We start from the raw sequence: 72089 nt of genomic DNA, 5'->3' as shown, positions 1-72089 counted from the left end.
AAACTACCATATGATCCAGCAATTCCACTCCTGGATACCTATACAGTAAAATAACAAAAGCATTGATTTGAAAAGATACACGCACCCCAAAGTTCATAGCAGCACTATTTACAATAGCAAAGATATGGAAGCAACCCAAGTGGCCATTAACAGACGACTTGATAGAAAAATGTGGCATATATACACACACAATGGAATATTACTCAGCCGTAAAAATAATGAATATCTGCTATTTGCTGCAACATGGATGGACCTAGACAATATTATACTTAGTGAAATGTCAGATATAGAAAGACATACCGTATGATACCACTTATATGTGGAATCTAAAAAATAATACAAATGAATGCATATGCACAATGGAAACAGACTCACAGATATAGAAAACAAATTTTTGGTTACCAAAAGGGAGAGGGAAGGTAGGAGGGACAAATCAAATTAGGGGCATGGGATTAAGAGATACCACTATTATGTATAAAATGGGAAAGCAACAATGATATACTGTATAACACAGGGAATTATAGGCATTATCTGATAATAACTTGTAGTGGAGTATAATCTGAAAAAATGCTGGATCACTCTGCTGTACACCTAAAACTAATATAATATTGTAAATCAACTATATTTCAATTAAAAGAAGAGAAAGGATGCAAAATTATTTAATAATCTGTTTTTATTGCTTACATATTGAGAAAATGCACTGCATTTCAAAGACTTACCAAAAAAAGAAAGAAAACTAAAATTAATTAACCATGGTGGTTAGCACCATGCTTACATAAAACATCTTTAGTTATGCCAGTCTGCTTTAAGATGATAACAGCTTAACTTTGATCATATGCAAAATCTGTACACTTTTACCTCTTCCCACATCATTACATGCTATTGATGTCCCAGTTTGTATCTTTTATATTGTGAGCACTAATGAATTATTGCAACTGTATTTATTTTTAATACTTTTGTCTTTCCATTTTTATACTAAAGTTAAAAGTGTTTTACCCACCACCATTACAACGTTGGAGTGTTCTGAATTTGACTATATGCTTACTTTTACTTATGAGTTATATGCTTTCGTAGGTTTTCATGTTGTTAATTTTTTGTTTCCACTCAAAGAACTCCCTTTAGCATTTTTTTGTAAGGCAGGTCGAGTGGTGAATAACTCCCTCAGCTTTTGTTTGTCTGGGAATGTCATCATCTATCTTTCATTTCTGAAGGACGGCTTTTCCGAATAGAGTATTCTTGGTTGTCGGTTGTTTTCTTTCAGCACTTTGAATATATCATCCCACTCTCTCCTGGACTGCAAGGTTTCTTTTCAGAAATCTCCTGATAGCCTTATGCTGTTCCCTTGTATATGACAAGTGGTATTTCTCTCACAGACTTAACAATTCTCTCCTTGAAAAGGGAATCCTCTTACACTGTTGGTGGGAATGTAAATTGATAGAGCCACTATGGAGAAAAGTATGGATGTTCCTTAAAAAACTAAAAATAGAACTACCATATGACCCAGCAAACCCACACCTGGGCATATACACTGAGAAAACCATAATTCAAAACAATACATGCACCCCAATGTTCATTGCAGCACTATTTACAATAGCCAGGACATGGAAGCAACCTAAATGTCCATCAACAGAGGAATGGATAAAGAAGGTGTGGTACACATATACAATGGAACATTACTCAGACATAAAAAGGAACGAAATTGTGTCATTTGCACAGACGTGGGTGGACCTAGAGACTGTCATACAGAGTGAAGTAATTCAGAAAGAGAAAAACAAATATCATATCATATAACTTATATGTGGAATCTAGAAAAATGATACAGATGAACTTATTTGCAAAGCAGAAATAGAGACATGGATGTAGAGGACAGACATATGGATACCAGGGCGGGAAGGGGGGGGTGGGTTGAATTGGGAGATTGGGATTGACATATATACACTACTATATATAAAATAGATAACGAATGAGAACCCACTGTATAGCGCAGAGAACTCTACTTAATGCTCTGTGGTGACCCAAACGGGAAGGACATCCACAAGAGAGGGGATATATATATATATTGCTGATTCACTTTGCTGTAGAGCAGAAACTAACACAGCATTGTAAAGCAACTGTACTCCAATAAAAATTAATTTTTAATAGAGTTGACTAAAATTCTAGATTGTTGTAAATATTCAAAATAAATAAGTAAAATATAAAGACAGTTAAGAAAAGAAAACCAATTCTTTCCTTGTCTTTGACTTTTGATATTTTTATTATAATGTGTCTTCATATAACCTACTATGAGATGATACTGTTCGAGAACTTTTGAGTTTCGTGAACATAAGGGTCCATGTTGCTCCCACAAGTTGGGTGGTTTTCAGCCATTATTTCTTTAAATAAAATCTCCACCACCACCTCTCTCTCTCTCTCTCTCTCTTGCTCTCGATCTCTCTCCACTCCTCCTCCTCCAGGGTCTCCCATCATCCATATATGAGTCCATTTAATGGTGTTTTAAAAATCCCATAGATTTTCCCCACTCTTTTTCATTCATTTTTTTTCCTCCTCTGATTATATAACTTCAAATTACTGCTTTCTGAGTTCATAAATTCTTTCTTCTGCTTGATGAAGTCTGCTGTTATAGCTCTCTATTATAGTTCTAAATTCATCCATTGTATTCTTCAGCTCCATCATTTCTCTTTGGCTCCTTTTTATGATTTCTATCTCCTTGTTGACTTTTTCATTTTGTTCAGGTATTGCTTTTCTGATTTCATTGAGTTGCCTTGCAGCTGGCTGGCATATTTAAAACAATCATGTTGAATTCCTTGTCAGGCAATTCATGGACCTCCATTTCTATGGGGTCAGTTACTGGGAAATTATCTTGTTTCATTGGTGGGGAGTTGGGCTTCCGAGATTTTTCCTGCCCCTGAAAATCTCACGTTGGTGTCTTCACATTTAAGGAAGCAATCTCCTCCATCAGTCTTTACTGACTTTTTTCAGGAGAGAAACACCTGCACCACTCAGCCAAGCTAGGGATACTGGGGGGTCTCTGAGGCCTCTTCTGTGGATTCACCTGCTCTGCCCTTCTTGGTCCATCTTGTGAAGGATGTGTTTGGATGATACACGCCTTTTCTCAATTGCACAAAGCCAGGGCACATGCTGACAGCCTCCAGTTTATTTTCCCCATTTCGGTACCCTGAAGTGTTTAAGGTATGACTGTTCTCACCATCCAGCCGAGTGGTGCCAGTTCTTTTTATGCACATGTGCATGATCTGTTGAGGCATGAGTGCACCTTCTGCAGGGGTGTCCATGGAATGCCGGTTCTGAGAGGGTCAAGAACATGGAGTGCTGGATTTGCTCGTGGGCAAATCGAGGCTTCTGTAGGTGATGGGTCCTATGAGGTTTGTAAGGTACAGTCTCTGAGGCAGTTAGAAGAACTGCAGCCCTTTGTTGAGCTTAGCGCCCTGTTTGCTGTGAGCCATTGCCCTTTCCCCTTCTCCTTGCTATCCCAAGACTATTCAGCCATGCTCATCGCCTCTGGGTTCTGGGTTTGGGCAAGAAAGAAGTGGGATTCCTGGGCAGCATCTAGCACCACTGGGTATTCAGGGGCTCACCACACTCTCACTTTCCCCCATGGGAGGAATTGCAGGCGTAGTGCGTCTATCTAGGCATTGATATGTGTAGCCTTGGGGGAAGTTTGATATTGGTAGGGTGAAGCTGTTCTTCCTACTCTCTTCAACGTGTCTGTTCTTGGATTCTTTTTTCTAATGGATCAGGGTGTTGGAGCTTCATCACTGGATACTGGGGCTCCCACAAAAACACTCTTGCCCATGGCTGATTAGGCAAAATATTTATTTGGAGACTCCTGTTATGCCAACTTCCTGACATCACACTCTAGAACTATGTTTTGAATGGAAAAATATTTGACTGGATAAAAAGAAGCAGCCCAGGAAAAAGTTCATTCCCGACTAGTACTATGAAAATCGATGAACCACAATTTTATTTTCAATGGTTTTTACGTGGAAGGGGTTTCCAAATTGTACTGGACAGTCATGTCATGACAAACGACACAGCTCATGAATAAACACCCTGTACAGAATCCCTATCTTCTCACTTGTCTCCATCCTTGGTCTGGAAGAAACTGTAATTTAATATTAACTTTAATCCATACTACAGTAATCCTTACAGGATGAGCCCTTTATGCTACCTATTATATTCAACTTAGGGCTGTTGAATTTTACTTCGTGATGGTTGGTGGGTAGGGATATTCAACTCTACGCCACAGGACAGTAACTGCAACCATTTTCCTTCTTTTGAGGTGGATGGACCTAGAATCTGTCACACAGAGTGAAGTAAGCCAGAAAGAATAAAACAAATACCGTCAGCTAACACATATATATGGAATCTAAGAAAAAAAAATATAGGTCATGAAGGACCTAGTGGTAAGACAGGAATAAAGACACAGACCTACTAGAGAATGTACTTGAAGATATGGGGAGGGGGAAGGGTAAACTGTGACAAAGTGAGAGAGTGGCATGGACATATATACACTACCAAACCTAAAATAGATAGCTAGTGGGAAGCAGTCGCATAGCACAGGGAGATCAGCTCCTTGCTTTGTGAACGCCTGGAGGAGTGGGATAGTGAGAGTGGGAGGGAGGGAGGCAAAAGAGGGAGGAGATATGGGAAGGTGTGTGTATATGTGGCTGGTTCACTTTGTTGTAGGGTGGAGGCTGGCACACCATTGTAAAGCAACTGTGCTCTAATAAAGATGTTAAAAAAAGAATAAAAACACTGACTGTAAACTTACTTCCATATATCTTAACGAATTTCACAAAGGAACAAAGAAAAACAGGTTCTGAATGCAATTTCCATAATGATACAGCCCCATCTGACGCTATCTCCTGTGTACTGTTGCTAGGTAAGTCAACTTTGCTCTCTGAAAGTAAAGTCACATAAGACATCTAGTTCAGTTGTACATAAGTGTGTTAGAACCAGAAGAATTTGAGTATTTTCCTTTAGGGAAACAGCATCACAACTGTTCTCTTTCTCCCCTTTCCCACTTCTCTGTGTTACATAAAGCCACTCCTCCTCCTAAAACCACTGGCACCAACTTCCAAAGTGGCCACCTCAAAGCAAAAAAAGATAAAAGAAGGAAAATTTGTTCCCATGAAGTCCTGCTAATCACATGCAAGAGAAATGGATTATCATGCTGCCTAAACACAGTGCCTGATAAATGTAATGCCTAAACTGGACCCCAGATACACAGATCTTTAACTATAGAGTTTCTTCCCTGCCCCTGCGATATGTAGTAGAGGGTGGTGACAGAGCCCCACTGATGTAACTAAATGTTTTCAAAAGGTCCTGAGGAACTCCTGATCGTCCTCTCAGAGAAGGAAGGATTGATTTGAGTTATCAGGTCTGACAGGAGCAGAAGCTGACTTAAGAGGGTAACGAGGAGGCCACAATTGTTCTTTTGGTCAAAAAAGTTGACCTGAATCACCATCAGGTGAGCATAGTTAGGCTCGATAAAATTGTTCTGCATCTTGCACTGTTGATCTGCTCATCTGTATCTAATTATAACAACTATATCAGGTCTTGGTGTCAGATTCCATCCTATGACTACATGGAGATGTTTCCTAAACCCAGTGTAAAGTTTCATAATAGGCTCTATTTTAAATAAAGATATACGTCCTTTTTTGTCTCCTGAATTTATGTGTGCAACAAAAAATTCTCCACAGTTACATGAGACACAGTGATCTGCACGAATAACTGTCTTCTCTTAGTATTCTATTCCCCAAACTAGGACATTTTTCAGTAGGCCTGGAACCACAGATTCTCTTGACTTTTCTAAATACTTCAACTTTAACCACAGTGGAAAATTTGATCTGTTGCATTTTCTTCAGCTCATTTATGCAGCCATGCCACATTGCAGGAACCTAGAAAAATAATCTGAACAATATAAAGCATTGTTTACCAAGCCCAGCAAACCAGAAAGATCAGATCACACTTATTTTGGACATACTGATGATCCTGCCATTTCCCACACAAATCAGTAAAATAGGTGTTCCTGGATTTGCAATTAAAAAAACCCCACAATATATATCCTCCTACTCCTTTCTCTCTTCTTTCTGGGGAGAGACAGACAGAATATACACTGTAAAATCTAATGAATTCAGATTCCACTCATTTGAAATTGTTGTAGTTCAAACTTTATGATACTTCCTTTTCAGGGTTTATTTAAAAGAAGGAAATGTTTTCAGCTATCATCAAGCAATTCATAAACCACTCATATACACATATTCCACATAGTAGATATACATTTATATCTATACACAAAATTTAAATAGAGGCCATGAAATAGACTCAAATTTGACTGGGTGTAATTAGTGTGGCATCCCAAAGAGACCTCTCATGATCTCAACTTTTCAGTAACTGGGGCTGATTTCCCAGATTTTGTGAATTAGTAAGGGTGAACTCAATGTTACCTTCTGGTGAGGGCCCTGGTGGCTGAGCAGAACACAGATCCTGGAGCCAGATGGACTGTGGGCCACTCTTGGTGTGCCACCTGCAATATCCATGACCTCTTAGTCAACTGATCAATTTAATAACTCTGGAGTTCAGTGTTCACATCTGTAAAATTCTGTAACAGCACATAACCTATAGAGTTACCTGTCTTAAACGAGTTATCCTTCTCAGGTTTGTGGCCTGCAGTCATCACTATACACTATTCCTCCAAAATTAAAAACTACAACTCATTAGACTTGCTTTAATTTCCTTTAGACCTGCATGAAACTGAAGTCAACAGCACTTACCTGTACCCACGGCTTAGGCTGTTAGCAGTAGTTTCTACAGCATGCCCAGGACAGTGGTTTTGGGGGAAGACTTATTTCATCCTTATGTGTTAATTTGTTACCTGTTAAATTTCATGTGCTAACGGTGGGAAAAAAGCACATAAAATTAACACATTAGAGAGGGGTGGGTGTAGGTAAAGCCCAAGCTTGTCCGCTTAGAAGGTCACTCAGAGGCACCAATATCAGGGAGGAGATGAGGAATGGGGGCAATCTCAGATCTCCTGTTCTCCCGAAGGTAATGTTCCCCTGAAACATGCAGATAGAGTAGAACCCTAATGTCATTGGACTCTACTGTCAGAAAGCTGACTCGGCCCTCCCAGGCACATGAGCGTTGTGGGTACCTAAGGGTGCGGGTCATGTGGATGCTGCCCTCCTGTGGACAATAGCTACCTGACAGGCCAAGCCCTTCTTGTCCAGTCAGAACCCTGGGCTCTTAAACCCAATGGGCATGTGGGATCTTTGGGCCTGTTGCCGCCATGGCCCTGTGGTAGATCCGGCCTTACAAGTCACTAGAGCATGGTGGACTCCTAAACCCTGTGTGTCACATGGCTCCTTCTCTCATGTGACCCTGTCTAGCTACCAGCATGTGGTAGCCTCAGCCCTTGATGTGATCTACTGCTTAGGGTTATGTGGATGCTATGGTCTGGTACCCTTCCCAGCATGGTACATGCCAAGTTCAGCAATATCCATCATGTGAAGTTTGTGGGCTACTAAATGCTGTAGATCCATGTATGGGCAACAGTGTGGCTCCTACCACACGTGGCACCCAAGGTTCTTCCACTCATGTGAACTCTGCAGCTTCTGGACCACTGTTGGTCAAGTGGACCTTATGGTCATGTGCCACCATGTGGTCACGTGAGACTCAGCCCCCTCAGTCAGGTGAAGATTGAGGGCTCCTCATTTCGGTGGTTCAGGTGGTCTCCGACGTCATGTGATCACCTATGGTCGTGCAGGATGGGATGCCATTTAAGAGTGGGTAAGGTCTACTGAACTGCAGTTTGGCTTAACCTCCAGAAGAGTCAGACCCATAGGTGCAGAAGACCTTTAGACCTGTGGTGGTCACTCTGGCTGAGGGGGCACTTTGAGGAGACTCTGGCTCATATCCCAACCTTTCCACCAACTTTAATATCCTGCCACGGTTGGTGGTACTCGGGTAGGAGTTGCCCCCGCCGGTACTAGAAGTTTACTCAGGGAACTGGGTTTTTAGAGGCGCCCAAGCAACATCAGACCGAGGTCCGGCAAAGAGCCGTGGGCCCGAGAGAGAGTGTTGGACATAGGTGGGGGGTGGGAGGGGGCTTCTGGACACGGCCTAACTGTTGTACAGCTGGCAGAGAAAGCCTGTGGGTGTGAGCGACCTGAACCTGGACTGACGGGAGCAGCTTCTGGTAGAGAGTGAAGTGGAGAAGGAGGATGGCCTGGCCTGGGTGGGTGGGGCGGCCATGGACAGGGTGGCTGGGGTTCATGGACTTGGATGTCATCTCTCAGCAGCAGGGTCCTGGTCTGTCATGAATGTGGTATTGAATGAGTCAAGTTGAGCAGATAGTGAGATTCTGTTTACATTTATGGGGTAGAAATACTTCTTGCTACATGGCTCAAGAATATTGTCACATGTGATAATTTATATTACATGATGCTTAAATAATCCACTTTAGTTTTCTCTCACTTCAGCATTTCCAAGCTTGTTCTGCAAAACACTAGGGCCACAATAAAACAGCACCAACGAAATTGGACACTACGTCAGACATGTGTGGAACATACAGGACTAGAGGTAAATGAATTTCAAAACAATAGGATGTTTTTTAGATAATATGGTAATATGCAATATGAATGTCAAAAGGAGGGATAGTTTCCCCAACTTATGCGGGGATGATACATTTTTCCACAGAGCATCTGAGGAACGAGTGTTCCCAGAAAATATTCTGTGAAGACCTGTCCACACTAAGTCTCCTACCACTTTAAAACCTTGTGCCTTTGCTTACTAAGAGTAAGAGAATATGTTTATAATTATTATAATCTCTTCTTCTCTTTAAGAAATTACTTATTGCTCTGAAATGCAGTTTATCTTATCACATCAGCCAGACGTTCTCCTGCTTAAATCTATTCACTTTTTAGTCTTCAGAGGTAACTTCAATTTCTAAACATATGTTTGATAGCGTGGTGGCAAAGAGAAGTGCATAAGTGCAAATCATTAAGCAGTCTTACCTATAGCAACAAATATAGTGCCCCCCTCTGGAAAGCAAAGTACACCTTACCTGTCAGGATGAGCAGACACAATACCTCTCATTTTATACAAATATCCCACACTTTTCCAAAACAATTTTTTTAATATGTAATAATTAAAGCTGCCATGTTTTGAGTCCCTATAATGTGTCAAGCACTGTGATAACCTCGTCATGTAAGTTAAGTCATTTCACCCTCAAAAAAATCCTGAGAGGGTGTTATTTCAGTTGGCAGATGAGACACGTGAGTCAGGAGAGGCTGAGCTATGCTGTGGTCATAGACAATCTCCAAATCTCACTGGCTTATTCCTCACTTCGACTACATGTCCATGGCAGGTGCACGTCCATCACAGGATGGTGGATGTCAGAGATCTGATCTCTTCCTACTGGAATGACCTGGAGACTGAACCCGACAGAGCAGCCACCATGTAGAAAGTTTTTGATCGCTGTGCCCGAGGGAAAGAGGGGCCTGGGCCTGGAGGGAGGTCTCACACCAACAACCATATGTTGTGGCCCAGAATTATTTCACATATCACTCAAACCCATTAGGCAGAACTAGTCACATTTATGGCCCCGCCCAAACAAAGGGGATAAAGCAAGAAGTGCAGTTCTGCCAGGGGCCTGGAACAGAGGAGAAGTGGAAACACTTGGCAAACAGGACCACTGACTGCTGCATGATGCAACTGAAACGCAGAGAGATTGAGTACTTGTGTAAAGTCACATGGGCAGTAAGGGACAGAGCAGGATTTGAATCCAGACAGGTATGTTTTCAAAGTCCAGGTTGTTTACATACTCTTTTCTATATTGTATGCTATTCTCTTAAATGAAATACATATATATTCTTGACCCTTGAACAATGCGGGAGTTGGGGACGCCGACCCCCTGCACAGTCAAAACTCTGCAGATAACTTTTGAGTCCCCCCAAAACGTAACTACTAATAGCCTACTCTTGACTGGAAGCCTTCCCGATAACATAAACAGTGGATTAACACATATTTTGTGTGTTATATGTGTTATACAGTGTATTCTTGCAACAAAGTAAGCCAGAGGAAAGAAAATGTTATAAAGAACATCATAAGGAAGAGAAAGTATATTTACAGTACTGTACTGTATTTATTGATACCGAAAGTTTGCATCATCTGCTTACAAAATGAATCGTCTGTCCTTCAGTACCAACATCAATACTGTCTTATATGATACAAAACATGGTACATGTTATATGTACTACTAATGCTAGACACCAAAAGTAGAAAGATACTGTGAAAAAAAATTCATATTTTTTAGAGGTATAGGGATTAGTGCATTGATAACGACGAAGCAGCAATATGATTGCTTTATGGTTGTCCAGTGTGATGGATACCATTGCTTCATGGTAGCCTAGACCATACACTAATGAATGAATCGTTATAAAACTTTTATTGCATACAGTATCACCGTCATATTCATAATACAGCATGGAAACATTGTTATACTAAAAAAAGCACATACCTGTGGTGATGATAGGCTGATGCATAGTTTCTCCAATTATGAGAGAGACAGAGACAGAGAGAGACAGAGAGACAGAGAGACGTACTGAATGGGTATGTAATTCTTTGAAAGCAAAGTTGTAAAAGAGTAAGAAAACAAACACGTCATTAAGTTTTTGTTAAATATCCCTCACCTTCTGCCTGTGTAAGGATAGGCTATCCACTTCAATACCTGTCTTGTACACGATGTTCTACACGTGTATTGTTTTATATATTTGTTGAAAAAAATGCACATACAAGCAGACCCACGCAGGTCAAACCCTGTTGTTCCAGGGTCAGCTGTACTTAGAGTAGAGAGCCTATTACTTCAGTGCTCCAGTTCCCTCTTCCTCAATCATCTGATGTGCCAACAGTGGAACTGAAGAGACGTCGTGGCAGTGGCAGCATTGCAAAGCTTTGGGCCTCCTCCAAACAGATGAATGGATTGGATATATGAGTGTTCATTATATTCAAACATAAAAATTAGAAAATAAAACCTGGAGTTAGATGCAAAGCCTGTTCATGGATCATTTAATGTATAAAAATTAATCTCATGTCTTTCCACTCTTGTCAAGGAAAAATAATAAAAATAAGAACAGAAATTAACGGAACTGATAGGAGATATGACAGAGTTCAACAACAACAACAAAATGCTAGCTGCAAACAGTTTAGAGAGATAAGAAAATAAGGATACATCTGGCAACAAGGCTCAAGAAAATTAGAGATAAGGCATGGAGAAGGCACTCTGAAATGAGAAAAGCTGTCACACTTTCAGTTTCAGCAAAGATTCAAAAGATACAACAGTGTTATGGAAAAGATATGCTGATAAATTTAAAATTTAGAGAAAACAGACAAATCCCAGAGAAAAACATGATTTTCCATGCTAAAGAAACAGAAAATCTTAATGTTATTAAAAGTATTCTTGACAAAGAATACATGAGAAGGCAAAATTATTAGCCAATCTCAGATAATTACACAAATGCAAAAAGTATTCATAAATGTATAGCAAGCTAAATCCTGCCACGGCCAAGACAGGAAGCACAGGATGACAAAGTCGTGTTTAACTCCAAGCATGCCACGTTGGTTTAACATTAGGAGATCTATGAAAAAAATTTTAGCCCATTAGTGCTCTAAAGGAAGGAGGAAAGGAGGATTATCAAAAAATATTCAGTAAAAAAAGGCCTAGAAAAATTGAAACAACCAGTCAGCAGTAAAACTGGCAATAACAGGAATTCTCAGCAAGTCATAAATTGAAAGATGTTTCTTTAGACTGACAACAATTATTTAAAAAAGAGTAAACTGCATCAAACATCATACGTAATAGCGAAATGTTGGAAGCATTCCCTTTAAAATCAGAAGACAGACAAAGATGACTTACATGACCCTTTTGTTTTAGCATCACACTACATCTACTAGGCAGTACAGTGAGCCGGAATGTATATATGCATCTATACACATGTGAATTAATAAATGTGTACAAGGGAAAATAAAGCTGTCAAGATAACACAGTTACCTTCATGCAAATTCAAGAGAGGCTAAGGAAATTAAGATTAACGATAGAGATTAATAAGTTTGTTGAGTATAAGACAAATATACACAAAATAATTGTGACAAGTACAAAGTCCCGTTTCCATTTTGAATATACCATTTACAGAAGCAAAAGTTATAACGTTCTATAAAATCAACGATGAATCGGATTCCATTGGCAACTCTTCAGACATACCTGAACACTCATATGCTTTCCTGTTCTTTAGTGAACAAAAAACTAAAGACGTGAAACCAGTGTCTGTGTGTGTGTGTGTGTGTGTTCGTGTGTGTGTACACATTAAGCAGAACCCCTTACAGCTTGGATTCCAAGTGGGATCTCGGTTGTATCAAGCATATGCACCATCCTGAGAATTGGAGGTGTAACTGAATGACATGGGAGCCACGTATGGCTCAGTGACTTGATTAGCTGTGTATGATGGGAGGGGTCTCTGGTTCTTATGGAGCAGTCACAGCAGAGTGCCTGGAATGCATACATGTCAGTTAGCACACAGGCAGCAGTGGTGTTTCAGCTATAGCAGTCCCAAAGCGTGAGTGGACTTCCCCTGGCTGCATAGCATCCAAGCCGGCTTTTCTGGCCCTCACAGAGTTTTTGTCAGCTATGTAATATATTTTATTAACAACATCTTATTTTTATGAAATAGCTATTAGAACGAATAGCTGGCATAGGCAAGTGGGAACTTTGATTGATAGAGTCCTTGACACCAAAATGGGTTCAAGCCAAGAGCCCTGGAGGAAGTGGGAATCTGAGAAAAGTTATTTGGCTTAGGTGCATCTGACGACGGTAAGGATCCAACTGACATTAGAGGATGAAATATTGGTGTCCCATGGCACACAATGGTGAAACAGTTGCAGGAGTTGTCGCCTGTGGTCACTTGAATGAAATGCCTTTGAAGTCAATGTGTCCGTGGTCCAAACAGATGTTGTTAGGGACTCAGAGGAGGCTCCCTTCCCCACAGCACTGAGAAACACATTAGTGCGGAGGGCATCTTCATCTTCGAAGTGTTCTGAAGTGGCTGACTTGTGTAGGCCACCGATGAGATGGGAGATCCCCTCATTTCACTGGGGATGTTGTGGTCCTGGAGTTGCAGGCCCAGTAGGAACACTTAACCTCCTGCCTCAAGGTGAGTGCTGTTTACCTTAATAAGCAGCAAGGCTGGAAGGGTAGTCACATTGGTCTGACCTACAGCAATCTTTGAAGGTGGCTAATTGATCAACAGATCCCTTGGATCTTGAAATATCTGAACATACTCCAAAGTTGCATTTGATCAGTGTAAAAATAAATAGAATATAAATAAGTATTTATTTATAATAAAATATAAGAATATTAAAATTAATAAATCAAGCGCTAGATCTGGTGACTTGAGCTATCATGATGGCAAATGGTAGTCCTTTACTCAATTCCCACACTTGACCCAGAACACGATGAATGAGTGAACTACTGAGGAAGGACCCTACAGTGAAGTCGCAAGTTACTGCAGTAAATTTTCTTCCCAGGCTTAGCCAAAGGGACCGTCAGCCATTTACTGCTATTACTGTGCATTTGCTTTAAGGACAATTGCTCTAAGCCAGAGCTCAAAAAACTTTTCCTGGAAGGGCCAGATGACAAATATATGAGGCTTTGCAGGCCTTTCAGTTTCCGATGGTGCTATTCAGATCTGCATTGTAGAGCAAAAGCTGCCACTGACACAGCATGTCTCTCTTCCAATAAAACTTTATATATGGACAGGGACATGTGAATTTCAAGTAATTTTCACATGCCAGGAAATATGATTCTTCTTTGGATTTTTTTAACCATTCGACTATGTAAAACATTCTTAGCTTGCAGGTCATACAGAAACAGGCTCGTGGACCACAGTTTACCAATCCCCACTGTAAGCTAATGGAATCACTAGGTCCCCAAAAAGAGCACTGAGTGGAAAGTCAGCAAAGTGAGGTGGCAGGCATTCCTAAGGTCTTCTGCCAAGTATAACCCCAAAGCTGATGCCTTTTAACATAGTGGTTTTCAACCTTGGTTGCACACTGCAATCACATGAAGAGTTTTAAAAATGTGATTGCTTGGGTCTACCCCCAAATCTGTTTTAAGTGTTGTGGGTGTAGGCTGGCGCTAGTGATTTTTTTCAATCTTCCCAAGTGACTCTAGTGTGTAAACAAGGTTGAGAAGTGCCTAAACAATTTAAATGATGAGAGTGCAAGTATTTTACAATATTTAGTTTAAAAACCTTATAATTGTGGTTTTGGAATAATAATAGTCCAATAATGAATACATAGAATATTCCATTCATAATAAATACATAACTGTGCTCGAAAGTATGAAATAAGAATTCCCATGTAATAAACGGAGAATGCTCTCCTTCAAGGAAGGAAAGAAGGAAGGGAGGGAGCGAGGGAGGGAGGGAGCGAGGGAGGGAGGGAATGAGTGGTAAGGCAGGGGCCACCAGTGGTAGGGTCAGGGAGGAAGGCTAAACCACTGACGAGCCCAGAGCCAGGTATGGGTTAAAGCCAAGCACCCAGGAGCCCAGGGCTGACTCGACAGTGAAGTCTTCTCTTCAGGAGACGGTCACAACCCAGGGTAAGCGTGGAAGGGACAGAGCAAACACAACACATGGAGTGATTGGCACTGAGGGAAAAGGAAAAAGAGAAAAGCCTGGAAAAGACCTAAAGAGAGAATTTCCCTAGAGAGATAAAGGAGTGGTAAAGGTTGAAATTGTATCCATTGTATAAGAAGAGAACACTGACCAGGAAGATGGCTGATTGGACACAAGGGTGGAGTTTCACTTCCTCCTGAAACTTCATTAAAACAACATGAAAGGTAAACAAATCAATACAATGGTATATTACCCAGCAATAAAAAGGCAAGAACCCGGGTGGATCTCAAGAAAAAAAAAAGCTAAGTTCAAGAAGCCAGACACAAAGGAGTACAGGATGTGTGATTCCATTTATACGAAATTCTAGAGCAGGAAAAGCTAATATATAGAAAAGGAAATCAGATCAAAGTTTGCATGGGACCAGAGGAAGAAGAGGACATTAACTGGGAATCTTTGGGCAGAGTGGTACGTGTTCAATATGTTAATTAAGCTGGCGGTTATCCCTAACCCCTGATTTTTACATGTAAGGAACCGGGCATCAGGAAAAGTTGGGTGAGTCATGTAAAGTGTTGCAGCTTATTAATCAGCGAGGAGATACTCATATCTGCTTATCAATGATAAATTGTCCTTGTTATGCTGCGTAAGGAGCCAACAGGTATAGTGCTTCACCCTAAGCACCTGGGAAGATGCTGACCCAGACACAAACATCCTTTTGTACAAGCAAAGCGTAGATCTGAATGAATAACTATTGTGCATTCCAATCACACATTTATAAACATAGTTGACACTCTCACGCGTTCCTTTGGCTTCACTTCTTAATGTTAATTATTACACATAAAAAAAAATAGGGCTTCCCTGTTGGTGCAGTGGTTGAGATTCCGCCTGCTGATGCGGGGGACATGGGTTCGTGCCTTAGCCCGGCAAGATCCCACATGCTGCGGATCGGCGGGGCCCGTGAGCCATGGACACTGAGTCTGCACGTCTGGAGCCTGTGCTCCACAATGGGAGAGGCCACAACAGTGAAAGGCTCACGTAGCGCAAGAAAAACAACAAAAAAAACCCATAAGCATTCATTAATATCTTCTTCTGAGGGACCATACTGTAATATACAGTTTTATACCCTGAGTTTTTTTTTTTTTTCACATTGTATCATGCGGTGTCAGGAATATTCTGTCTTGCATTTTGCAACCTACCACTTAAACCCAATCTGTTTCCTTTTTTAAAAAATATCTTTAATGGAGTATAATTGCTTGCTTTACAATGGTGTGTTAGTTTCTGCTTTATAACAAAGTGAATCAGTTATATATATATACATATGTTCCCATATCTCTTCCCTCTTGCTTCTCCCATGAGACTGGCAGCCACATTCACGGTGCTTCTTGCTGGTCCCAGGGGTCATAATATGGACCTTGTTCTCCCCCAAAACTGTGATTGTGCCTTCTGCCCTCTATGGAGGACCCCTGAGGGTATGGCACAGAGGATGAGTTTTGTTTCCCACGGCCCCTCCCAGGCATGGAGTGGCTTTCTCGGTTGTGTCTCTCAAAAACATCTAAAAACGTATCGTACCCATAGCTGCCTGGGGCAAGGGAAAGAAGATAAGGCAAGCAGCAGAGAGCCCCCGAAGCCTGGGAAGGGTGAAGGTGATGAGGAAAATTCTTGGGGGAATAAGAGTTTTGAAGGGCATAGCAGAGATTCCAGAGTGCAATGCATATGTACAGGGTAGGACACAGGCTCAGCAAAGGTCTGACAGGAAGCCAAGCTTGCACATGTGGCTGACCTTTGGGCTCCTCAAAAGCTGGAGGTGAAGGCTAAGGCAGAGTTGGAGGCAGCCTGGCTAAGCATCGGTGGAGTGTCCCAGATCAGAAGCCAATCTGCAAAGACTAGACAATATTGTTTTCCTTTCCTTTTTGGCTCCAGGCCCTTCAGGAAATCTCTGTCAAGTCACTATCTGACCACTGATGAAATAGAAGGACAACTTCTGCGAGCACGTATGACAAGGATTTCAATCTTTGCAAAAATACATATCCCAATGTGTGTATGTACTACAATTTGTTTACCCACTCATGCCTTGATGGACAGATGGGTTGTTTCAACCTTTTGAATATAATGAGTAATGCTGCTGTGTGCATTCACGTACAATAATTTGTTTTGGCACCTCTTTCATTTCTTTCAGGTATACAGCTAGGAGTGCAGTAGCTGGGTCATATGGTACTTCTGTGTTTAATTTTGTGAGGAACCAACAAACTGTTTTCCACAGCAGCGAAACCATTTTATCCCCACCAACAATGTACAGAAGTTCCAATTTCTCCACATCCTCACCAAAGCTCTTCTTGTTATGTTTCTTTTTTAAAAAAAAGCTACAGGCAATGTAGTAGGTGTGAAGTGGCATACTATTGTGGCTTTGATTTGCGTTTACTTAACGACTAATAGATTTTCCTCTGATCATTGCTTTTGCTGTGTCACACAGGTTTTGGTATGCTGTGTTTCCATTTTCAATTGTCTAAAAGTATTTTTAAATTTCCCTACTTGATGCATGATATATGTAAACCCATCTAGCTGGGACATAAAGGAGTTTTGACGCATGCACTTTAAGTCCCATTGCTATCCCATTTTTGTGCAGAAACTTCATGTTTTATAAATGGAAAAAAATTGTATAAAAACCCCACTTATTTGTGTTAGAAGGTGCCTCGTCCTCGGGGAGGAAGGCAGGGACGTTCAGGCCTGGACCTACTGGCTCGTGATTGGGGCAGGGAAGAGCAATGGAGGACACACGACATACAGCTTGCAACAGCACTCTTTATTATGAAACCAAACAGCAATCGTGAGTGGGGAAAAGACACAGGACAGCCGACCCTTCAAGTGGCTATGTTACCTGGCCTACAACGTAACTTTGGATTCTTGGTCAGCCAGGCCTCCAACCCCAGGCATGGACGTGGCCTGCGGCTGGAGATAAAAGATGATGTGGATGAAGACAAGGATGGCATCCAAGGGCTCCTTTTAGGGGATTTCTTTGAAGGCCTCCTCTGGGATCTTGTCCTCGGTCTGGAGAGAAGGGGTCGGAATGTCAGAAGAGCCCGCTCCCCAAGTTCCATTCCCAGGACACTGACCTCCACCTTCTTGGCCCCCCTGAAGGCCCAGAAATGTTCATCTTTACCCCACTTGATTCCCAGACCTCACCTTGAGCATACTGCAGACCTGACCAGCTCTGGTGCAGTTCCATTCGTTGTCCTGAAGGCACCTGCAGTGGGAGAACAACAGGTGATCTCCATTAGTACCACAGTACAGTCACGCTGACCATGCAATGCCACCGCTAAATGTATGCCACTTTCTTGCTGGGACACATGTACCAGTATGAACACTATGTGTAATGACGAAGAAAGACCCAGTGAAAAGCAAACCATCTATCACTAGCATTCATGCCCACTAGAATTCAAAACAGAAAAGTAGAGCTGGGCTAAAGAACAAGGGAATTCAATATATACTGATTAAGAAAGATGTTCAAGAAAATAACAAATGAAAAATTCTAAAGTACAAGTCTCCCAGCATCTTTTATTGAGATGTAATGCACACACCACTTTAAAGTATACAAATCAGTGCTTTTTCGTACATTCACATGATTGTGCAACCACCACAACTAATTCCAGAGTCATTTTACCACCTCAAAAAGAAGCTCCTTAACCATTCGTGATCACTCCCTATTCCTCCCCGTCCCCCAGACCCTGGCAACCACTAATCTGCTTTTGGTCCCTGTGGATTTGCCGATTCTGGACATTTCATACAATATTTGACTTTTTGTGACTGGCTTCTTTCACTTAGCATCATGTTTTCAAGGTTCATCCATGTCATGACGTGTATCAGAACAGTATTCTTTTTTATGACTGAATAATATTCTACTTTATGGATGTACCAAGATTTATTCATCCATTCATCAGCTACAGGACATTTGGGTTGTTTCCACTTTTCGTCTATTATCAATAATGCTGCTATGAACGTTCCTGAACAAGTTTTAGAGTGTACACATGTTTTCATTTCTCCTGGTAGGATACTTAGGAGTGGGATTACTGGGTCTTATGGTAACTCCGTGTTTAACATTTTGGAGAAGTGCCAAAATGTTTTCCCAAACCACTGCACCCTTTTATATTCCCATCATAACACATGAGAATTCCAATGTCTCCACATCCTCACCAACGCTTGTTATCATTCGTTTCACTAATTAAAGCCACCTTAGTGGGTGTGACCTGGTAACTCACTGTGGTTTCAATTTGCATTTCCTTGATGACTAACGATGTTGAGAAGTTTCTCATTTCCTTCCTGGCCATTTATATGTCTTCTTTGGAGAAATGTCCATTCAGAGCCTTTCCCCAGTTTAAAAACATTGGGGTGTTTGCCTTTTTATTGTTGAGTTACAAGGGTTCTTCACATATTCTTGCCAGATATGTGATATGCAAATATTTCCTCCCATTCTGTTGGTGGGCTTTTCACCTTTTTGATACTGTGCTTTGATGCTCAAGAGGTTTTAATTTTGATGAAGTCAACAATTTATCTAGTTTTTTTCTTTGGTTGCTTGTGCTTTTGGTGTCATATGTAAGAAATGATTGCCTAATTCGTGAAGACTTACACCTGTGTTTCCTTCCCAGATTTTTATAGTCTTAGCTCTTACTTTTAGATCTTTGATCCATTTTCAGGCTAGGTTCGTACACGGTGTGGGAGTCAGGGGTCAAAATTCTTTGGTTTGCACACAGATACCCACTTGTCCCAGCACCATTTTTTGAAATCAATATTATTTTCCCATCAGATTTTTTCAGCACTCTGTCTGGTTGATCATCAGTTGACCATAAATGTGAGGGTTTATCTGTGGACTCTCAGTTCTAGTCCACTGATTCATACACTGTCCACAGGCCAGTACCACGTAGTCTTTATTACTGTGGCTTTGTAGCAAGTTTTGAAATTGGGACGTGTGAGTCTTCTAACTTTGTTCTTCTCTTTCGAGATTGTTTTGGTGCACTTCCAAATGAAGTTTAGGATAACCTTGTCAACTGTTGCAAAGAAGGATTCTGATAGGGACTGCGCTGAACCTAGTTTGCTCTGGGTAGTACTGCTATCATAATAATATTGCCTTCCAACCCATGAAAATGGGGTGTCTTTCCATTTACTTAGGTCTGCTTTATTTTTTTCAACAGCGTTTTACAGACTCTGGAATATGAGATTTGCACTTCTTTTGTTACATTTGTTTCAAAGCGTTGTACTATTTTGATGCCATGGTAGCTGGGCTTGCTTTCTTAATTTCATTTTCGGTTGTTCATTGCAAGTACATGGAAATACAAATAAGTTTTGTATATCGGTCTTGTATCCTGTAACTTTGGTGAACTTGGTTATCAGTTGTAGTAGGGTGTTTTGTTTTTTTGTTGGTTGGTTGGTGTGCGTGTGGATTGTCCTGGATTTTCCATATACAAGATAATATCACTGAGCATTATACTATCTTGAAAACCCTTTACACATATACTAGTATGATACCTTTTTCATGGGCTCACTTTTATTTTCGGAAGCAAAATATTCAAAAAGCTATTTTTCCAAATTGCTTTCGAGTTTCCATGATTCACTCCCCTACCGTTCCAACCCAAACTCATTCCCATATACACCCAGCACTCACTTCTGAGACCACTCAAGTTTCATCCCAGACAGGGTGGAGAAAGCCTGCACCATCTACTGCTGCTCCTGGGAGAGGGAGGAGGGTGTAGGCATTGGGATGGAGAACACACTCTGAGTCTCACTGGGGCTGGCGTCCCTCACAAACAGTTCGTCTTTCAAAATGCATAGACTGGAGGATAAACGGGCACTCAGACAACTGGACAGATGGACCACCGCACACTCCAAACAACGATCCTGCTCCCACTGCCACTCAGCAACTACATTCCTTCCATACCCCTGCTGTGTCTGTCTCCCAGGTTCCATAACTAGTACCTCTGCCCCTCCCCACAGAGCCCACCTTTGGAGAGACTGTCTACCACCTTCACTCGATTAATAGGTTTATCCCCAACCCACGGGCAATTTCACATTTACCCTTTACCACAGCCCAAGGGCTGGATGCTCTGATCCCCATTCTCGGAAGAAGACACTGAGTCACACAGAGGTCATGTGACTTGACCAAGATCACACAGTGAGTGAGTGTTGTGTCAAGGAGAGAACCCATAGGCCGATTTCAGAGCCCATGCTCTTCTTAACCACTAGGCTAGACTGCTCCTGGGATCTCCCTGCTGGCTTTCCACAATACTGAGTAAACCTAAGGTCTGCACCACCACATTCCCATGCCCCTGAGCCCAGGCGGGGATGTGCATCCCCGCCCACAAAAGGGCTCTCACCTGCAGTAGCTGGCAGGGGTAGTGATGAAGGTCCGGGTGAAGGCACGCACACAGTCCTGAGAACTTCCTTCCACTTCAACAGCAAACAAACAACAGTACCCCTTAGAGCTGCACGTGCTCTACACGCTCACATGGTGTTGCCCAGTCAGGGTATGACTGGACACTCATGCTGAGAGGGCAGCTGTTCACGGTTCCAGGGTGTCGGGAGTGGGGAGGGCAACTATAGGAGCAGTCTGCGCCCAGTGACAGGGTCCCTGACAACCACTGCACAAGTTCACGGGATGCATTTTTCACAGCCGCCCAAGAGGTGGATACTACTACCCCATTGCGCAAATGAAGAAACTGAGAGGTTAAGCAATGGCCCAAGTTCTAAGAGCAAGGATCTGGAACGAGAGCCACCAAACTCCACAGCCTGTGTCCCCAACACCCAGGGTGTGCAGGGCAGACAGGCGTGGACACACCTCAGACCTGGGGTGTCTGTGGGAAGACTGAGGGCTAGAGAACACAGGAGGAAGGGGAAGGGAGGGGAGGGGAGGGGAAGGAAAGGAAGGGAAGTAAATGGAAGGGAAGGGAAGGGGTCCAGGAAGCTGGGTGGTTCTGTGCGTGAGCCTGGCCAGGGGAAGGCAGCAGTGGGGCATCTGGGGTGGGGGTCTACACACACCCACCTTTCTTGAACACCCCGCTGACGGAGAAACAGAGCATCATCTCCTGAAAGGGAAGAGCCCAGGCACCCAGTCACCACCTCCACCTCCTACCCACCTGTGGCTTCTTGGGCCCGCCCGAGGGAGGACGCAGGCGCTCACTGTCTGGAACCACATGTCCACCCGAAGGAGCTGAAGTCATGCTGAGTCTTGGGCAACACACAGAGGGTGTGCACAATGACACGTTTTGTGTGCTTCAGCAGCTGGACCCGTAGGTCTGTGAAGAGAGGGGAAGCGAACAAAGGTCAGGCGCTGCCACGCCCTGGGCCCTATGATTGACCCCTTCACTGCCCTTTCCCACCCAGTCTTCCCATCGCACACTCACGGGGGTCCTTGAGGTTCTTTATATTCCTGCTGTCCTTGAAGTACTTGCACAAGCTGCTTCTAGGAGACAAAAAGGAAGAGTGGGTGGTGGGTGTGTGCAGGAGCTGGCCTGTGTCTGCTGGGGAGCCACACGACCCAGGAGCAGAGTCTGGCCTGTGATACTCACGGGGCTGGGTCCTCAGAGTGGAAGGGAATTGTCAGGGAGGAGCAGGCCTCCTCAAGATAAGCACAATGGATATGCGGTTGGTCTCCACACTCATGGATCAAGTAATACCTGAGGGAGAGTAATGAGGACAGTCGATCTCTGTGGTCTGGACCTCAAATGAGACTTGAGAAGTCCGATGAGCAGACCTGTGCTTAGGTCTCCTCAACTCTCCTAGCCCTCCTCCCCTTGCTCAGATTCCCAAGGGTACTTACTGCTGCAGGAATTGCAGGACTAGACTCTTCAGTGTCACAGAGCCTATATAGCATTCCTGGAATCAAAAGGCATTTGAGATTGTGTGGCTGATAAGGGATCTGTGGCTCTCCTGCAACTCACCAAATGTTGTTTGAGCCTCTTCATCACCTTGCAGGGCTTTATTATGTAGGGAATGTCAACGTCAATGATAATTGGTGAGGGTAACTCCTGGCCATCCTGGAGAAAGGAAGAGGAAAACAGGAGTGGAGACCAGGGGAGTGGCCCTTGATGACTGGGAAAAAAGTTTGGTCAAGTAGGGTGAGGGTCAGAGGTCAGGTGTGAAAGGGCGGTGGAAATTCCATGGGAAAGCTTACAGTAGATGTCTTCATCATGAGGTCTTGGAAGTCTCTAATGTTATATGCAATTTGTGTGTGTGTGTGTGTGTGTGTGTATTTATGGGTATTTTTCCAGAAAGTATATCCATGTCATTTTCAGGAGTCCATGTGCCCCAAAATGGTTAAGGGTCTGATGCCAACATGTACTCTAGGCAAGAACCAAAGGGCTTGAGGGCAGGTGCAGAGGTCACCGACATTAGTAAGAGACAATGATTTTCGTAGGCACTTACCAGGCATAACAACTTTGGGAAACATTCTCTGATGGCCCTGTCCAAAACCAAAAATAGAGAAGAGGTGGTTGATAGTTCAAGGTTGCAATGCTTCCTTTGAGCTAAAACGCTAATACCAAAAACAGAGATCAGTGTGTTCTGGCCCATCCAGCAGCCCCATTTGCACACCTCTGCTTCTGATTTTAAGGGTTTTTGGTCCACTTCCCTGTTGAGCACTGAGTATCTGTCATCGTACTGTGTGAAAGGCACTGTCTCCTAATCTCGCTCAATACCTTCACTTTAATATTCCTTCCCTCCCAACCTTCCTCTCCTTCCCGTGGAGAGCTCCCACCCAGACTACCCAGATTCCGTTCTCCAGTGCCACAGGGGCCAGTATTTCAAACCCATGCTGCAGGGCTACCTTCCCCTCCCTTCCTTCCTCCAGGTCCCCATAGTTCTCCATAGTGGCTAGAATAGAACTAAGAATAGTTCTAAGAATCTTAGAATGTAAAATTATACAGCCACTATGGAGAACACTATGGAGAACGTAACGCACCGCTGTGGGTCCCTACCTGACTTCCAGGGGCTTGGCTGGCAGAGGCCACAGAGTAGAAGGATGCATGTGACCTCAGGATTCAGGTGCCCTCAATCGTGAACTGTAACCGAGAGAACTGAGCCTCAGGAGACCACAGCATGTCCCATGACCATAGAATATACACGACCAACAGCCGAAGGGTAGGTGCGGTGTTCACATGACAGCAGGTGCTTTGCCTGCCATGTGACGGTAGAGGCCACATCCCTGTTGACTCAGGGATCTGAAGATTCTGGTAGGCAGCAATCTTCACGAGATAGAGATGGCTGAGCCTGATATGTGAGCAAGGGGGATATGTGACCAACCATAGCATCCATACGACTCTCAGAAGCAGGTCACCTTTGTGACTTGGAGGGCTGAGGATTCCACATGCCACTAGCTCGTGAGGGCCACATGACAGGATGAATCCACATGATGGGCAGGGTTTAGGAGTCTGCCATGCTCTAGCGACTTGAAAAGCTGGATCTACCACATGATCATAGTGGCAATAGGTCCAGAGAGACTACATGAGCTCAGGGTTTAAGGGCTCATGGTGCTGACATGGCCAGTAGGTCTGGGCCTGCCACATAACTGTCTGGGCCTGCCACGTGATGGCCGCATCCACGTGACCATAGCCTTAGGAGCCCACGGTGCTCAAAAGCTGGGTCAGCCTCCTGAGTGTAGCATAGTGACAGTAGGGTTCTCCCGGCTGCGTGTTTCAGGAGGCCGTTCTCTTCATGAGAGCTGGAGATCTGAGATTGCCCACATTCCTGGGCTTCCCGTTGATGGTGGTGCCTCCAGACGTTCTTCCTCAGAACACAAGCTGGCTTCACCTGCCCCAACCCCTTTTTATTGTGCTAATGTGCTTCGTTCGTGTGCTAACTTTTTCCCTAATAACACGTGAAATTTAACACATAAATTAACACATAGCAATGGACTAGGTCCTCCCTAAATCCATAAACATTGCCATATTTTAGAGTCTACTTCAAAAACCTAAGCGGTGGGTACAGGTAAGATTTGTTGCCATAATTTCATGCAAGTCTAAGAGAAATTAAAGCAAACTCAATAAGTGAATTTTAGCTGTTAATTTGAAAAAAATGTATATAATGATTACTATGTGTCAGGCACGTTAAAACGTCAACTCCTTTAATAGTGGCAATTCTATCAACTAGGTACTATGATTATTATTCCAGTTTTCACAGATGAGAAAGTGGAAGCACAGATGTGTTAAGTCACTTGCCTAAGTGGTAACTGAACCTATAGGTGCCAAACCAGGGTTTACTCCTAGGCACCCTGGCTCCAGACTTTGTGTTTGGATCACCCACAAGAGCCTCCAAAGAAAATTAAGAATAATTCAGTCTTCCTTATTCAGACTAAGCGGAAAGGCATCCACAGTTACTGAAAAGATGAGATCATAGAGGACCTCTTTAAAGTGCCATTTAAATAATTTCCAGTACTACCAGTAATTAGAACTAATCGTAGCTGAAGCCAGTTAAGGCCCTTGGATTCATTTTAAGGTATAAATATAAACTTATCCTTAATAAGTGAAGTATATGTGTATATAAAAGGTGGTATAAAATGCTAGACGTTAGTTGAAAACGTTTCCTTCTTTTATTTTTAAACACCCTAAAGATAAATATTGCAGATTTTATGGCTCTATTTCTCTAAAGAGAAATATTGCAGACTTTATGGCTCTTTACAGAATTCCAAAAGTTAAAAGTAAGCAGAATCTGAATTAGATATTACTGCACTTATATTTTGTTTGCATCTGCCTAGAAAGGACAGAGAAAGGGAAAGGAGAATATACAATAGAGTTTTGGGGGTTTTTTTAATGGCAGTTTTACAAACACCTCTTTTGCTGATTTGTGTGGAAAACTGAAGATCTGTCTGTATATCCAAAAGAGATTTGAAGTGAACTTGCGTGTTTGCTGGCTTAGGCAAACTTAATGCTATACAAGCAGTGGGATTATTTTGCTGGCACCCTGCATCGTGGCATGGCTACATAAATAACCTGAAGAAAATACAACAGACCAAATTTTGCACCATGGTTAAATTTAATATACTGGTAAGGATAACAGACTGTTTGTAGTTGTAAGCCTATTGAAGGAAGTAGTGATTTTTTGGAGTGACTCTGTTTGGGCACATTGGTGTTACTTAGATAATTTTGGAAAATTATTTATGGGACAAATGTAAATGCAGGGTATGAAAATGGAGCCACGTGTTTTCAATAGAGCCTATTATGAAACCTCAAGATGGAATTAGGAAGCTTCTGTATACAATCACTGGATGGAATCCGCCATCAAGACCTGATGGCTGTCCCAACTGTAGCTTCTGTAATGGAGAAATCCACTAATGGTGATTGAGGTCAACTTCTTTCACCAAAAGGCAAACCCTGGAGTTCTAATTATAATTTTCTTGCGAAAGGTTAGATATTCTCCTGTCAGAACTAATGGTCGTATCATTTATTCTTGCCCTGCAATGATTACCAGGAGCTATTTTAGGATTAAAAAATATATTTAGTTACACCAGTGGGTGCCTGTCAGCTCTTTCTTACATACATTGGGGAAGGGACGCTAAGGCTATGGATAAACACCTGTATGAACACAGCTTATGTGAGCTAGGCCGTTTAGGCACTGCACGTATATCAGGCGCTGTGTCTGTTTAGGTGAGGCAGGCTGATAAGCTATTCTTCTTGAATGTTGTTTGGCAAGGTTTACTGGGAACAGCTTTTACTTCTTTTATATTTCTGTTTTGGGGTGGACGTTTTGGAGGTCAGTGCTAGTGGCTTTGTTTAACACAGAGAAATGGGAAAGGAGAATAGGAGACATTTGTGATGCTGCTAAATTAAACATAAATACTCAAATGCTTTTGGTTCAAACACAAATATGTACAACTCAAGTAGAGGTCCTAAGTGAATTTACTTTCACAAAGTAAAATTGACTTAATCTGGTACCATTATCCAAGAGAACTTATCAGATATTGCTGTACTTTTATAGAAATGGTAATCGAAACATGTTTTTCTTTGTTCCTTTAAGAAGCTCGTTAATTAACTAGAATTGACTTTACTGTCAGTGCCAAGCAATGGGAAAGAAGAGAAACAATTGTAGATAATGCTCCCTGTCAGAGTACTCAGTGTGCTCCCTTCCCCCAGCCCAGTGTAAATTTTAACAGCTCTAGGTGATGAGCTCATTCTTGGGGACTACCTCAGCGTTGAAACAGAAAATTACATCCACAGTGAAAACTTTTTGAGGCCAAAGGATGATAAGGGGCGAGAAGGCAGGGATCCCTTTCACGGTTTTTGCTCATAAACTATGTCATTTGTGATGGTATGATTCTCTGGTACAGTCTGAAAATCCCTTCCGGGTGAAGACCATTTAAAAATTAAATAAGTGTGTTTCCAGGCTTTAAAAATTATTAGACAGGGAGAATTGAAGTGGTCCTAGCTTGGCTCTTATTATCCACTCATTGTAACTATTTTTTTTGCCACAATCCCCAAATAATTCTAACTATAGTCTTTGAAAGTATTGTGATATGTGATTTTACGTAAACAGCCACATTGTTTTCTTGTTACGATATCACACTGCCATCTACTGCTGGTTGACATGTTCCCATATGATGTAAATGAGTGACATTTGCCAGCTTTCTTTTTTTATTTTATTTATTTTATTTTTTTTTTGCGATATGCGGGCCTCTCACTGTTGTGGCCTCTCCCGTTGCGGAGCACAGGCTCCGGATGCGCAGGCCCAGCGGCCATGGCTCACGGGCCCAGCCGCTCCGCGGCATATGGGATCCTCCCAGACCGGGGCACGAACCCGTATCCCCTGCATCGGCAGGCGGACTCTTAACCACTACGCCACCAGGGAGGCCCTGCCAGCTTTCTTTAGGAAAGAAGCAGGCTTTGAGGACTAAGTCATATCAATGAATTCTGCATTTTCATCACATCACCAGATGATGTTTTAATTATCTAATTCATGTAGCCTGTTTGGGTCCAAAGATCATCTAAAATGTACATGATGCTCTACCTTTTTCCCCCCACAAAATCTGGAAAAACCTGCCATATCATGGGCTCTCTAATAACTGAGAGGCACTTGCAATTGGTAACTATCACTGGATTCTGAAATTCTACTTTAGTCTAGTGTATCTGTTTTTATATGGGACACGTTGATGCAATTCAAAGTCTCCCAAATAGGGAGGAGTATCAAGATGGTGCAGTAGAAGTATGTGGAGCTCACCTCTCCCCACAAACACATTAAAAATACCCCTACATGTGAGGCAGTTCTCACAGAAAACCAACTGGAAACTGGCAGAAGATCTCCTACACAACCAAAGCTGCAAGGAATATCTCTACATATCCAGGAAGGACAGAAAAAAAATTTTAAAGGCATGAGGACGGTCCTGGCACCGCTGGGAGAGATCTGTAAAGGAGAAAAGGTCCACATAGGCAGACCCTTGCCCCGGGGAGCCCCCTTGCCTGCTGGAAAGGCCGCTGGGAGAGATGGAGGGGCTGGAAAAGCCTAAATTCTGCTCACAAGGAGTGCATGCATGCTGGCTTTCTAACAATCAGGGCAGAGAGAGACAGGCACTGGCGCTGCTGCCTTGCTGCACTCCCCAATCCAAAGCACACACAAGGTGGTGGGGCCACAGATGCACACAGCAGCTGAGCATTGAATCTTAGGTAGACAGGTCCAGGGAGAGGACCTGATCTAGATGTGTGGAGACAGACCGCAGGGCCTGGGGTATGGTCTGGGCCAAACCAAGGAGCCCATTGTCAGCCTGCACATAGTGGGGGCAGGTCCTGCCACAGTGCCCATTATCAGTGTGCACACAGTGGGGGCAGGTCTGGCCATGGTGGACTTTGCCAGCACGTGTGCCAGATGGCGCCATGGAAAGGCAGAGCAGCTGGGCACTGCATCTCGGTTGGATGGGCGCTGGGCAGGAGTATGCAGTTGTTCATTTCACGGTGGGAGCACACTGGCCCCGCTCACTCTACACCATAGCTTGGTGCCAGATCTGGAGCTGACAGGTCCTGGGAGAGGTCTGACACAGAGGCAGCCCAGGTTCCAGGCAGTGGCACAACCACCTCAATTCCTGCAGCCACAGGTCCCCGGCCCCCAGCACCAGCCTACTGCACACCACAGCCCAGCACTAGGTCTGGGGTGAACACAACAGAGAAAGAGATGCAACCATGGGCGGCTTCTGGGCAGAGCCATGGATGCCTGCACTGGAGGCACATAGGTTTGCAGTGACCACACGGACCTCATTAGCTTCAGTGGTCACCTCCTTTGCATCAGGGCATGGGCTCAGGGGCAGTGGAACCTGACTGAACCTGACCCTCAGGGCTTCTGCTCCAACAGCTGGGAATCAGACCCCAGCCCCAACAGGGCTGTGACAGCCATAATGCAAAGAGGAGGCCCCAGCCAAGAACCAGTGCAGGCTCTGGTCAACACAACTTCAAGCACACACCCTATCAAGGGAAGAAGGGCCAGCACACTTTAAGGAAATACGTGGCAAGCACCCACACCAAAACCAGCCCTTGCACCAAAAGTATTGGACTCATACCGTCTACAGAGGGATCCTCCAACCTAAAAACACCCCTTTAAGAACACAGTAGATTGATGCCTGTCCTAAATTCAGAGACGAAGAAAGTTAAGTAGAAAGAAAAACAGAGATACTATTCCCAATAAAAAGAACAAGAGAAATCCCCTGAAGGAACAAATAATGAAGGAGACCTCACCACTTTACTAGACCCCAGATTCAGAAAGGAGGTAAGGAAAAGGCTAAAGAAATTAAGGAAGATTATTGATAGAAATGCAGATCACTGCAACAAGGAAATAGAAACTGTAAAGAGAAATCAATCAAAGTGGACAATTCAATTGCTGAGATAAAAAACAAACTAAAAGCAATAAATAGCAGACTAACCAAAGCAGAAGAATAAATAAGTGATCTGGAAGATAGAATAATGGAAATCACCAAATGAGAACAGCAGACAGAAAGACAAATTTTTTTAAAGTGAAGAAAACATATGAGATCTATAGGATAATATAAAGCATGCGTAATATGCATAATCATATGCATAATGGGCACAGTCATATGCATAAAAGGGGTACCAGAAGAAGAGGAGAGAGAAAGGGGGATAGAAAATGTATTTGAAGAAATTATGGCTGAAAACTTCCCAAACCTAAAGAAGAAAACCGATATCCAGGTACAGGAAGCACAGAGGGTCCCACACAAGAAGTACCCAAATAGGGTGACAGCAAGACGTAGCATAATTAAAATGGCAAAAGTGAAAGATATAGAGAACTACAAAGTCAACTGGAAAACAGGGTTTAAAATGGCAGTAAGTACATACTTATCAATAATTACTTTAAATATCAGTGGACTAAATGCTCCCATCAAAAGACAGAGTGGCTGAATGGATAAAAAAATAAAATAAACCCAAGAACCTACAATATGCTGCCTATAAGAGACTCACTTCAGGGCACAAGACACAGACAGATTGAAAGTGAGGAGATGGAAAGCTATTTCATGCAAATCGAAAAAACAAGAAAGCGGGGTGAGCAATATACATATCAGACAAAATAGACTTAAAACAAAGTCCATAAAGACAAAGAAGGACATTATGTAATGATAAAGGGATCAATAAAGAAGAGGATATTACACTTGTTAGCATATATACACCCAATATAGGAGCACCTAAATATATAAAACAAATACTTACAGACATAAAGGGAGAAATTAACAGGAATACTCTAATACTAGGAGACTTTAACACCTCACTGACAACAATGGACACATCTTCCAGACAGAAAATCAGTACGGCAACAGAGGCCCTAAATGACACAATAGACCACTTGGACTTAATTTTTACCTACAGGACACTACATCCCCCAATAAACAGAATACACATTCTTTTCAAGCGTGCAAGGCACGTTCTCTAGGAGAGGCCACATACTAGGACAGAAAACAAACCTCAACACATTTAAGAGGATAGAAATGACTTCAAGCATCTTTTATTACCACAATGTTATGGAACTAGAAATCAACCACAGAAAGAAAAATGGGAAAAGAACGAATACATGGAGACTGAACAACATGCTACCAAAAAACCAGTGGGTCAGTGATGAAATCAAAGAAGAAATCAGGAAATACTTCAAGACAAATGACAATGAAAACACAACCTTCCAAAATCTATGTGATGCAGCAAAAGCAATTCTCAGAGGGAAGTACAAAGTGATTCAGGCCTTCCTCAAGGAACAAGAAAAATCTCAAATAAACAAAAAGAGAAAAAGAATTCGAAAAAGAAGAACGACAAAATTCCCAAAGTCAGTTCTTTGGGAGAGATCAGCGGGAAATAATTAAAATAGAGGTAAAAATAGAAAAGATCAATAAAACCAAGGGCTAGATTTTTGAAAAGACAAACAAAATCGACAAACTTCTAGCCAGGCTCACCAAGAAAAAAAGAGAAAGGGCCCAAATAAACAAAATAAGAAATGAAACAGAAGCAACAACTAATACCAGAAAAATACAAAAAAAAATAAACTCACAAAAACCAAAACACATAAGAGAATATTATGAACAGTTATAGGCCAGAAAATTAGACAACCAAGAAGAAATGGACAAGTTTCTAGGAATATACAGCCTGCCAAATTTGAGTCAAGAAGAAACAGATAATTTGAACAGACCAATCACTAGAAGTGAAATAGAATCTGTAATTAAAACAAAACAAAAACTCCCTGCAAACAAAAGTCCAGTACCAGACAGCTTCACCAGTGAATTGTACCAAACATACATAGAACTTATACCTATACTTCTCAAACTCTCCCAAAAGGTTGAAGAGGAGGGAACAGTCCCAAATTCATTCTATGAAGCCACCATCACCTTGCTACCAAAAGCAGACAAAGACACTATCAAAAAAGATAATTACAGGCCAATATCTGTGAAGAATATAGATGCAAAAATCCTCAACCACATATTAGCAAACCGAATCCAACACTACATTAAAAAGGATCAGACACCGTGATCCAGTTGGATTCATTCCAGTTGCTCTGATAGCCTTATGGGAGTTCCCCTGTATGTTATTTGTTGCTTTTCCCTTGCTGCTTTTAATATTCTCTCTTTATCTTTAATTTTTGCCATTCTAACTACAGTGTGTCTTGGTGTGGTCTCCTTTGGCTTGACCCTGTTTGGGACTCTCTGTGCTTACTAAACCTGGATATCTCTTTGCTTTCCCAGGTTAGGGATGTTTTCAGCTATCATGTCTTCACATATGTTCTCTGCCCCTTTCTCTTTCTCTTTCTCTTCTCCTTCTCAGACCCCTATAATGCAAATGTTAGTACACTTGCTGTTGTCCCAGAGGTCTCTTAAACTGCCCTATTTCTTTTTCTCTTTTTTCTTTCTTGTATTCTGCTTCAGTTATTTCTTCTACTCCGTCTTCCAGCTTGCTCATCCATTCCTCTGCGTCATTTCATTTACTGTTGATTCCGTGTAGTGTATTTTTCATTTCAGTTATTGTATTCTTCTCTGTGTGGTTCTTCTTCATATTTTCGAAATCTTTGTTAAAAACTTCTCACTCTGTTCATCCAATCTTCTCCTGAGTTCTTTGAACATCTTTATGATCATTACCCTGAACTCTTTATCAGGTAGATCTCCTATCTGCACTTCACTTGGTTCTTCTTCTGGGGTTTTATCGTGTTCTTGGTTTGGAATAGATTCCTCTGTTGACTCATTTTGTCCAATTTTCTATTTTGTTTCTCTGTATCTGGTAGGTTGGCTATATTCCCCAACCGTAGAGAAGTGGCTTTTTGTAGGAGACGTCCTGTGTGTCCCAGCCGAGCTCTCCCCTCTGGTCACCAGAGCTACATGCTCTAAGGGTGCCCCCTGTTAGGGCTGCGTGTGTCCTTCTGTTGTGAACAGCACACTACTGTGCATGGTGTGGTAGGTGTGCCTGGCCCCTGTTCCAGTGGGTTGCCAGGCCCTGCCTTGTGCAGAGGCTGGTGACCACTGGCGAGTGAGACTGGTTCATGAGGCTACTGGCTGCAGTGCCTCAAGAAGTCCCGGGATTAGCGCTGGCCCACTGGTGGGTGGTTCTAGGCTCTGCAGTGGGTGGTGGTGGGGCTAGAGGTCCTGTATGTAGTGTCAGCCTGCTGGTGGGCAGGGCCAGTTCCACATGGCTGGCTGCCGGGTTTGGGGGTGTCCAAAAGCTAGTGTTGGCCCACTGTTGAGTGGGGCTGGATCCCAGGGCAGTTGGCTGTGGGGACCAAGGTGTCTTGGAACTGGGGTTGGCCTGCTGGTGGGTGGGGCTGTGGCCCAGAGAGTCCTGGAGGTAGTGTTGTCTCGCTGGTGGGCACAGCCAGGGTCCTGGGTCTCTGACTGCTGGGCCTCGGAGTCCTGAAGCTAGTGTCAGTTTGCTGGTGTGTGGGGCCAGTTCCTGACATAGCTGGGTATGGGGTCTGGGGTGTCCCAAGGCTGGCTTCATCCCACTGGTGAGTGGGGCCAGATCCAGGAGCAGCTGGTTGAGGGGCCCAATGTGTCCCAGAGCTGGTGCCAGGCTGTTGGTGTATGGGCTGGGTCCTGGTATGCCAGGAGGCAGGGCTGTGGTGGTTTTTGGGCTAGTGTTCCCAGAGGAATATTCCTTTCTACATATTTACAAATATGTACACTAACAGAAGATGTTCTTTAATGTTATTACATTTTTATAAGAGTGAATTTCTTCTAAAAGCTTGAAGCTTTTTTTTTTTTTTCTGCGGTACGTGGACCTCTCACTGTTGTGGCCTCTCCCGTTGCGGAGCACAGGCTTCGGCTCAGCGGCCATGACTGACGGACCCAGCCGCTCTGCGACATGTGGGATCTTCCTAGACCGGGGCACGATCCCGTGCCCCTGCACCGGCAGGCGGAATCTCAACCACTGCGCCACCAGGGAAGCCCAGCTTGAAGCGTTTAAAGATATTCCATATTGAAATTTAATGGTGCTCTTTAAAGAAAATTGTTGCTGATCATAAATGTTGACAATTTTCTTGCTTCTCATCTTTCATATCTTTATGAACTCTGTGTTGTAAGTTTACAGAATGGTAATACTTGATAAAATTGTAACTATGAAGAATCCATTCCCTTCTAGCCAAACTATCCTGACACAATAATATCAAAGTACGATAGTAAAGAAAAAGCTTTGCCAAAAATTTGAGAAAGAAAATGAGATTTAAGTATGCTACCATGGATGCCTTTGTGGTTCTTCCTAAACTTACTGCAGGGATGAGAGCTCTAGTGCTTTGTAACTACCCATTCACTAATTCAATGTAGGTATTTCCTGAGTAGAAGTATTTGTTACCTGGAAAGACATAGTAGTTGAAAACCGTTTGAGCTTGAGTACTGTGGGTATTATGCTCATATTGATAATTGTGCTTTCAAATGGGGCCTGAAGGTGACATTTTTGTTTACCTATGCAATATACATTCCTCATCTTCCTAACTGGTCTCAGATTTTCATTAGTGCATTTCCTCCCTCATACAGTCTCATGTTTGGGGGGAATTTGACTGCTAGTTCCAAGGGTGAGACCAGAGTTACTCTAGATCTCACGCAATAATCCTATGTCCCTAGCCACAGTCATTGGTTCAAGATTGGGCCTGAGTCTTTATATCTTTGAGCCACTGGATCAACTAACCTAAAGTCTCCTCTACCTCTGGGCTCTCAGTTATATAAGCAAGTATATTTCCTTATGGTATACACAAAAGTGGATTTTACTTTCTGTTACTTGTAACTTTGTTACTGCTATATCTGTTTTGAAGATATGTTATTAGGTGAATGTAAGTTCAGAATTTGTAATCTTAATACATTTTCTTTTATGGTTTGATAGCAGCCTTCTTTGTTGCAATTGCTTGATGTCTATTTTGCCTGATAGTAATACAAATTAACCACATTCCTTTCAGTTTTACTGATCATTGGTATTTTTTACCATCACTTTATTTTCATCCTTTCTGACAGTCTACTCTACCTGCTTCATAACCTACTGAAACACGTTCATAATGCCTGTATTAGACTGTTCAGACTGCCACACAAAAATACCACAGATAAGTGGCTTAACAACAGAAATTTGTTTCTCACAGTTCTGGAGGCTGGAAGTACAAGATCAAGGTGTGAGTCGGGTGATTTCTTCTAAGGCCTCTCTCCTTGGCTTGAAGAGGGCCATCTTCTTGCTTCTTTTTCACATGGTTGTCCCTCTGTGTATACACACTTCTGCTGTCTCTCTGTGTGTCCTGAACTCCTCTTCTTGTAAGCACACCAGTCAGATGGGATTAAGGTATCCCCTAACAGCCTTAAATTAACTTAATCACCTTTTAAAGGCCCTATCTCCAAATCCAGACACATTCTGAGGCACTGGTGATTAGGGCTTCAGGATATGAATTTTGGAAGAACACACTTCAGTCAATAACAATACCTAATGTTAAGATGATGTTATCATAGAAAACAAGAGAGCAGAGGCAGGAGCAATGATGCGGAGCAGGCAGGAGGATGGCATGTTAGGCTTTCATTTTCCTGTAGCTTCTCCAGTTCCTAAAATCCTCTAATGGCCAATGAATCCCAGGCCTTTGACTGGGAAACTTGCATTGCTACTACCTCAGCCTGGACCTAAAGGACGGGAACGAGTCATCCACACTAGTTAAGAGCTCACAGCTTAAAATCTAACACTTTCCTATTATCAGTAGATCTGCTGTTTTCTTCCAAGATACTTGACCCTTCTTAACCTCAGCTTATTAATTAGCCACAGAGACAAAATAATTAGTCATACAACTCCAACTGTGAGAATTACGTGAAATTGAGATCTACTTCTGCACATAATCAGGGCTGTTTGCTGGGTGGAAGGTTTGGAAAGCTGTTTCCTCAGCCATTTATGCACAGCATGTTCAGGCTCATTCTATTCTAACAGCTCTATATTCTAGGTCATGCCACAGCATTATCTATGAGACATGCAGAAGGGGAAGAGTTGCATCTGTGCACTGGGCTTAGACCTTTTGGGGGCCCAATTATCTCACCAAATACCTCCCTTACTATTTAGCAACCAGAGCCACTTGCAGTTCTCTATTTCGCCTCCTAATCTTCAGGAAGACAGAGACGTTGTCTGAATTTTTTCATGGTCCTATCTTCCCTTCTTAGCACAGAGCTTGACATGCGCTAGGTGCATGAATGAATGAATAGGTGGGTGAATGATAGTTATATTCCAGACATACATGTTCCTTCTCTAATAGTTAGTAGCCCCTGGCAGGCCAGAGCCTTAGCATTATAGCTAAGTCCAGTGGTTAGGACTCAGTGCTCTCACTGCAAGGGGCCCAGGTTCGATCCCCGGTTGGGGAATTAGGATCCTGCAAGCCGTGCAGAACAGCGGAAAAAAAAAAAAAAAGATTGATGCATTCTGTTGAACGTAAATTATAACTCAGTGAAGTAGGTTTTTATTATGTCATTGTATCCCTTCCAGAATCTAGACCTGCATCATGCTCATATGTGGAATCAACCTGTATTTTCAGATTGAACGGTACAGTTGGGTTTTTCGTTTGTTTTCTTGCATGCTTGTTCTTTTGGGTTTTTTTGTTTGTTTTTTGTTTTTTTTTGTTTTTGCCACAGCCAAGAATATTCTCAGGATCTCCTGACTTATACATCCACCCACATGCTCCCCACCCAGATTTTTCATAGGCTCCGCAAACGACATGGTCAAAACAGAACTGTCAGTTTACTGGCATTGCACCGAAGCTGGTCCCCCGTTCATTTCCCCAGCGAAGAAAACCACCCTAACCCAGCTGCCAAAATCCACGTTCCAAGAGACACGCTTACTTCCTCTCTATCCCTTACCACAAACGTGGACTTCATCAACAAGTTCAGTACTTCCAAGATACATGTCATTTCAAACCCCATCTCACCCCTTCCATTGCTACGACTGTGGTCTACGAGACTGTAACCTCTCACTCTCATGCATGTCGTAGACTCCTAATCTTGTCTCTTGATCTTACAGTTGCTCTAGTTCAGTCTGTCCTCCAAGGAACATTTAGAATGAGCTTTAATAAAGTAGATTATAATAATAAATTCCCTTCCTTTCAGAAAGCACCCATCATAATAAGATCAAAAGCCAGAGTCCTTACCATGGCCCACAGGACCTTCTGTTATTGGGCCCCTCCTACCATTCTCATCTCATTTTCTAACGTTGTCCTCCCAATACACACTGGCATACAAGCTGTTCCCTAAAACTGCCAAGCTTGCCCATATCTTAGGGCCTTTCATCTTGCTCTTCCCTCTGTCTCGAGGGCTCAGCTCCGATATCTTCCCACTGCTGACTGTGTACTTCTTGTTATTTGAATATTAAATCTAAGTTACACCTTCAGAAAATCCTTCCTTGCCTTCCCCACCCTAGTCATTCTCTGTCACATTTTCCCATATTATTTTCTTAATGGCTTTTAAATCTTGAGTGAATGAACCCCTGTAGAATGTGAGCTCCATGAGAGCCATGACCCTGTCTGTCAGGTTCTCTGATTTATCTTCAGTGCCTATTACAGTGCTTCACATATCATTGGTAACCAATAAATATTTGTTGAATGAATGAATGAGTGAGTGAATGACGTAGATTAAGCACGCTAAGTTGTGAGGACTGAGGCATAGTCTGGGACATGGGATTTGGGCGGATGGGAGAGTGAGCTCAGGTGTCTCTGAAGCAGCAGTTTTGTTTGAACCCATGAAAACTGTGGTTGGAAAACTGGGTAGAAAGGACATGATAATTGAGGTAGTGCTTCTAGCTGCCTTGGGTATGAAAGTGTAGCATATGTTCTATACCAATTCTCCTTCTTTCTTAATAAAAGAATCCCACATTTATTTGGTACAGTAATGTTTCCAGTAAAAGAACATATTTATAGCCTGCTTTGCAGGCAAGAATGGTCATATGACCAACTCCTACCTAATGAGGTGATGGCAGAAGTGTTGTATAGTAGTTCCAGGAAGGTAGCTAAAAGGGAGATGAATTTCTCACACCAAGGTATTTCTCATACCATCTGTTGTGGACTGAACTGTGTCCTACTCAAATTCATATGTTGAAGCTTTAACCACCAGTACCTCAGAATGTGGCTGTGTTTGAAGATAGGGTCTTTAAAGAAGTGATTAAATTAAAATGAGGCCCTTAGGATAGACACTAATCCTATATGATTGGTTTCCTTATAAGAGGAGTTTAGGACACATAAAGAGATACCAGGGTGTGTATGCACAGAGGGACAACCATGTGAAGAAGGACTAAGAAGGAGGCCATTTGCAAGCCAAGGAGAGAGTCTCAGAAGAGACCAAACCTGTGGACACCTGGATCTTGAACTTCCAACCTTTAAAATGTGAGAAATAAATTTGTGTTGTTTAAGCTACTCAGCCTGTGGTATCTTGTTACGGCAGCCATAGCAAACTAATACACCATCAGATAAGGTTTTCAATTTTGACAGCTCATTAGAATCAACTGAGGTGAACCTTGAAGATACTGATGACTGGGCTTATCCCTAGAGGCTCTGATTCAGTTAGTTGAATCTGAGCATTACAGGGGATCCTAATGGATATCCAGAGTTGAAAACCACAAGTCTCGGAGAATAGTTTTTTGCACTCCATTGAGCAGGCTGAGAGTGATGAATCTAGCATCATTTAGAAGGCATCCCCCCATATCTCCCTCCTTCCACTGTTCTTCCTCTCCCCCATATCCCCCTTCTTTTTCTGACCTATCCAGATCTCCACAGATGGACCCAGAGATGCCCCCACCTCTTAATCCTGTTCCATATCCAAGTTCAGTCCTAATTTGAGGAACATTTAATAGCTTCAGCCCCACTTCTGCCCTCCCTGTCAAGAAAAGTGAGTCTCGAGGGGCCTCACATTCTCTTACTCTGCCTGCTAGCCAGAGCCAGGGCAGCTCTCTAGAGGTAACTTCTTGCCTCTTAATCCAATTATAAAATGGATGAAAGACATGACCAGAGGGCAAATAGGCTTAGGAAAAGCTATTCAACATCTTTAGCCTCCATGCAAATGCAAATTAAAGTACAATGAAATGTTAAACCCACCTATCCGAATGGCTGAAAAAAACAGTGACAAAACCAAATGCAGGCAACACTGGATAAACTGAGTCACTCATACATTGCCAAAGGGAATGCAAAATGGTACAGGCCATCTGGAAAACAATTTGGAAAGTTTTTCCAAACGATACATGCAATTAACATACGATACAGCAGTTGCACTCTGGGCAATTTACCCAGAGCAATGAAAATTTATGTTTACACAAAAACCTTTACATGAAGTTCATCACAGTTTTACTCCCAATACTTAAAAAGTGGAAATAGCCCAGATGTCTTTCAATGGGGGAATGGCTAAACAAAGTGTGGTACATTCACACCATGGAATCCTATTCAGCAATAAAAAGGAACAGACGATAGACACACTTTACAACTTGGATGGATCTCAGGAGAGTTATGCTGAGTGAAAGAAATCCATTCCTACAGGTAATGTACTATGGGATTCCATTTCTATGACATTTAGGAAATTATAATAGTGTTTGACAGAGTTTAGGGATGTGGGATCAGGAAGAAGGTGGGTGTGGCTATAAAGGCTAACATGAGGGAAACGTGTGGTGATGAAACAGTTTTTGATCTTGTTTGTGGTGATAGTTAGAACACCTGCATAGCTGGTAAAAGTGCATGGAATCATATGTATGAGTATTATGCACAGGCGTTCTAACACACAAATGAGTGCATGTAGAACGGCAAAATCTGTCTTTAAAACTTTGAACTCAAGGCATACCAGAGAGAGATTTGCTTCCTTCATAAAGATATGTATATTCTCATTAGGAGAAAGAATGAAAAACGCATTTCCACAATGCCTGCCTTAGCCCTAAGGCTGAGCCAGGCCCTGCTACTGAGTCTTGACTTTTAAAGAGCCCTTGAAGTCCCACAATATGCCATATACTTTGGGCAGGTTTTCTCAGTTTCTCCTTGGGATGGCTGTGTGACAAAAGGATCCTGAGTCCCATTTCACAGACAACAAAGCTGAGGCTCATAGAACTGACAGCACCTCTTCAGATAAGTGGCAGGATTCAAATGAAGTTACATCCCTTGCCCTAAGAAGAGGACACAGAGCAGCCTCCCTTTGAGAAAATGGGCTTCCAAGGCTTGAGAAGTGAGCATCTTACACTCCCCTGACATTGTGGCCCCATGGGTACTCACCCAAAAATCCCTCTTGACGATGAAGATGATAGTGCACATATGTGTGCACATACATTCTTCACGTTATAAACATTCATTACATTCAATTTTATAGAAGAACAAAGTAGATTTTACAATTGAATTGACACTGTGTGTATGTGTGTGTGTGTGTTTCTATATGTCCTATGGCTTGTACACTCCACGTCACAATCTTTATCTTCATATCAGACCAGAGCTTGATTCCTATCTCAGATTTAGATATGGCAGAAAAATGGTAGATACAGAGAAATTGCCACCAGCAAGTGAACAATTCCGGAAAACACTGGCTAATACCATTAACCCAGAGCCCAAACTTCGTCCTCACTCTCCTTTGCCAAGCTCCCTGGTCAGAGCCTCAGAGCAGCAATCCTGGATCTGGCCAGCAGGTGGCTTCCACCTCCATTTTTCTTTTACAAAGAAAATGAGCGCTTGACGCCAAGAATAAGAAGATCTTGGGATGTTTTGTTTACTAAGACACTAATTATGTTTGTGAAATTTATATGTATTACTAGAGCAGTCCCATCTGCTGTTGACCCGAAAAGAACATCGAGTTCATTGAAGTATCTCCTTCCCTCCTAAGTGTAGTTTGAAGTGTCCACACTGCAGATGGGGTGACCCTCCCAGAGAGTAGGGTGTTCACCCTCCAGCCCCACCCAGCCCGTAGAGTCTGTCCAGAACTTTTCCCACTCCGTGTCTGTCATACCCTGTCCATGACACTGGACACAGCCGCCAAGACCCCGCTCTGGAGCCCCATTCTCTCTTCCACCTCCCACCAGTCCTGCAAAGCCCTTCAACAGCCGACCATTGCCAACACGCTACTGCCACCTGCTATTTCGTCTTCGTATTCAAGACCCGGAGTATATGTTTTTACCCTCTGCTTTTACACCTAACAGGTTTTTCAGACAAAACTAGAAACATTCTATACATAGGTTCATGGGCTGGGTTTTGAGGAAGAGGATGGAATTTTTTTGCTCTTTGAATGAAAGTCTTTGTGGAGAAGTTTGACCATCGAGGTACGAAGGTGCCAACTCGTGACAGTGGACTGAACTGAAGCATGAACATCGCTGAGCCAGAAGGTGGGAAGGAAAGGCCTAAATCCAGAGAGCTTTCTGGAAGCCTGGGTGGAAAAGGGGCACACTCCGGGTACAGGAATACTGAGGTATCTAGACAGAAAGTGCAGCTTCTTTCTATGCTGAATGGAAAGCTCTATGTGATTTCAACAGAAAGACCATTTTTATTTTTTATGTTTTAACAGAAAGAGTTTTTTTAAGGACCTCTGGATAAAGGGTTATACACCTATATAAGCAAATCTGGATCCCTGTCATTTATTTTTTATTTTTTATTTTTTTTAACAATTTTTTTTTATTTTTTACTTTATAACAAATTTGATCAGTTATACATATACATATGTTCCCATATCCCCTCCCTTTTGCGTCTCCCTCCCACCCTCCCTATCCCACCCCTCCAGGCGGTCACAACGCACCGAGCTGATCTCCCTGTGCTATGCGGCTGCTTCCCACTAGCTATCTACCTTACGTTTGGTAGTGTATATATGTCCATGCCGCTCTTTCACTTTGTCACAGCTTACCCTTCCCCCTCCCTTATGATCACTGTAACCCACCTTGGCACTTATTGTGACCATATTTCCATGTAAATGAATTTCTGTGATAACATTTTAAGTTACTTGACAATAAAATTTCACTTATTTTTTTATATTGACCTGTTGTTGCATCATATGGATGCTCCAGAATTCACTTTTCTAGTACTAGTGATGTAAATATAGTTCCTTTACCACGTTTTCTGCTACAAACTATAGTGTGCTTAACATTCTTGTTCATATACATGCAGATATCTTAGTAAGCATTTTAATAAGTTCCTGAAGTGTTCTTTCAAAACAATGAAAAAACTATTTTATTTGAACAAACTCTATTTTATATTTCTAACAATAGTATATGAAAATTCCTGTTTCTGCACACTTTAGAAATAATGTGAATTACTGCTAATCTGATAGGCCACAAATCCTTTCTCCTTGTCGTCACTATAACTCGTTTTTGCTGCCTGACTAGAATTCCATCCTATGGATGTGACATAATGGAGTCTCACAACCTCGTGTCATTTGGAATTCAGTGTTCCTTATATTCCCCATTGTCAAGGCTGTGTGGATGGCATTTAACTGTGCTGAAGGGCACAGCTCAGGATTCATGTGGCTATTTGCACATAAGCTGAATGTGTCCTCTTTGAGCACACACTGCACTCTCTGGGGAGAGTCCTAGGATTCAAAACGCAGCCTGGTCGATGCATGAATATATATGGTGTGAGTGTGTCAGTGTATGGGTGCATGTGTGTGTGTGTGCGCACTGACAACCACATTTCCTTCTGTTTCGTTCAGCCCCTTTATGGCCTTGCTTCTCATTCGTTCTCCCTTCCTAAATCCAGGTTCACGAAGGAAGGTAGGGAATTATCAGGATGGCAATCCTTATAACCAACTCCTATCACCATCCTTTACTACGTCCATCCTGCATGTAATTTGCTTGGTATGGTGGTACAAAAGAAGACCAGGGCAACATCATATTTTACTTTTATTTTTAATTTCTTTTATTTTAAACAGCTTTCTTTGGGTAAAATTTACAGGCAATAACGTTCACACATTTTAAGGGTACAGGGTGATGATTTTTAGTAAATGCACGCAACCATCACCATAACTGAATTTTAGGCATTTCTGTAGTTCCCAAAACTTCCATAATGCTTGAAAACACTGAAGCCCCGTACCCATATTTAGTACCAGGCAAGCACTGATTTGTCCCCTGTCTCTATGGATTTGCCTATTTTGAACATTCCCTATAAATTGAATCATATAGTATTTGGTCTTTTATGTTTGACTCTGTTCACTTAGCATAATGGTATCAAGGATTATATATGTTGTACATGTATCAGTGCTTCATTCATTTCATGGCTGAATAATAGTTTGTTGTATAGCTAGACCAAATTTTACTTGTGCATTTATCAACTGATAGGCATTTGAGTTGTTTCCACTTTTTGGCTGTTATGAGTAATGGTACTATGAATAATTTTCCCCGAGTTTTTATGTAGACGTGTTTTTATTTCTCTTCAGTATGTAACTAGAAGTGGAACTGCTGGGCCATACGGCGCCTCAACACGTGAGACAACATTACAATTTCAGATGATTTCATTCCATAATTGGAAATACCTTGAGAAAAAAAAAGAGAGACAGGTGAGACAGTCTCTAATGAGACGACCCTAATAAACATGCTTATCCTGCTGTAGACCTATTTGTAAAATCCCTTTCAATGATGCAAAAGTATGAGACATGTGGGGGACATTTTCAACTTCATTTGAAAGCCTACTGTCTATAGCACACACTTCCCCATTATCTGACTTGGTCTCCATGGAAGGTGTTTTACCATTCTAGATTTCAGGTAACTGACAGTATCAGTTTGCAATGTAATCCTTGTCTGTAGACAAGCAACTTAATTGTATCCTGGCTAGGGAAACCTCTGTCTCCATTTGACCATGCATTTCAACACTCATGATGTATAAATGTGACAAAAAGGTGGTTGTTGACTTGGGCAAGATCAATTTCAGTGGAGGAGTGGAGGGACGTCCCCATTAGATGAGAGATGAAGACTGAGTTGGAGGGGAGGTCGGGGGATGTGAATTGAGTATCAAGAGTTCATTGTAGATCTTTGGTTGAAGACTGCAGAATATATATGTAAAGAGGTCAGTAACCAGAGATGTGGACAGAGGTCCACAGCATTAAATGATGTTCTATAATCACCATTTATCAGAAACTTGAGCAGCTTGAAATCTTAATGAGAAGGATCTATCTCTTTCTAGATTTAACATCTGAATTTACCACACCAGCCTTCCCACACTTTATTTCCTTGTTTCCTTCCATTCAGGAGAAGCCTAAAACTTACTGAAGGGCTAGTGCAGAGTTTCTTCGTAATGTCTGTTAAACGTAAGAACAGATGAATAGGTGGATGCACGATGTGTCAAAGATGTGCTTAGAATTTAAGGATTTTTATCCCTGAGTGCGGAGCTCCTCGTGCAGATGACTGAACCCATGGTGGTGGATGGCTGAGAGGATGCAGCTTCTCAGGACACTGCAACTGACAGCTGCAAGATGGGAGCCCTCAACTTCAGTGTTCAGAAGCACATTTAGGCAGACTGCCACACCTTATGTCCTGGAGGGATCCATCCCTGACCTGAGCAGGTGAGTTCACAGACAGGCTTGCCTTGCATCTGGGGGAACGAGACTATTGTCTGCTCAGAAGCTTGCTGTGGTCCAACTCTTGTGCCATTTCTAAAGACTCCAGAACGAGCAGATCCAGCTCCTCTCTAAACTTGAACTCAACATATATCACAAAGAGATATTCTCAGTCTCTTTCTAGGGTTACACATTGTCCTTAGGAGCCCCCAGAGGACACACACACACACACACACACACACACACACACACACACACGCACACACAGCCTAGAGCCTTCATGCAGGCAGTAGCCCTAGGAGAACTTGCTGGCTTATAAGGCCGTCACACATGGTTTGTTAGGTTGCAGAGGTCACTGGAACTTTTTGCGTTAATAACTAATGCAAATGATGATTAGCAGAATAGTCTGCATGCTAGGGATACTTTTAAATAACCTTACTATCCAATTAAATCTGATGACAATAAGAGAATTTCTATGTTCCTGTTTTTCAAGTGTAACAATAAACTACTGAGAATTTCCAGTGTGGGTGTGCCTGTGGGGTCTCCTACAAAGTCTGATATTGCTGGTGGGGATTTCACTTAGTACGACTTTTTCACAGGTTGATTTATCAATATGCATTAATGAATCCAGGAAGTTTTGACCTTCTTGCATTTGGAGCCTGTTCCTTCAATTATTCATCCTCAGCATAACACCTGTCCCTCTATTATACTGTGCATATTCCTTATGTTGTCTGGGAATTCACTTTCAAACACTAATGAACTAATCACATTCAGTTGTCTCCACAGAATAGGAAAATGAAGTACAACTTGCATAAATACAAGCAGGACTATCAGCCTGGCATCGGAAGTGAAGATAGATTTCAGAAGTGACACAGGTCAGCAGGAAAGCAAGACTTATTTGAATACGGTGTCATGTGCGGCTGAGCATCATGCAGTCTGCACTTGGACATACAGGGTGTCAGTCTCTGCTTTTCCTCTTAAGAGAAGGATGACCCCCAGCCAAGTAGCGTAACCTCTGTACATTACTGTTTCTCCAGCTACAACATGATCTAAAGAGATGTTATTCTCTACCTTCCAGGAATGTTGTGGAAAATGCATGAGAGAGAAAAATGCATGCATTCACAATAGATAAGTCCCTATGATTTTCTGGGTCAGAGGTCCTGTCCTAATATATAACTTTTCAGTTCCAACCATCCAAAGACTATTCACAAATGGCCGTTCAAGTACAAAGTAATGCAAGGACTTAGGCCTATTGAATTCATTCAACACAGAGTATGATAATATCTGAAGTGTAGATTGGAAAGTAATTACGTAGAAATAATAGCTTCTTCCATCCCATCTAAGGTCTCAAAAGTGCTTTCCCAGATGGTATCTCATTAGCCTCTACATCTGAGAGGTTTTATCCAAAAACATGGCCAGCATGGGGGAAACGATTTAGCCAAGAACCTATGATGTGCCTGAACCCCAGTGATTTACTGTAGTGTTCTTCTGCAAAGCCCATTCTTGCTGGGTTACAGTACATGTTATTCTTTTTTATTATTATTGAAGTATAGTTGATTTACAATGTTGTGTCAATTTCTGCTGTACAGCAAAGTGATTCAGTTACACATATATATTCCTTTGGACTTTCTTTTCCATTATGGTTTATTAGAGGATATTGAATATAGTTTCCTGTGCTATACAGTAGGTCCTTGTCATTTATCCATTCTATGTATAATACTTTACATCAGATAATTCCAATCTCCCAATTCATCCCTTCACCACCCCATCTCCCCCTTGGCAACCACAAGTATGTTCTCTGTCTGTGAGTCTGTTTCTGTTTCATAGATAAGTTCGTTTGAGTACACATGCTATTCTTAAGAAATTAACATAATTATTAAAAGTGGAATGGGAAAGGATATGAAATAATGTGAAATGGACCAATGGTTTTCTTTCACACACCCACTGGAAATGCTGGAGTCAGGTTTCCTTTCTCCTAAATTATCTGAGAAATGATTCCAGCACAGAGGAATGACACTGAAGCGAATACGTAATGATAACTTATACATTTCCCTTCCATTTAATATTTCCACATTACTGTCTTATAATCATGTGGTTTGGATTGTATCAAGGGAATGTCCTTTAAAGGACAGTCAGGTATGAAATAAGACTATTCATCCCTATTCAGTACTATATGTATCATCTGCCCGATTGACCTTTTGCTCCTCACAGTAATTGTCTAATATGGATAGAATTGTTTCCGTTTTACAAGTGAGGAAAGGCAAATTCAGAGATACTGTGACGCAGCTATTATAAAATTTCCCATCTGCTTTTTGCATCCCATTTTTTTTTGCAGCCTCTAATGATCATTGCCTAGAGGTACGTTTCATTAAAGGTTGCAAAAGCATGATGTACAAATTCTTTAATTGCTTCTGCATGTATCGGCGGAAATTCTTTTATAAAAGAATTCTTCCCTCAACAACTATGTGTAGGTATAACATGCACAGGAAAGGCAAGGTGTATATACAGTTCATTGGCAATATTTCCCCTTTCAAACATTAGGTGTTTCCCTAGGACTCTCAAAGGTGAGCACTGAGTTGGTTTTGTTGGCTTTTTTTTTAGAGTTGTCATAGATATCTCCATATTTGACGTGTTTTAGTGCATGATAGTCATTAATGTTTGTTCTATCTTTGGCCAATGGGAGGCCCTGAGGTTATGAGCCTTTTTTTTTTTTTCCGGTACGCAGGCCTCTCACTGTTGTGGCCTCTCCCGTTGCGGAGCACAGGCTCCGGATGCGCAGGCTCAGTGGCCATGGCTCAGGGGCCCAGCCGCTCCGCGGCATGTGGGATCTTTCCAGACCGGGGCACGAACCCATGTCCCCTGCATCGGCAGGCGGACTCTCAACCACTGCGCCACCAGGGAAGCCCCAGAAGGAATTTCTTATTGAGCCCAAGGAAGAAGAATTAGCACAGAAGAGCAAAAAATAGGCACAGTTCAGCTAGACAGAAGTCATCAAACATATGTCCAGTTCCAGAGCCATCCACTGACCACAGGACCTGGTTTGAGTCTCTTCCCCTGTGTCGGCCTGAGTCCTAACATAGAAGTACACTCGATATAGAAACAGGGGTTGGGGTGGGAGGTGTTCGGTCAGAAGACCAGGATTTGATACTGGGAACCATTACTGTCTGGTTGACTTATCTCGAGCAAGTAATTTATCTAATATGTGTGCTATACTTGTTGCTATCTTTTATTACTATTGTGGGTTTATTCTTTCAGTTTTATGAGTATTATTATTTTTCTTACCACCCAGCCAAGTGTGAATGGTAGGAGTGGTGATTAGCACAAAGTTAGGGACGAACCCAACTGAGGGTGGAGAATAGAGGAAGTGAAGACAGAGAATGGAGGTGAAGTAAGCAGACAAGGCCTGGGCTCTCTCTGGGTGCCAGGCCCTGGGCCAACCCTTTCATGACCCAGGGAAGCTTCTTACCCAACAGCACTCCTGCTTCTCAGCTGCAGACACTGGTGACCTGGGGGCTGCCAGGGAAGTGCCCAGATGAAGGACTATAGCCTTATTAGCTCCCTCCACACCGAAGACCACCAGAGCTGCCTCTCCATTGCCATCTCCCTGCTCTTTGCTTCTGGGTATCGGAAAAGGTACCACGTGGAAACTTCCACACCTGACCCTTGAAGGGCTTTCCTCATACAAAAGGTACTCTACCTTCCTCAGTCCTCAAAGGTTGTCCTGCACAACTTACATTCCCACCAACAGTGCAAGAGGGTTATGACCCAGCAATCCCACTACTGGGCATATACCCTGAGAAAACCATAATTCAAAAAGAGTCAGGTACAACAATGTTCATTGCAACACTATTTACAATAGCCAGGACATGGAAGCAACCTAATTGGCCACTGACACATGAATGGATAAAGAAGATGTGACACATATATACAATGGAATATTTACTCAGCCATAAAAAGAAATGAAATTGAGTTATTTGTAGTGAGGTGGATGGACCTAGAGTCTCTCATACAGAGTGAAGTAAGTCAGAAAGAGAAAAACAAATACCATATGCTAACACATGTATATGGAATGTAAAAACCAAAAACGGTTCTGAAGAACCTAGGGGCAGGACAGGAATAAAGACGTAGATGTAGAGAATGGACTTGAGGACATGGGGAAGGGAAGGGTAAGCTGGGACGAAGTGAGAGAATGGCATGGACTTATATACACTACCAAATGTAAAACAGACAGCTAGTGGGAAGCAGCTGCATAGCACAGGGAGATCAGCTCGGTGCTTGGTGACCACCTAGAGGGGTGGGATAGGGAGGGTGGGAGGGAGACGCAAGAGGGAGGCGATATGGGGATAAAAATACACATATACCGCATTCACCTTGTTATACAGCAGAAACTAACACAACGATGTAAAGCAATTATACTCCAATATAGATGTTAAAAAAAATAATTGTCCTGCACACTAAGGAATGCGGACTCTGAGGTAAAGAAGGAAGTGCCTGCCTCTCAGAGGTATGTCATCTCCACGTTTTTACCTGACATATTGTACTTTTATCACTAATGACTTTATACATTTCCTATACACAGCCCATCGATACGCACACACAAAGACACACACACACGGAGATATGCTGTCAATTCCATTTGGTTCTACTTTATCTCCCCCATGAAACTGAGCACAATGAATGCTTTTCCAAGTTAATGAAAGCATGTGCACATGTATGTGTACTATCCTATTCCTCAATAGGGGTTTTGAGGGAGTACCCCTTGGGCCTGTTATATCAGGGGGGAACAAATTGACCATTTCCCCAGCCCTAGAAGCCCATTGTCTAAAAGGGAGGCTGCTCCACTGTCCTCTAGAGAGGGTGAGGGATGGAACCTCATTCCCAAACTCCCACTTACCTGGATAGGTGACAGAAGCTATATGAGGAGGAGCTTTGTCATGTGTGAAATGGGACTCATCTTTAACACAGAGCTGTCCTGAGGGGTGAATGAGAAAACCTGGGGCTAAGGCAGGCATTGTGGAAAGGTGTTTCTCATTGTTTCTCCTAATGAGAACATAGATATCTTTATGAAGGAAGCAAATCTCTCTCTGGTACGCCTTGAGTTCAAAGTTTTAAAGACAGAAGGATCTCTAGCTTCTTGGGAGACTCAGAAGCTCCTAAGAGCTGCCCAACATCGTGCCTCTGAGCAGACCCTAACCCAGTTCCCCATGCTGGGAAGACAGGCTTGCCTTTGATTCACCTGGTGAGCTCAGTGAGAGATGGCACCAGGGCAGCAAGCTGTGGTGTTTGCCCAACTGCTGCTCCTGGACTGCTCCGCCTGTTAATACGTTTATGGGAAAAGTCTAGACCTGTCTCCCATTCAGCAGTGCAGGGGTCCTCAGATCACGTGTCATCCAGCCACGTCACACCACAGTTTCAACCATCCGCTGCCTCCCTGTGAGACCAAAACCTAAAAAGTACTACCATTTCATTGAAATACAATTGTCCCTTCTTTCTTTCACTAATAACTAAATATATATCGGGCTTAAAATTTATACTATTCCATTTGAGGTGTCTCATTAGCTCTGTGGTAGAAATAAGATAAGAAGGAAAATTAATATATGGGCAAATTTAAGAGTGGAAAATGAGCTGAGATGGCTCCTTCCCATTAGCTGTTAACTTGCTCAAGCTTCAAGGCACTGAAGATTAAATAATCCCTCTTTGGACCCCACTTCCCCATTCAGCCACAAGCCCCTCTTTCTCTTTGTCTCTGTCTCTCTATTTCCTTCTCTCTCTCTCTCATGATGAGATCTCATTTTCTGTAGATAAATATAGAAATATATAAACGTGCATAATAAATATGTAAACACCTACATAAGCAAACTTACAGGAAGATATGATGAAGATGAAAACATTCAACGGTTACCTCTGGGTAGTATGTTTTGGGCTAACGATTTTTCCCCCCTCCACATATACTGTGACATATACAGTGGAATGAACCTCATGCACACTCCTGAACACCCAACTCTCTGTTAATACAGAAGCAGCATCCATGAAATTAATAAAAATAATACAAGGATGCTCAAAATAACTAGGTAGCTTTATATGTACCACGAATGAAATGTTCAGATTAAAAATGACTGAAATAAACAAGGAAAACAAATTACCTTTAAGTTCCCATTAATCCCTCCTCTACTCGTCCCAGCTCCCTCCTATCCCCATGCAAACCCAGCACTCACTTCTGAGACCACTAGAGGTTCATCTCAGATGGCGTGGAGGATGCCTGCATGATGTCCTGCTGCAGCTGGGAGAGGGTGTGCATGGAGCTGGAGGTGGGTGTAGGCACTGGGATGCAGAACACCTCTGGGTCTCACTGGGGTTGGCATCCCTCACAAACAGCTCGTCATTCACGATGCACAGACTGAAGGAAAAATGGGCCCTCAGACAACTGATGGATGGACACCCTCCCCCCCAATACTGACTCTGCTCCCAGTGGCACTCAGCAACCAGATTCCTTCCACGTCCCTCCTGTGTCTGTCTCCCGGGTTCCTTGACTGGTACCTCTGCCCCTCCCCACAGAGCCCACATTTGGAGAGACTGTCTACCACCTTCACTCGATTTATAGGTTTATCCCCAACCCATGGGCAACTTCGCATTTACCCTTTACCACAGCCCAAGGGCTGGACGCTCTGATCCCCATTCCCGGAAGAAGACACTGAGTCACACAGAGGTCATGTGACTTGACCAAGGTCACACAGCGACTGAGTGTTGTGTCAAGGAGAGAACCCATAGGCCGATTCCAGAGCCCACGCTCTTCTTAACCAGTAGGCTAGACTGCTCCTGGCATCTCCCTGCTGGCTTCCCACAGTACCGAGTAAACCTAAGGTCTGCACCACCACATTCCCATGCCCCTGAGCCCAGGCGGGGATGGGTATTCCCGCCCACAACAGGGCTCTCACCTGCAGTATCTGGCACGGGTAGCGATGAAAGTCCGGGTGAAGGCACGCACACAGCCCTGACAACTTCCTTCAACAGCAAACAAACAACAATCCCCCTTAGTGTAGCACATGCTGTACATGCTCACACGGCGGTCCCCAGTCAGGGTGTGACTGGACACTCATGCTAAGAGAGCAGTTGTTCACAGGGGCCAGGGTGTCTGGAATGGGGAGGGCAGCTGTAGGAGCAGTCTGAGCCCAGTTACATGGCCCCTGACAACCACTACACAAGTTCACGGGTGCATTCTTCGCAGCTCCCCAAGAGGTGGATACTACTACCGCATTGTGCAAATGAGGATACTGAGAGGTTTAGTCATGGCCCATGTTCTCAGAGTAAGTATCCGGGTAGAGAGCCACCAAACTCCACAGCCTATGTCCCCAACGCCCAGGGTATGCAGGGCAGACAGGCATGGACACAGCTCAGACCTGGATAGTCAGTGGGAAGACTGAGGGCTGGAGAACACAGTGGGGAAGGGGAGGGGAGGGGAGGGGAGGGGAGGGGAGGTGGGAGAGGGCAGGTGGGGAGGGAAGTGGGGAGTGGAGGGAAGGGAAGGGAAGGGAAAGGAATGGGTCCAGGAAGCTGGGTGGGTCTGGGAGTGAGCCTGGCCAGGGGGAGGCAACAATGAGACATCAGGGGTGGGGGTCTACACACACTTGCCTTCCTTGAACACCCCGCTGATGGAGAAGCAGAGCATCGTTTCCTGAAAGGGAAGAGCCCAGGTGCCCAGTCACCACCTCCACCTCCTACCCACCCGTGGCTTCCTGGGCCCGCCCAAGGGAGGAAGCAGGCGCTCACCATCTGGAACCAAATGTCCACTACGAAGGAGCTGAAGTCATGCTGAGTCTTGGGCAACCAACAGAGGGTGTGCACAATGACACGTTTTGTGTGCTTCAGCAGCTGGACCCGCAGGTCTGTGAGGGGAGGGCAAGCGAGCGAAGGTCAGGGGCTGCCACGCCCTGGGCCCTATGATTGACCCCTTCACCACCCTTTCCCACCCAGTCTTCCCATCGCACACTCACGGGGGTCCTTGAGCTTCTTCATATTCCTGCTGTCCTTGAAGTACTCGCACAAGCTGCTTCTAGGAGACAAAGAGCAACAGTGGGTGGTGCGTATTTGCAGGAGCTGGCCTGTGTCTGCTGGGGAGCCACACGGCCCAGGAGCAGAGCCTGTGATGTGATACTCACGGGGCTGGGTCCTCGGGGTGGAAGGGAATGGTCAGGGAGAAGCAGGCCTCCTCGTGATAAGCACCCGCGAGACGCTGTCGGTCTCCATAGTCATGGATCAAGTAGTACCTAAGGGAGGGCAATGAAGACAGTCTATCTCTGTGGTCTGGACCTCAAATGAGACTTGAAAACTCCCCTGAGCAGACCTGTGCTTAGGTGGCCTCACCTCTCCTAGCCCTCCACCCCTTGCTCCGCTTGTCAGAGGTACTTACTGCCGTAGGAATTGCAGGACTAGGCTCTTCAGCTCATCAGATCCAAGGAAGATGTGCTGGAATCAAATGGCACTTGAGACTATGCAGTAGATAAAGCCTCCCTGCAACACCCCAAATGTTGTTTGATCCACTTCCTCACCTTGCAGGGCTTTACTATGTAGGGAGTGTCAACGTCAAGGGTAACTGGCGACTGTAACTCCTGGCCATCCTGCAGAAGGGAAGAGGAAGTCAGGAGTGGAGACCAGGAGAGTGGCCCTGGATGATCCGGGAAAAGGATGGGCCCAGGAGGGTGAGGGTCAGAGGTCAGGTGCGAAAGGGCCCTGGATATTCCATGGGAAAGCTTACAGTGGATGTCTTCATCATGAGGTCCTGGAAGTCTCTAGTGTTATATTCAACTTGTGTGTGTGTGTGTGTGTGTGTGTATTTATGGGTATTTTTCCAGCAAGTATATCCATGTCATTTTCAGGAGTCCATGTCCCCCAAAACGGTTAAGGTTCTGATGCTAATATGCGATCTAGGCAAGACCCAAACGGCTTGAGGGCAGGTGCAGAGGCCACCAACATTCGTAAGAGACAATGATTTACGTAGGCACTTACCAGGCGTAACAACTTCGGGAAACATTCTCTGATGGCCCTGTCCAAAACCAAAAATAGAGAAGAGGTGGTTGATAGTTCAAGGTTGCAATGCTTCCTTTCAGTTAACACAATAATACCACAAAGAGAGATCAGTGTGTTCTGGCCAATCCAGCAGCACCCCTTGCCCAGCTCTGCTTCTGATTTTAAGGGTTTTCGGTCCACTTGCCTGTTGAGCACTGAGTATCTGTCATCTTACTGTCTGAAAGGCACTGTCTCCTCATCTCTCTCAGTACCTTCACTTAATATTCCTTCCCTCCCTCCCTCTGCTTCGCCTTGGTAGCTCCCACCCAGACTACTCGGACTCCCTTCTCCAGTGCCACAGGGACCAGCATTTCAAACCCATGCTGCAGGGCTTGCTTCTCCTCCCTTCCTTCCTCCAGGGCCCCACTGAAGGCTGTGGGGAGAAGAGGGCATGGAGTGGGAGCCCGGGGCCCTGCCACCTCACCGGGAGTCCAGCACTCTGGCAAGACCCGGACACCCCCCCGGGATGGCCCAGGATGCTGGGCTAGGGAGGTGAGTGAGGTGGGGCTCAGGAGGCAGGGAGGGAGATGGAGGGGATGAGGACAGAAAGGGAGTGAAGGTAGGAGGGGAGAGATGAGAGAGACCTAGGGGCCCAGAGACAAGGGAGAGAGAGAAAACAAAGGGAAGGGAAAGAAGCTCTCCCGTGGTGGGGGTCAGGGAAGAAGAGAGAAGAAAGGGGAAACGGCACACCCATTGCGGCTCTTCACCTGCCCCAGAATCGCCCAGACACACCAGCTAGGAATGGAAAATATGCACATGTTGAACTGGGGGCCCATTGTATGCTGGTTGAAACTTTGTCACCTGTGTGAGCTCAGTCAGACTTGGGCATGGGAAACAGAGCAGCCATGGGGGCAGATCTTCCCAAGAAGGAGAAAAGGGTCAGGTCCCAGCTCAGCATGGGGCTGAGGATCCGTGGCCCCCTCTGATGACCACCGTCTTCTCTCCCGATGACCCCTGCACCTGTCTGAGTTGGTTCTTTATCTGAGGAATCATACCTGTCTCAGGCTGCCCAGGGCTCCTGTGAAGGACCAGGCGGGATGCTGTGACGTGTGCAGGGAGGGATGGCAAGTGCCGCTGAGAGGCCTGTCCTTCTGTCTCCTCTACCACCTCTGCCCTGTGCCATCCACTCCTGCCTCAGGAAGCCCTCTGATCACTGGCGGGGACCCACGTCTGGCCCCCTGACTCAAAGAGCCCTGCTTTTTCCCAAGCTGGACCCCAAGGAGGGTCCAATTCCTGGCACTGGGCCAGCAGAATGGATGTCATGACAGCAGCCACCCATGGCCTCAGCCCTCAGCATGGCGCAGGAAAGCCCCCATGTCAACCTGGGAGAGGAGGGTGGAACGCTTTGGAGGCAGGGGAAGAGGGCCCCTCTCAGAAAGGGGGAGGCACACCCCAGTTCAGCACGAAGAAGGAAGGCTTCGCTCAGCAAGAGGCCCGGGACTGGAGGACCCTTCTCAGTCCAGGGCGCCAGCATCTGGATCAAGGCTGGTCGCTCCTGGTCCTGGTGAGGAGGAGAAGCCATGCTTCCTGTGGCACACTCTTGGGGGGCCTTGGTGCAATATAGCTGGGAGAAGAGAGCTGGAAACAGACCCCAGAGCGCCTGCAGAGGTGAGCAGGTCAGGGGAAGGAAACTCCTCACTGGTGATAGGCACAGAGAGAGCAGAAGGTGGGGCCTGTGATCCTCCCAGAAGACCAGGGCGGCCACCTGCGGCATAGGGGCACTGTCACAGATAGTCTAGGCTCCCATGGGTGAAGGTCACCAAGAAGGGTGACAGGGTGTTCACACTGACCTTACATAGGTGGACTGGTCTGCGAAGGTGCTACACAATGGGTTCCCTTGCAGCCACAGCTCTTCAAGCTTCAGCCCTTGCATCTTGCTCAACTCCCACACAGACTTCAGCTGAGAAATATGGGGTGGAAGTGGGAAATGGAATCCCATGAAAGGGGACATCCAAATCCCTGCACCCCCAGACCCCTCCCTCCCCGACAGGTCCCTTCACCTGCCTCCTGTCATCACTCTGATGGCCACTAAAAGGCCCCCTCTGCTCTCAACCCAACTTTGACCTGGCTCCCTCTTCTCACCTCATTTTCAGACAGGTTCAGCGTTTTGACCGTAGAGGCCACCTGTATAATGTCAGACAGGCCATCCAGCTGGTACAGCTTGTTGCTGCTCAAGTTCAAGGACAACAGCTTTGGGGCAAGAAGAGGTAGAATGAAGTTTACTATCGAGGACCTTGGAGACAAATCTGCCCTGCACCCCAGCTCTTGCACCCCCTACCCTAATACCAGCACTGGGCCTACAGCCTCACCTCAGGGAAATTCTTTTCGATGACATGCAGGGTGGCAGCCATGCAGCTTCTTCGATTCAGAATTATATCAATATCATGGCCTACCAAGTCTTCAGGAAGGAGAGGGGAGGGAATCAGGTGGCTGAGTGGTGTCTGGGGCCAGCACCAGCCCCTCCCCACGTTACCATCCCTAAGTCACCCTCCAGGAAGACCCCTCTGCCCTCGCCTGCCCTAGAATTACTGCTGTCAGCCATACCTGGGTCAAAGCGGAGCCTCTGGAGGTCAAGAGCTTGCTTGAAGATATTATATCGTTTGCTCAATGTCAGCTGCAGAGTGAGAGATGGAGACAGCCGCTCTGAGGCTGTGGTGATGGCAGGGAAATCAGGGGTGAGGGGGACGGGGGACTGGAGGAAGGAGAGGTGGGTCTGAGCGTTGGCACACAACACGTCTTGAATCTGCATTACCTTTAGCTGCTCCATTTCTTCTGGCTGCAACTTATCCCGCACAGAGTAGGGAACAGGGGAGGGGCCAACAAAGACAGGTATCTGCAGGAAGAAGACGTGGGGTAAGCACCAGGAACTCTAGTTCCAAAGAAGACAACCAGCCCCTGGCCTGTCCTCCTTCCTCAGGATGAGGTACATGTAACGCCCTCGACACACACCTTTCGTCTCTCCTCGTCACAAATCTTGTAGCTGACATCCATCAATGCACAGGCAGTGCTAGCTTCCTGGACAAAGAACTGAGCCCCAGTTTGCAAAAAGTGGAACTACAGGGATTGAATGCAACAGCAATAGTATCAGAAGCCAACAGACCCTGCTGAACCAGGTCTCTCTCTCTCCCCCTTCCCTGTGCCCACGCGTCTGTCTTCCGCATCCTCTCTTACGTCCACTGGAGTGAAGGGGACACTGCAATGGCTCTGGATTGAGTTCATTAGCCATGTCTTGTCATACTTCATCCCACAAGGAATCTAAGGATGAAAAGAAGGGATGGGAGAGAGGACAGACAGCAGGGAATTTAGGCTGCAGGACGAACCTTTTCCTGTTCTTTTCTGGCCTTCTACTGAGCTTGAAAGGGCTTCTAAAGAAGGGATCACTGGTCCGATTTCTTATGGGTGTGCGTAATATGGATTTCCTAAATACCCTTTCTCTCCAGTCAAACTCTCTTCCTCATAATGAAGGTGACAGAGATGATCTTCCTTTTATAAATTTCCAGGAGATCCTACCCAGTGCAGACATTGCTTGCCCCTCAGACAAGGTCTCCAGAGGCTTGAACCTCCATCTCGCACACTCAGCTTGCCAAACTGAGACCTCCAATGTGGAGTTGCTCCATATCCTTGGCAGTAGTTTCCATCTTTGCTTTGAGACAGGCTCCTCTGTTCTCCTCACAGTCAGCCTGTTCCCTTAACATTGCTTCTCTGAATCTGACCTTAGATGAACAAGACTGTTAACTCTTGGTAATAAAAGGGACAGATTACAAACTGTCCCCAGTGAAATAAACCAGCATGTCTACATGAGCCCAACACAACTCCCCCTGGCTTTTCTCTCCTGCACATTCCATACATTTTTCAGGATACTCACTGTGACCCTGAACCAGCTCCCTGGGGTTCCATCATGTGTGTTCTCCCCCATTTCTCTCTCCACAGGTGTTCTCTTTCTCCACACACTCTTATCCCTGTGGCCTTCACTGTGCCATCTCACTCTCCTCATGTTGTCTCGGATGGTACCGGGAGAGCTGCAGGGGGGATGTGGAGAGAAGGAGGGTGAGGGGCCATAAGTGCTAAGGAAGTCTTCTGTACACCCTCGTCTCTTTGACACCAGCACTACACTTAGCTTTGCTCAACCATTATTTCACTTCGAGCAAGCTTCTGTTTTGCAGTGAGAGAAGAAAAACAAGTCCACGGAGACTGAGAGAGGTGCATAGTCCCAGGGGCTCCTGTGTACAAACCCTGCTGCCTGACCACTTACTGTCTTACTTCGGGGTCCTCCGGGACATCCCTCTTCACCACGTTTCCAGCATCCTCCTGGAGGTGTGAGGGCTGAGGCTCACACCCATCGTGTTCGTAATGAGGGCTGCTCTCACCAGAATTACCTGGGAAAGAACTCCAACCTTTCTTTCTCCCTTGAGGTGGTCTACCACCATCACTGTATTCTGAAAAGAGGAACAAAAATACAAGTTTGCAGACACATCTGTGGTCCACTTACCACGTACCATGTCTTAGGCTAACAGCATGGTAGGGCAGGCAAAGTGCCAACCTGGCCTAAGGGACCAATCCCACAAACCTCAGAAAGGACACTCTTCTGCCTGTCCAGAGAGGACAGCCTTATCCGACAGATGGCACTATCAGGGGACGAATCGAGGAGGAGCAGGATGAGGAAGAGGAGGACAAGGAGGAGAAAGAGGGAGGAGAAGGAGGAGGGAGGGGAGGACAACTGCGGTGAAACTTTTAAAACAGTGGAGCTGGACTGATAAAGAACCACGGTGTATGCGTCCATGGGTTAGACTGGACAGCAGTCATATATATACCAGGAAGGCACCCGAATCTTGCCTTCTCTCAGGACTTTCCAGCAACCACACCAATACCTCTCTTGTGCTTGACAAATCCAATGAGCCACCAAACCGATTCCACTAACAACCAGCAAGCTGGCTGGACTTACTTTGCCAGTGCACTAGGAGCTTTAATCTCAGGTGGCACAGAGGTAACAACCTCCTGAACTGTCTCCCTTCCTCCAGCCTTGCCCTGAACAATAGGCTGTTTGAAAGAGCCAGAGTGATCTCTCTCTTGGGCCAGCCTGAAATGCCTTTCAGCTCAGCAGGCAACTCTTCCTCACTTCAGCTCTTCTATAACAAGGGTGTGAATGATAACCTGGAATGATGTGTCAACCACCATTTCCAAGTGTTTAGGGATCCGTCTATTTGCTTTCTATTACTGGTTTCTAATTTGATTCCATCGTGGCCAGGGAGCACACTCTGGGAGATCTCAAGTCTTCTTATTTTTTTAAATAATTTTCTTTCTTTATTTATGGCTGCATTGGGATTTCGTTGCTGCACACGGGCTTTCTCTAATTGCGGCTAGCGGGGGCTACTCTTCGTTGTGGTGCATGGACATCTCATTGCAATGGCTTCTCTTGAGCTCTAGGCGCGCGGGCTTCAGTAATTGTGGCACGCGGGCTCAGTAGTTGTGTCTCGAGGGCTCTAGAGCACAGGCTCAGTAGTTGAGGCGCATGGGCTTAGCTGCTCGGCGGCATGTGGGGTCTTCCTCACCAGGGCTCAAACCAGTGTCCCCTGCACTGGCAGGCGGATTCTTAACCACTGCACCACCAGGGAAGTCCCTCAATTATGTTTGAATTTACTGACAATTGTCTGATGGTCAAGGAGATGGTCTAACTTGGTGAATGTTACAGAGACCTCCGGGGAAAAACCTGTACTCTGCTGTTGGTGGGCGGACTGTTCTATTTATGTCATGTAGATCTCCTTAGTTTACTGTGTTATTCAGGTCTTCTATATCCTTGCTGATTTTCTCTCTAGCAATTCTGTCACTTGCTAAGAGGGAGGTGGGTGTCAAAGGCCCCCACTATAATTAAAGATCTGGTTCTTTCTCCTTTCAGCTCCACCAGCTTCTGCTTCGTGTACTTTGAGGCTCTGTTGTTTGGTGAGTACGCATTTAGGATCTTTATGTCTCCCGGGTGTCCTGATCCTTTCATCATTCCGTAAGGCTTTGGCTCTTGTTCATTTTCTTTACTCTGACATCTACTGTACTGCATACTGAAGCTACAGGCACGCTTAGAAAGTGTCCTGGGTACACTTCACCTTGTATTCACTCCCAGAAGTTGTGTTGCTGTTCACCCCTCCGCCCACAAATTCTCCCCTCCCACATGTCTAATTCACCATGGAAAAAGATTTGGAAGTTTTTCGGCCCCTGCAGAAATAAGGTCGTGTCAATTCTCTTCCCCATAGGTGGATTCACTAAGGGTATTTTATTTTTAACACATTCCACTGAAACAGTGAACCAGCAGATAATCATACTAGTGGCTTGTGGGGAGGGAGGATTATGGTAATTACACTGTTAGAAACCAGCTTCCTTTGGGTTGTAATGCTTAAGGTTCTCTAGGTTTGTGTGCTGTGCCTTTTGTACATTAACTATTCCATGTTGTCTCAGGGCACACATATGAGTAAAGATCCGTCCACTGCTGATCACTCCACGATAGAGTGATTACGACCAGGCCTCAGATGAACTCCTCTGGGGAGCTGTTGCTTTCCCCGTGTGGCCCGCTGTCAGGGCAATCCTGCTACTCACAACCTTGGGACTTTCCCTGTGTGGCACTGGAAGTGAAAGTAAACACAGATGGGGCACTTGACCCACAAATGTCACTTGCTCAGTCCCCAAAACTCGGAGGGGGCATGGTGTGCTCTCTTTCTCCCACACTCCACATCCAACTGGTCAGGAAATTCTCTCGGCCCCTCTCTCAAAGTATGTCCAGAAGCCAGCCACTTCTCACCACCTCCATTACCACCACCCTGGCCAAGACACCAACATCTACCTCCTGGACTGGACTGCTGTCCAGCTGGCCCCTCTGCTTTCATCCTGGCTCCCTTACCTGTCTGTTTTCAGCCCAGCAGCAGAGTGCAAGTCACATCATTTCAGTCCTCTGCTCAACACCACATCACAATGGTTTGAAGCCCACCAACATGCTCAAAAGCCAGGAGTTCATAATGACCCTCATCAACAATAACAACAACAAAGAGGAACCTTATTGCTGACCTTTGGAGAATGCCGGGCAACCAACTCGTTTTCAGGGAAATCCAGCAATGAAAGGGAAAAGTTCACATTTTAAAGGGAGCAGTAAGGGCATGTGGTCTACATACGGTGTATAGGAAGAGTCAGAGTCATTTGCAAGAACCCACATTCCTTCCAAAATAACGTTGACGAGGGGAAAGGGTAAAAGGAGCTAGCTGACAGCTACTGCAGTCCCCTGGCTGACCAACTGCATCAGGTGCCTGAACAGGGCTAGAGACCTCCCTCAGCAAGGTGATTCAGACACAAGCAGTCTCAGACATCGCCTTGTCAAGTATTTGATAGAATAATCCAGTGAAACCATGTGGTCCTGGGATTTACTTTGCTGGGATATATTTGTTAACTGATTAAATCTCCTTACTCATTAATCGATCTGTTCATATTATGTATTTCTTTATGATTCAGTCTTGCTAGATTGTCTGTTTGGGGGACTTTATCCATTTCTTCTAGGTTTTCCAATTTGTTGGCATACAATTATTCACAGTATTCGCTAATAATCCTTTTAATTTCTGTAGTATCAGTTGTAATGTCCCTCTTTCATTTCTGAATTTAATTATTTGAGTGTCCTCTATTTTCTGTTTCTTAGTGAGTCTAACTTAGGGTTTCTTAATTTTGTGTAGCTTTAACAAAAACCCAACTCTTAGTTTCATTTACTTTTCTTCTATTGTTGTTGGTTTTTTTCTCTATTTCATTTATCTCTGCTCTTATATATCTCCTTCCTTCTGCTAGCTTTGGCTTTAGTTTCTTCTTCTGTTTCTAATTTCTTGAGGTGTAAAATTAGGTTGTTGATTTGAGATCTTTTGTCTTTTCAATGTACACATTTAAAGCTATAAACTTCCTTCTTAACATACCTTTGCTGCATCCCTTAAGTTTTGGTATGATGGACTTTCCTTTTAATTTGTCTCAAAGTAGTTTCTAATTTCCTTTGTGACTTCTTCTTTGACCCATTCATTCTTTATGAGTGTGTATGGGGATTCCAGAGAAAATGAAAACTAGAACACCCATATGACCCAACAATCCCACTTCTTGGTATATATCCAAAAGAACTGAAAGTAGAATCTTGAGGAGATACTTGCACATCTATGTTCATAGCAGCACTATTCACAACAGCTAAGAAGTAGAAACAATTAAAATGTCCATCGATGGATAAAAGGATGAACAAATTGTGGTATATATATATATATATATATATATATACACACACACATACACACACACACACACACACACACAATGGAATATTATGCAGCCTTTTAAAGGAAGGCAATTCTGTCATATGCTACAGCATGGATGAACCTTGAGAACATTACGCTAAATGAAATAAGCCAGTCACTAGGAGACAAATACTGTATGATTCCACTTACATAAGGTTTCTAGGGACTTCCCTGGTGGTCCAGTGGGTAAGACTCCATGCTCGCATTGCAGGGGGCCCATGTTCAATCCCTGGTCGGGGAACTAGATCCTGCAAGCATGCTGCAACTGAGAGTCTGCATGCCAAGGCTAAGAAGCCTGCATGCCACAACTGAGTCCACATGCCGCAACTAAGAAGTCTGCATGCCGCAACTAGAGATCCAGCATGCTGCAACAAAGAGCCGGCACAGCCAAAATAATAAATAAATAGATATATATTTTTAAAGTTGGGAAAACTATCGTAAACAGAGTCCATGGGTTTAATCAAAATAAGGTATCTAAAGTAGTCAGATTCATAGAAACAGACAGTAGAATGGGGTTACCAGGGACTGGGAGGAAGGGACAAAGGGGAATTGCTGTTTAATGTATAGAGTTTCAGAATTGAAAGATGAAAAAGTTCTGAAGATTGGTTTCACAGCAATGTGAATCAACTTAACTGTACTGAACTGAACACTTAAAACTGGTTATGATGGTAAATTTTATGTCATGTATTTTTACCATAGTTTGTAAACCTGCATATTAGAGTGTGATTACTCAAAAGGAAATATTAAGAAAAGTTTTTGTTTGGATATGTAAATAAAAACGTAAAGAAGTCAACGTAAAGGAACACGTGAGAAGGTCAACTGTGCTTATTAGTAGGTGTTTGGAATGCACAAGAGGTGTACTTTCACGTGCATGCTTTACTTGCATAAAAGGCTGGGTCAGGTTTTGCCATGGGCTTGGGGGGAAGCACTATTACTATTGACTCATTCCATAGCATAACAGGAAAATTTACTGATAATCAGATCCACCTGTCTTCTCTCTGATTATTAAGCTACATCACTTTGGACAATTCACCCAACTTCTCCTGATCTCAAATTACTTACATGTAAAAATCAGGGATTAGAGCTAACCACCACCTCAATCAAGATACAAGGCATACAGCCATAAAAAGAAATGTAATTGAGCTATTTGTAATGAGGTGGATAGACCTAGAGTCTGTCATACAGGGTGAAGTAAGTCAGAAAGAGAAAGACAAATACCATATGCTAACACATATACATGGAGCTTAAGAAAAAAAATTTCATGAAGACCCTAGGGGTAAAACAGGAATAAAGGCACAAAATTACTTGAGAATGGACCTGAGGATATGGGGAGGGGGAAGGGTAAGCTGTTGCAAAGCAAGAGAGAGGCATGGACATATATACACTACCAAACGTAAGGTAGATAGCTAGTGGGAAGCAGCCGCATAGCACAGGGAGTTCAGCTCGGTGCGGTGCCTTGTGACCACCTAGAGGGGTGGGATACGGAGGGTGGGTGGGAGGGAGATGCAAGATGGAAGGGATATGGGAACAGATGTTTATGTATAACTGATTCACTTTGTTATAAAGCAGAAACTAACACACCATTGTGAAGCAATTATGCTCCAATTTTAAAAAAAAAGATATAAAGCATATATCACACTCCAAACGGTTCCTGGTTAATCTTTCCACCTCCCAGCTCCATATAAACCTTGATCTGCTCACAGTCCCTATATATTTGTTTTGCCTGCTGTAGAATTTCTTGTAAATGGAATCATACATGCTGCACACCTTTGTGTCTGGCTTTTTAAAGTCAGCATCATGTTTTTGAAATCCATTTATGTTCCTGCCTATTCTATTCCTGAGTAATGTCCCACAGTATGGGTTGTAGTTCTCCACCTCGTTTACACAGTAGAGCCACTTGGGGAGTTTGAGAATATCACCAGCTCCAAGCTATACCCACAATAATTAAAGCAGAACTGGGTTGAGACCCAGGCACCCTCATTTTGTAAATTCTCCACGTGACTGAAGTGTGCAACCACAGTTGAAAGCTACTGTATTAAAGTATCAGCTTTTGGTTTATGCTTGCCAGAGACCGTAGCAATGGATGCCACCTCATTTTGCTGGCTTTCCACTCTGCTGTTTTAGGGACCTAGTGATTCCATTAGCTTAAATTAGAGACTGGCAGACTACAGCCCATGGGCCAAACCTGGCCTGGGGCCTGTTTCTCTAGGGCCTGCAAGGTAAGAATGGTTTTTACATATTTCAATGGTTAAAACAATAATATTTCTTGACATGTGAAAATTATTTGAAATCCACACGCCAAGGTCCATACGCAGAGTTTTAGTGGAACACAGCCATACTTGTCTGTGGAGGCTTCCGCTCTACAACAGCAGAGCTGAGTAGTTACGAAAGAGACAAAATGGCCCACAAAGCCTCAAATATTTGTCACCTGGCCCTTTCCAGGGAGTTTGTTGAGCTCTGGCTTAGAGCAAGTGTCCTTAAAGCAAATGCACAGTAACTGTGGTAAATGGCTGACGGTCCCTTTGGCTAAGCCTGGGAAGAAGATTTACTGCAGTAACTTGCAACTTCACCGTAGGGTCCTTCCTCAGTAGTCCACTCATTCATGGTGTTCTGGGTCAAGTGTGGGAATTGAGTAAAGGACTACCATTTGCCATCAAGAGAGGTCAAGTCACCAGACCTAGAGCTTGATTTATTTATTTTTATGTTCTTATATTTTATTACAAATCTTTGTTTATATTTTATTTATTTTTACACTGATCAAATGCAACTTTGGAGTATGTTCAGATATTTCAGATCCAAGGGATCTGTTGATCAATTAGCCACCTTCAGAGGTTGCTACAGGTCAAACCAGTGTCACTACCCTTCCATCCTTGCTGTTTATTAAGTAAACAGCACTCACCTTGAGGCAGGAGATTAAGTGCTCCTACTGGGCCTGCAACTCCAGAACCCCAACATCCCCACTCAAGTGAGGGTGACCCTGTCAATGGCAGAATCTCCCATCTCATCTGTGGCCTACACAAGTCAGCCACTTCAGAACACTTCAGAGATGAAGATGCCCTCCACACTAATGTGTTTCTCAGTGCTGTGGGGGAAAGGAGTGTCCTCTGGGTCCCAAACAGCAGCTGCCTGGCCCACCAACACACTGACTTCAAAGGCATTTCAATTCAAGTGACCAGAGGTACAGCTGGTAACGCTTGAAACTGAGTCCCCCTCAAACCGAGTTCGCTTGCCAAGTTTATGATTAACTTCTCTATCCAAAACTTTATTCCCTCTCTTGCCCCACTCATGATCCCCTCAGGATTGAGGAGTATCAAAGAAAAGGGGGGACTGACACTGAACAGAACCCTTCAGGGCCCTCCCGGGTACAAAAGCCCCGCTGTGTTCCCTGTTTCTTATCTGTAGGAAAAGGCTTTGGCCTCCTAGGCCTTCCCTGAGTTCCAAACAACAGACTCAAGCACTTACTAATTAGGGAAGTGAGGAAATGCAGAAACAAAGGAAAAGCAGTCAAAGAAACGAAATTGAGTTATCTGTAGAGAGGTGGATGGACCTAGAGTCTGTCATACAGAGTGAAGTAAGTCAAAAAGGGAAAAAGAAATACTGTACGCTAACACATATATAGGGAATCTAAAAAAAATTGGTCATGAAGGACCGAGGGGCAAGACGGGAATAAAGACACCGACCTACTAGAGAATGGACTTGAGGATACGGGGAGGGGGAAGGGTAAGTTGGGATGAAGTGAGAGAGTGGCATGGACATATATACACTACCAAACATAAAATAGATAGCTAGTGGGAAGCAGCCGCATACCACAGGGAGATCAGCCTGGTGCCTGGTGACCACCTACAGGGGTGGGATACGGAGGGTGGGAGGCAGGGAGACACAAGAGGGAAGAGATATAGGGACATATGTATATGTATAACTGATTCACTTTGTTAGAAACAGAAACTAACACACCATTGTAAAGCAATTATACTCCAATAATGATGTTTAAAAAAAAGAAAGAAAAGCAGGGAAGAACAATAGTGCAGTGATAAAGCAGAGTCCTAGTTTCTCTGCAAGGGATAACAACTTCATACATATCTTTGAGCTGTTATGCAGAAACTAAGATCCCCTGCCCAGGTGGAGGATGGTGACTCCATGCTGACCACAAGCACACCGACCCCAGACTGGTTAGAACCAGAATGCTGATGATTAAGATCCCTGAAACAGCACCCTGTTTCCTCACCAACAAACAATCAGAGGAAAGTCATGCACTTCCCTAAAAGTCAGCAGGGAGTTAGAGTCTTCTGAACACAAGCAGCCAGTTCTCCTTGCTTGGCACCCAGAAAACAAACACTGTACTTTCCTTCACCGACAACCCAGCGTCAGTAGATTGGCTTTGCTGTGCAGCAGGCAAGTGGGCCCAAGTTCTGTCCAGTCACGCAACTGCAACTCTTTCACCATTGTGTGCCATGGAACACTAATGATTCGTCCTCTGTTACCAACTGGGTCCTTACCATCTTCAGATCCACCTAGACCGGATAACTCATCCCCGATCCCCACTTCCTTCACGGCCCTTTGCTTGCAACCAATTTTGGTGTCAAGTACTCTATTAATCAAAGTCCCCACTTCCTTATGCCAGATATTCATTCTAGCTATTTTACAAAAATAAGACATCTTTAATAAAACATATCACACAGCTTACAAAAATTCTGTGAGGGCCAGAAAAGTGGGCTTGGATGCCGCACAGCCAGGGGAAGCCCCCTCACGCCGTGGGACTGGTATAGCTGAAACACCCCTGCTGCCTATGAGCTCAGCAACATATATGACAGAGACTGAATTACAGGCACTCTGCTGTGGCTGCCCATAAAAACCAGAGACCTCTCCCATCATACGTAGCTGATCCTGCTTGTGGCTCCCACATTACTCAGTTCTACCTCCAAGTTTCACTATGGTGCATAGGCTTGATACACAGAGGTCTTCTTTGGGACCCTAGACAAAAGGGGGTCTAGAAAACATACACACACACTAACGTAGGTCTCCATTCTTGTTTTTACCTTTCCATTTCTCTACGGTACAAGAAAACATGTAAGATTCTTTATGAGTGTTGGAATACTTGCCAGCTGAGCCAACTTGAGGTATATTCCACAGGTCCATTTTTTTGGCTATTGTAAATGGTAATTTCACATTGAAAATATAATTTTCTATTTTGTGAAATTATTTTGTGTATATTAGTTTTATATCCAATAAACTGGTTAATCACTATTATTATAATTTTCCATAGATCCTCCTGAGCTTTATATGAAGACAACTATACTCACAGTTTTGTTCCTTTTCACTTTTACACATATATTAATTAATGTATGTATGTATTTTGGCTTACTGCAATGCCTAGGAGACTCAGTAAGATGTTGAACAGAAGCGATTATATGAATCATCTTTGCCTCTTCTGATTTAGAATGGAATGCTTTTAATGTCTCATTATTACTTACAGTGTTTGTTATAGATTTTTTAAAGCACACATTATCATTTTAAAGAAATATCTTTCTATTCCCAGTTAGCTAAGTGTTATTTTTGTTGTTGTTTAATCTTGATTGGTTGTTGAATTGTATTGCATGCATTTTTTTTCTGGAATCTTTGTGATAATCATCCTTTTCTTGCTCCTTTATCCTATGAATGTGTTGAACTACGTTATGACTCTCCTAATGTTAAACCAACATTGCAAGTTTGGTATAAACACAACTTTGCCCTGATGTACTATCTGTTTTAGCCATTGCTGGATTAAGTTTGTCTTTATCTTATTTCTATTTTTTGCATTTTTATAACTAATTAAGATTGACCAGTAATTTTGCCTTCTCATGCATGCAATGTCAAGAATAAGCTGAATATTTTGTTTCCCCAATATAATGTTCCTTTTTCTAGAACTTACCCATTCAGTATTAATTTTCAAATTATCAGCATATCTTTTTCATAATATCAACTTTTAAAGCTTTACTGTAAATACAAGCAAGACACCTTCTTCGAAAGTGGCTTATCTGTGCCTTCTAATTTTCTTGACCCATACTGCCAAAGGTTTCCTTATTTTTTTATATTTTGAAAGCACTAACATCTAGCATTTTTATTCAACTCATCCATATCTGTTATCAATTTCATTAACTTGTGCTCTTAATTTATTTTCTTGCCAATATAGAAATGCATGAGATGATTTTTATCAAGTGTGTGAAAAATCCACAGTCTTTTCATCTACCATCACGTTTTCTTTTATAATTGCTATCCTCGAATAGCATGGATATCCAAATATCCAGTACATTTGGTTACTTGGAAAAGACCTGTGGCTTACCAATGTGGGGGGTTTAACTAAATCCACTGTTGAAATATCAGATGATTAAGGGAGATGGAACTGCAGCATTGAAGCAAAGGAACTTCTATGATAAGTACATACGAACTTCACTGAAGAGGACAGCATACAATATAGAAAGGAGTAGGAACAGAAAGAGCGCGGATTTTGAAATCATATATCCAGAATGTGCCCAGTCCCTTACTGCGTATGTGATTTTAGGCAAATATTTTACCTCTCTGAGCCTCAATTCCATCATGCGGTAGTGCTGTTTGCCATGTGTTTCCATTTGTCCCAGTTCCAGGGTCCTGGAAGAGCTGTACTTCTTGACCTTCTTTGTTTGGACAGGGCTGTGTATGTGACGGGTTCTGGCTAATGGGTTGTGAGTGACATGTGCTATTTCTGGGCCAGAACATATGGTTGTTGGATTGAGACCTTGCAGGGCCCTCTTCACCTCAGGCACAGGGACTGACAACTATCTAGATGATGGCTGCTCTGTCAGTTTGGGTCTCCAAGTCATTCCAGTAAGAATGGCTCAGACCCCCAAAGTCCACCATCCTGTGAGGGGCATGCGCCTGCCATGGACATGTAGTCGAAGTGAGGAATAAGCCCCTGAGATATGGGGACTGTCTATTACCACAGCATAATCTAGCCTATCTTGATTCTTGTATCTTATCTGTAAATTAAAATAACATCCTCTCAGGATTGTTCTGAGGTTTAAATGAGAAAACTGGTATGACAAGGTTGCCACAGTGCTTGACATATAACAGGAACTCAAAAAATGGCAGCTATAATGATTAAATAATAATAGAAAACTAGTTTTGAAAAAGTGTGGAAAATTGCTATAAAAGGAGAGCTATTTCATCCACTCATCGTTACGGTAAGTTGTATCATCTTTTCAAGAGTGGGGCATTTTATTTTCTTTTTCAGACTTCCTAATGACTAGCACTTATGCACTTATTTCTTGCCATCATGATATCAGAAACATAAATTGAGGTTATATGTAAAGAATGAAAAAGTGGAAAGATTAAGCAAAAGAGAGAATGACTAATGACATAAGATAAAATGAGTTAGCAATAAGTAGTTTCTCAATGAGAAGAACAGATTATAATTATTAGTAAGCATACATTCTACTTAGTAAACAAAGGTACAAGGTAATAATGTGGCAGAAGAGATTTAGTTTGAACAGGCTTTCCCAAAATGTTTTCTGAGGAACACTAGTACTTCCAGTGGACTGTGGGAAAATGTTCCATCCCCATATAGCTTGAGGAAACTACCTGCTACAGACTGACTGTTTATGTACCAACCTAGGCTCCAAGGTGACAGTATTTGCAGGTCAAGTCTTTGGTAGGTGATTAGGTCATGAGGGAGGTGCTGTGATGTATGGGATTAGTGCCTTTATAAAAGAGGACCCAGAGAGCTCCCTTGCCCTTTCTGCCATGTGAGGATACAGCGTGAAGACAGCCCTTTATGAACCAGGAAGCAGACTCTCACCAGACACTCAACCTGCTCGTGCCTTGATTTTGGACTTCACAGACTCCAGAACCGGGAAAAATAAATTCTTGTAAGTTACAAGCCACCCGGTCCATGGTGTTCTACTACAGCAGCCTGAACAAGCTAAGACACTACCCTTCTCTTTGAGATTCAAGTGGCATATGATCTTAAAAATATGACATATAGAAATCCTTTATACCTTCATTCTTGTATGTCCCATATTTCTTCAATGGATAAAAGCATTTTGGTTGTTGCTGTCTCTCAGACATAGTGTGTTGTAGAACAAACCTGAAAGTGCTGAAATGAGAGGAAAGAAATGGCTATTATATAATTTAAAAAATATATCACCCCTTTAACCGTCTCTCAAACAATCTTTAAATCCCTCACAAATGTGAACACCTTATTTTACTTGCTGCATTTTACTCATTAAGTACCATCTACGTGATTTTTATGATATGTATCATCTATAATTTTACTTCATATGGTTTTCTTAAATAAATTCACTGTTTTTTCCCACATGAAGGAAAGGGGAGAACTTTCAAGGAATGTAACAAGGAATGGTTAGAAAATCAAGAGGAAAATCAGAAGCCAATTGTGGCTGGCTGGACTAATTTAAGCCGTTTAGAGAGTCCAAGCAGAAAAAGATTATGGCATCCCACCCCACACACACTTTGAAAAACTACTGGTCGGCAAAGCATATACAGAAAACAAATTCTGAACCTTAACGTGCTGGCTACTTTCACACTTTTACTGAAAAAAATATCAAATTAAAAAAAGTCTCTCTCCTTGCCTCTCTCCACACAACAAATTAAGAGACAGAAATTCAGATCAGATTTGAAATCATCGATACGAAGTGGCATCTAGGAGTTCTCTGCTGTTCCTAATAACAAACGTGGTCAGCAGAGCGCAGAGGACACCATCACATGGCAGGTAGTGAATACGGATACGAAACAGAGATAAGCAAGAGTAGGGCTTTAATGTGGGGGTTGGGAAGGAAGGGGGAAGGGAGGGGTCCACCCAGTTTCCCGAGCCTAGCTGCCGAGAGCAGCCCATGAACGCCTGCCGCCCGCTGTCCCGCCGATTCTGAGTGAACCTCTAGTACTGGAGGGCGCCCCTCCTACCCGACTACCGCCTACCGTGTCAGAATATGAAAGTCGGTGGAAAGGATGGCATCAGAGCCAGAGCCTCATCAAGTTCCCCCTCAGCCAGGACAAGTACCTTAATTCTAAAGGTCTTCTTCACCTCTCGGTCTGACTCCTCAGAAGGCTAAGCCGAGCTACCCACCGTTCGGCAGGCTCTCCGCACGCTATAACGGCACCTCCCGAGGTCACGACCTTACGGCGTCACGTGACTGCGGGACCTACGTAACGTAACGCGCCGCTGTGGGGCCCTACCTGACTTCCAGGGGCTTGGCTGGCGGAGGCCACAGAGTAGAAGGATGCATGTGACGTCAGGATTCAGGAGCCCTCAATCGTGAACTGTGACCGAGAGAACTGAGCCTCAGGAGACCACAGCATATCCCATGACCGTAGAATATACACGACCAACACCCGAAGGGTAGGTGCGGTGTTCACATGACGGCAGGCGCTTTGCCTGCCATGTGATGGTAGCGGCCACATCCCTGTTGACTCAGGGATCTGAAGATTCTGGTAGGCAGCAATCTTCACGAGATTAGAGATGGCTGAGCCTGATGTGTGACCAAGGGGGTTATGTGACGGACCATAGCATCCATATGACTCTCAGAAGCAGGTCACCTTTGTGACTTGGAGGGCTGAGGATCCCACATGCCCCTAGCTCGTGAGGGCCACATGACAGGATGAATCCACATGATGGGCAGGGTTTAGGAGTCTGCCATGCTCTAGCGCCTTGAAAAGCTGGATCTACCACATGATCATAGTGGCAATAGGTCCAGAGAGACTACACGAGCTCAGGGTTTAAGGGCTCATGGTGCTGACATGGCCAGTAGGTCTGGGCCTGCCACATAACTGTCTGGGCCTGCCACTTGATGGCCGCATCTGCGTGAACATAGCCATAGGAGCCCACGGTGCTCAAAAGCTGGGTCAGCCTCCTGAGTGTAGCCTAGTGACAGTAGGGTTCTCCCGGCTGCGTGTTTCAGGAGGCCGTTCTCTTCACGAGAGCTGGAGATCTGAGATTGCCCACATTCCTGGGCTTCCCGTTGATGGTGGTGCCTCCGGATGATCTTCCTCAGAACACAAGCTGGCTTCACCTGCCCCAACCCCTTTTTAATGTGCTAATGTGCTTCGTTCGTGTGCTAATTTTTTTCCTAATAACACGTGAAATTTAATGCATAAATTAACACATAGCAATGGACTAGGTCCTCCCTAAATCCATAACCATTACCATATTTTAAGGTCTACTTCAAAAACCTAAGCAGTGGGTACAGGTAAGCTTTGTTGCCATAATTTCATGCAAGTCTAAGAGAAATTAAAGCAAACACAGTAAGTGAATTTTAGCTGTTAATTTGAAGAAAATGTATATAATGATTAATATGTGTCAGGCACTTTAAAACGTCAGCTCCTTTAATAGTGGCAATTCTATCAACTAGGTATTATGATTATTATTCCAGTTTTCACAGATGAGAAAGTGGAAGCACAGATGTGTTAAGTCACTTGCCTAAGAGGTAACTGAACCTATAGGTGCCAAAGCAGGTTTTACTCCCAGGCACCCTGGCTCCAGACTTTGTGTTTGGATCACCCACAAGAGCCTCCAAAGAAAATTAAGAATAATTCAGTCTTCCTTATTCAGACTAAGCGGAAAGGCATCCGCAGTTACTGAAAAGATGAGATCATAGAGGA

At 43.8% G+C, this 72089-nt stretch overlaps 1 pseudogene; it reads right to left on the bottom strand.

The window, feature by feature from the left end:
- Positions 1-17658: 17658 nt before the first annotated feature.
- On the bottom strand, positions 17659-57178 carry LOC132481965 (nuclear RNA export factor 2-like; annotated as a pseudogene).
- Between the last annotated feature and the right edge of the window lie 14911 nt (positions 57179-72089).

The sequence above is a fragment of the Mesoplodon densirostris genome, chromosome X (genome assembly GCF_025265405.1).
Source record: "Mesoplodon densirostris isolate mMesDen1 chromosome X, mMesDen1 primary haplotype, whole genome shotgun sequence".
Lineage (NCBI taxonomy): Eukaryota > Metazoa > Chordata > Mammalia > Artiodactyla > Ziphiidae > Mesoplodon > Mesoplodon densirostris.
Note: the sequence above shows the minus strand (reverse complement) of the source record. Positions and strands in the feature narration are given on the sequence as shown.